The sequence below is a fragment of the Durio zibethinus genome, chromosome 2, assembly GCF_047325235.1.
Source record: "Durio zibethinus cultivar Kanyao isolate XHJ-2024 chromosome 2, ASM4732523v1, whole genome shotgun sequence".
NCBI lineage: Eukaryota > Viridiplantae > Streptophyta > Magnoliopsida > Malvales > Malvaceae > Durio > Durio zibethinus.
In genome coordinates this window covers 25,522,000-25,594,088 of record NC_143163.1, presented here as the reverse complement: position 1 = coordinate 25,594,088, position 72,089 = coordinate 25,522,000, and positions in this window count along the sequence as shown.

Here is a 72,089-nt window from a genome sequence, read left to right as displayed (position 1 = left end):
TATGCCTAAGTCAACCCATGAAATGAGCGTACGGGCGCTCAGTCGACCGGAGAGCCAGAATGCGCAAGCTGAGGATCGGCTCAGTCCCCCTCTGCGTGCTGCCAATCTGGCTACGGGTCCCTCAATCTGGTTGGGGCTTAGATCAAGAATGAACTCCGTATGCCTAAGTCAACCCACGAAACAAGCGTGCGGGCGCTCTGCCAGTCGGAGAGGCAGGATGTGCAAGCCGAGGATCGGCCCGGTCCCCCTCTGTGTGTTGCTGTCGATTCCGTTGCCAATCTGATCTTAGACTGGGAATGAACTCCATATAATTAGACTGGGAATGAACTCTGTATGCCTAAGTCAACCCATGAAACGAGCGTGGGGGCGCTGAGCCGACCAAAGAGGCATAATGCGCAAGCCAGGGATCGGGCCCATCCCCCTCTGTGTGTTGTCGATCCCGCTGCCAGAACCCTCGGTCCGGTTGGGGCTTAAACATGGAATGAACTTCGTATGCCTAAACCAACCCACAAAACGAGCATGCGGGCGTTCAGCCAGCCGGAGAGGCAGAATGCGCAAGCCGGGGATCGGCCCGGGCCCCCCTACATACTGTCAATCTTGCTGCTAGTCCTACTGTCGTAATCCTCGATCTGGTTCGATCTTAGATTGGGAATGAACTCCGTATGCTTAGACTGGGGATGAACTCCGTATGCCTAAGTCAACCCATGAAACGAGCGTGTGCAAGCTCAGTCGGCCAGAGAGGTAGGATGCGCAGGCCGGGGATCGACTCGGTCCCCTCTGCGTGCTGTCAATCTCATTGTGGGTCCTGCTGTTGCCACCCTCTGTCCGATCCGATCTTAAACTGGGAGCGCACTACGTATGCCTAAGTCAACCCACGAAACGAGCGTGTGGGCACTTAGCCGACCGGAGAGGCGGGATGCGCAAGCTGTGGATCAATCGAGTGGTAGGTGGGTTCAGGCGCATCTTCATATTTCTGCCATGCCAATGCCATTTTTCTGGCTTGTAAATTCATACAATGGTCCCCTAAGCCTTCATGTGAAGTTTCATGGCAAGACGACCCGTTTTCTATTTTTCACGATTTTTGAAACTTTTTGCGGTTCGAGATTTTTTAAAATTTTTTTAGAAGGAGTTTTGGCCCCAAATTTGGTAGACGTGATCCTTGTATTTTTGTTGGCATGCACAAAACAATTCAGCTAAAAACTCGAAGTAGAGAAGATTTTGTGACTGTTTGAAAAAAATGTCCCCATTTCAGACACTTTAATGGCTACTTGGAGCAAACCTATAAAATCTCAAATGCTTTTTAAGGGGGTGTGAGTTCTTGAGGTTTGATGAGGGATAGGGGGCCAATATAAGGGCCAAGTACCAGCACCCATCACATATCTTGTATGCACACCCCCTGGCCCCCCCAATCGTCAGAACCCTCGAAGTCGTCGGTTACGTTCTTTGGAGATGCTCTGACGGTGGTGCCCCGGGTGAAAAAAATGTGACACCAGCACATGCCCGAGCCCAGCATGTGCACCGTGGCTCAAAATTGAACTTCGGCCAAGGCCTCAGCCATCAATGGCACATGATGGCACATGGTGATGGCCATCATCGGCACAGGCTGCCTTTTGGTACAGGCACTTGCCTCGACCGCCATCGGTACAAGCTAGGCCCTAGTGCGAGCGATTGCCTCGACCACCATTGGCACAAGATGGCCCCTGGTGTGGGCAGTTGCATAGAACACCATCGGCACATGCAGGGTCGTGGTACGCACGGTTGCCATGACCACCATTGGCACATGCCGAGCCCCAGTCGGCCCCCCAAACGACTGGGGGGATCGAACTGACCGCTGGGGGTGGGATGCGTGAGTCGACCACTGATCCCGCTACTGGTCCTTCTCGATTATTACCCCAAATGCCATCGATAGCCTCTGGCCCTTGGTTGGTCGAGACCAGGAATGCACTACGTATACCTAAGTCAACCCATGAAACTAGAGCGTACGGGCGCTCAGCTGGCCGGAGAGCCAGAATACGCAAGCTGAGGATTGACCCGATCCCCCATTACGTGCTGTCGATCCCGTTGTAGGTCCCTTGGTCTGGTTGGGGCTCAGATCGGGAATGAACTCCGTATGCCTAAGTCAACCCATGAAATGAGCGTGCGGGCACTCAATCGGTCGAAGAGACAGGATGCGCAAGCCGAGGATCGGCCCGATCCCCCTCTACATGCTGGTGCCAGTCCAATCTTAGACTGGGAATGAACTCCGTATGCTTAGACTGGGAATGAACTTCGTATGCCTAAGTCAACCCATGAATCGAGCGTACGGGCGCTGAGCCGACCGGAGAGGCATAATGCACAAGCCGGGGATCGGCTCGATCCCCCTCTACGTGCTGTTGGTCCCACTGCCACAACCCTCGATCCGACTGGGGCTTAGACATGGAATGAACTCTGTGTGCCTAAGCCAACCCATAAGACGAGCGTGCGGGCGCTCAGCCCATTGGAGAGGTAGAATACGCAAGTCGAGGATCGACTCGATCCCTCCTGCATGCTGTCGATCCTGTTGCTGGTCTTGCTACCGAAACCTTCGATTCGGTCCAATCTTAGACTGGGAATGAACTCCGTATGCTTAGACTAGGGATGAACTCTGTATGCCTAAGTCAACCCACGAAACGAGCATGCGGGCGCTCAATCAGCCAGAGAGGCAGGATATGCAAGCCAGGGATCGACCCGGTCCCCTCTGCGTGCTGTCGATCCTGTAGTGGGTCTTGCTGCCGCAAACCTCGATCCGATCTGATGTTAGACTGGGAGTACACTACGTATGCCTAAGTCAACCCACGAAACGAGCATGCAGGCACTAAGCCGACCGGAGACGCGGGATGCGTAAGCAATGGATCGATTGAATGGTAGGTGGGTTCAGGAAGATCTTCATATTTCTACTGTGCCAATGCCATTTTTATGGCTTGTAAATTCATACAATGGCCCATAAGACTTCATGTGAAGTTTCGTGGCAAGACGACCCGTTTTCTATTTTCCATGATTTTCAAAACGTTTTATGGTTCGAGATTTTTTAAAATTTTTTTAGAAGGAGTTTTAGCCCCAAATTTAGTAGACATGATCCTTGTATTTTTGTTGGCACGTACAAAACAATTCAGCTAAAAACTCAAAGTGGTGAAGATTTTGTGACCGTTTGAAAAAAATGTCCCGATTTCAGACACTTTAATGGCTACTGGGAGCAAACCTATAAAATCTCAAAATGCTCTTTAAGGCGGTGTGATATTTTGTTTTTTGATGAGGGATAGGGGGCCAATATAAGGGTCAAGTACTAGCACCCATCGCACATCATGCGCGTACCCCCCCGGCGCTCCCAATCGTCAGAACCCCCAATGCCATCAGTTAGGTTCTCCGACGATGGGCCCCGGGCCCAAAAAATGTGGCACCAGCACGTGCCCGAGCCCAGCATGTGCACCGTGGCTCAAAATCAAACTTCGGCCAAGGCCTCGACCATCAATGGCACATGATGGTGCATGGTGATGGCACATGCATCGACCATCATCGGCATAGGCTGCCCTTTGGTACGGGCACTTGCCTCGACCGCCATCGACACAAGCTGGGCCCTAGTGCAGGCGGTTGCCTCGACCACCATCAGCACAAGATGGCCCCTGGTGCAGGCGGTTACATCGAACACCATCGACACATGCTGGGCCGTGGTGTGGGCAGTTGCCTCCACCACCATCGGCACATGTCGAGCCCCGGTCGACCCCCGAAAAGAGCATGCGAGCACTGAACCGACTGCTGGGGGCGAGATGCACGAGCCGACCAAAGATCCTGCTGCTGGTCCCCCTCGGTTGTTGCCCCAAACGCCGTTGATAGCCTCTGGCCCTTGGTTGGTCGAGACCGAGAATGCACAACATATGCCTAAGTCAACCCATGAAACGAGCGTTCAAGCGTTCAATCGATCGGAGAGCCAAAATGCACAATCGAGGATCGGCCCGATCCCCCTCTGCATGTTGTTGATCCCATTGCGGGTCCCTCGGTCCGGTTGGGGCTTAGATCGAGAATGAACTCCGTATGCCTAAGTCAACCCACAATATGAGCGTACGGGCGCTCAGTCGATCGAAGAGGTAGGATACGTAAGCCGAGGATCGACCCGATCCCCCTCTGCATGCTGCTGCCGATCCCACTGTCGGTCCGATCTTAGATTGGGAATAAACTCGATATGCCTAAGTCAACCCACGAAATGAGCGTGCAGGCGCTGAGCCGACCGGAGAGGTATAATGCACAAGTCTGGGATCAGCCTGGTCACCCTCTACGTGCTGTCAGTCCCGCTGCCACAACCCTCAGTCCGACTGGGGGTTAGACATGGAATGAATTCCGTATGCCTAAGCCAACCCACGAAACGAGCGTGCGGGCTCTCAGCCGATCGGAGAGGCAGAATGCGTAAGTCGACGATCGACTCGTCCCACCTGCATGCTATCGATCTCGCTGCGGGTCCTGCTATCGCAACCCTCAGTCCGGTCCGATCTTAGACTGGGAGCGCACTACGTATGCCTAAGTCAACCAACGAAACGAGCGTGCGGGCACTTAGCTGGCCGAAGAGGCAGGATGCGCAAGCCATGGATCGATCGAGTGGTAGGTGGGTTCAGGCACATCTTCATATTTTTGCTGTGTCAATGCCATTTTTATGGCTTGTAAATTCATACAATGGTCCCCTAAGCTTTCATGTGAAGTTTCGTGGCAAGACGACCCATTTTTTATTTTTCATGATTTTTGAAACTTTTTACGGTTCGGGATTTTTTAAAATTTTTTTAGGAGTTTTGGCCCTAAATTGGGTAGACGTGATCCTTGTATTTTTGTTGGCATGCACAAAAAAATTCAGCTAAAAACTTGAAGTGGAGAAGATTTGTGACCGTTTGAAAAAAATGTCCTTATTTCAGACACTTTAATGGCTACTGGAGCAAACCTATAAAATCTCAAAATGCTCTTTAAGGGGGTGTGAGTTCTTGAGGTTTAATGAGGGATAGGGGGCCAATATAAGGGCCATGTACCAGCACCCATCGCACATCATGTGCGCACACCCACCGGCCCCCCCAATCGTCGAAACCCCAATGTCGTTGGTTAGGTTCTCTGATGATGCTCCGACGATGGTGCCCCGGGCGAAAAAAATGTGGCACCAGCACGTGCCCGAGCCCAACATGTGCACCGTGGTGCAAAATCGACCATCAATGGCACATCAATTGAACTTTGACCAAGGCCTCAACCACCAATTGCACATGATGGTGCATGGTGATGGCAAATGCATCGACCATTATCGGCACAGGCTACCCTTTGGTATGGGCACTTGCCTCGACCGCCATCGGCACAAGCTTGGCCCTGGTGCAGGCGGTTGCCTCAATCACCATCGACACATGTCGGCCCTTGGTGCGGGCGATTGCCTCGACCAACATCGACACAAGATGGGCCCTAGTGCGGGCGGTTGCCTCGACCACCATCGGCACATGTCGAGCCCCGATCGGCCCCCAAAATGAGTGTGCGAGCATCAAACTGACCGTAGAGGGTGGGATGCATGAGTCGACCAAGGATCCCACTATCGGTCCCCCTCGGTTATTGCCCTAAACGCTGTCAATAGCCTCTGGCCCTTGGTTGGTCGAGACCAAGAATGCACTACATATGCCTAAGTCAACCCATGAAATGAGCGTGCGGGCGCTCAGCCAGTCGGAGAGCCAAAATGCACAAGTCGAGGATCAGCCCGATCCCCCTCCGTGTGTAATGGATCTCGCTGCGGGACCCTCAGTCCATTTGGGGCTTAGACTGGGAATGAACTTCGTATGCCGAGGATCGGCTCGGTCCCCCTCTGCATGCTACTGTCGATCTCGCTACCGGTCCAATCTTAGATTGGGAATGAACTCCGTATGCCTAAGTCAACCCATGAAACGAGCGTGCGAGCGTTGAGCTGGCCGAAGAGGCATAATACGTGAGTCGGGGATCCGTCCAGTCCCCCTCTGCGTCCTGTCGGTCCCGCTGCCACAACCCTCGGTTCGATTGGGGCTTAGACATGGAATGAACTCCGTATGCCTAAGCCAACCCACAAAACGAGCGTGCGGGAGCTCAGTCGACCGGAGAGGCAGAGTGCACAAGTTGGGGATCGCCCAGTCCCCCCTGCATGCTGTCGATCATGCTGTTGGTCTTGCTATCGTAACCCTCAGTCCGGTCCGATCTTAGACTGGGAATGAACTTCGTATGCTTAGACTGGGGATGAACTCCATATGCCTAAGTCAACCCATGAAATGAGCGTACGGGCGCTCAGTCGGCTAGAGAGGTAGGATGCGTAAGCCTAGGATCGACCCAGTCCCCTCTGCGTGCTGTTGATTCCGTTACGGGTCCTGCTACTGCAACCCTTAGTTTGGTCCAATCTTAGACTGGAAGCACACTATGTATGCCTAAGTCAACCCACCGAACGAGCATGTGGGCACTTAGCCGGCCGGAGAGGCAGAATGCGCAAGCCATGGATCAATCGAGTGGTAGGTGGGTTCAGGCACATCTTCATATTTCTGCCATGCCAATGCCATTTTTATGGCTTGTAAATTCATACAATGGTCCCCTAAGCCTTCATGTGAAGTGTCATGGCAAGACGACCCATTTTCTATTTTTCATGATTTTCAAAACTTTTTACGGTTCGGGGATTTTTTAAAAATTTTTTCGAAGGAGTTTTGGCCCCAAATTTGGTAGATGTGATCCTTGTATTTTTGTTGGTTACTAGGAGCAAACCTATAAAATCTCAAATGCTCTTTAAGGGGGTGTGAGTTCTCAAGGTTTGATAAGGGATAAGGGGCCAATATAAGGGCCAAGTACCAGTACCCATCGCACATCATGTGCGCACACTCCCCGGCCCCCCCAATCATCGGAACCCCCAATGCCACCGGTTAGGTTCTACGGCGATTCTCCGACGATGGTGCCCCGGGCAAAAAAAATGTGGCACTAGCACATGCCCGAGCCCAGCATGTGCACCGTGGCTCAAAATCAAACTTCGACCAAGGCCTCGACCATCAATGGTGAATGATGGCGTATGGTGATGGCACATGCATCGACCATCATCGGCACAGGCTGCCCTTTGGTAGGGGCACTTGCCTCGACCACCATCGGCACAAGCTGGGCCCTGGTGCAGACGGTTACCTCGACCACCATCGGTACAAGATGGCCCCTGGTGCGGGCAGTTGCATCGAACACCATCGGCACATGCTAGGTCGTGGTGGGGGCGGTTGCCTCGATTGTCATCGACACGTGCCGAGCGCCAGTCGGCCCCCAAAACCAGCGTGTGACCACCGAACTGACCACTGGGGGTGGGATACATGAGCTGACCAAGGATCCCGCTACTGGTCCCCCTCGGTTGTTGCCCCAAACACCATCGATAGCCTCTGGCCCTTGGTTGGTCGAGATCGGGAATGCACTATGCATGCCTAAGTCAGCCCATGAAACGAACGTGTAGGCGTTCAGCCAGTCGGAGAGCCAGAATGCACAAGCCAAGGATCGGCTCGGTCCCTCTCTTCATCCTACCGATCCCGTTATGGGTCCCTCGATCCGGTTAGGGCTTAGACCAGGAATGAACTCTGTATGCCTAAGTTAACCCACGAAACGAGCATGCAGGTGTCACAGGCTCCGACCTTAGACTCAGAAACCATGCGGCCTTAGGCTTGGAATCTCCTCCTTTATGCCTAAGTCAGCCTAAAACACAAGCATACGGGCACTAGAACAATAGGAAGGGCTGATTACGCAAGTTAAAGAGAAACAGGATAAAAAGGCAGAATTCTGGAAATGCTCTTGTATTCACTAAAATAGAAGTGTTTGATGGTGTACAAATGAGGGTGGAGCAGCCCTCTATTTATAGTTGAGGCTCCGGCTACACTTAATGGCAATATCCCTAGAATAAAGGCTAAAATCAAGGGATTATACAGATTACAATCAATCAAGATGCTAACTCTTGATTTTCAGGGTCAACCAAATCTGCCAGGATGCTCCTGCTGATCCTGCCTGCTTCCAAAAGCTTCTCTTGTGTGTCCAGCACCTTGGGCCCTTTTGAATGTGGTGCAGGCAGCTTGTATGCCAGGCCTTGGTCTCACGGGTTGGCCTGTAAGTTAGGCAGGCGTTCTGAACCCGTTTGCTAAGCTTTGTGCACAGATACCCGCCAGCACGTCTGCGGGCCTCAATCTCTGGCTTGCCTGCTGGTGCGCCTGATGTGCCTGGCGTGCCTACCCAGGGCATGACATTCTCCCCCACCTGATTGCAGATTGCCCTCGTTGCATCTTCTGCATGGTACTGCCTGATCTGGTCCCCAAACTGCCATAAGTCATCTGTTGGTTCCTAGCTCACCTCACTATTTGGAATTCCCTTCTAGCACACTAAGTACTCTTGTCTTGGCTGATAGTTCTTCCGTCTCACCTCTCGATCAGCTATGATGCTGTGGACCTCCTTCTTATATGAGGCCCTTGCTCTCAATGGTGCACACTTTGACTTTACCCATCCTGGATCTCCCTCATCCTCATGGACCAGCTTGAGCATGCTCACATGGAACACCGAGTGTACCCTTGACTTGGGTGGCATATCCAGCTTGTAGGAAACCTTGCCTACCCTCTTGACTACTCAGAAAGGTCCCTCACACCTCTGGACTAGGCCTTTGTGCAGCCCCCTGTGGCACACAATGGGATGCAACTTCACTAACACCAAGTCTCCAACCTAGGACTGCACGTCCTGCCTATTCTGGTCTGTCCACTTCTTCGACCTCTTGGCCACCTTGTGTAGAAAAACTCTGGCCATGTCAGTTTGCTCCTGCCATGCCTTGGCAAACTTGTATGCTGCTGGATTCAGCCCTGTATAACCTACAGCAATCGAACTGGGTGTTAGTGGTTGTTGCCCTATCACAACCTCAAATGGGCTTTGGTTGGTTACCTCGCTCCTTTGCAAGTTGTAGGAAAACTGTGCAATATCTAGCAGCTTTGGCCAGTCCCTTTGTGTGGCAGTCACATAGTGCCTGAGGTAGACCTCCAATAGTCCATTCACTCGTTCTGTCTACCTATTGGTCTGTGAAAGCATGCTAGTGGAAAAGTTCAAGTCTGACCCCAACAGCTTGAACAACTCAGTCCAAAACCTGCCCGTGAAACGCCCATCCCGATCACTAACAATGGTCCTCGGCACTCCCCAGTACTTAACCATGTTCCTTAGGAACAATCGAGCTACCTCCTCGATTGGGCACTCCTTGGTTGCTGAAATGAAGATTTCATACTTGGAAAACCTGTGCACCACTACCATGATGCTTCCAAACCCTTCTGCTTTGGGTAGACCGACTATAAAGTCTAGAGAAACACTCTCCCATGGTCGCTCTAGCACTGGCACTGGCAATGGCTACAAGAGACCGTCTGGTTTTTTGAGCTCCATCTTGTCCTGTTGGCACACAAGACAAGTCTTCACATAGGCCTCCACATTGTCCCTCATGTGCCACTAGTAGTACCGACCCTCAATCAGCGCCAAGGTACGGCTCACTTCGGGGTGTCCAACCCACCTTGAATCATGGCATTCTTGTAAAACTTCCTTGCAGAGCTTTCTGTGCTATGGTACAAACAGTCTACTGCCTCTGGTGTACAGCAACCCATCCTGCAACCAAAACCACCTAGTCTTACCTTGTTGGGCGTACTCCATCAAAGCCTTGGCTGTAGGATCATGTGCAAGTCCCTCCTTGATGCGTGACACCAGTGACCCCTCTAGTTGGCTAATGGCAACAAGGTTAGCCTTTCTGCTCAGGGTGTCTGCCACTAGGTTCGCCTGTCCTAGCTTGTACTCCATCTGGAAATCAAATTCTGCAAGAAAATCTTACCATCTCGCCTGCTTGGGGGATAGCTTCTTCTACGTCTGGAAGTAGCTGGTCACCACATTGTCCGTCCTCACCACGAACCTCGACCCCAACAGGTAATGGCACTAAGTACACTACCAGTGCACCACTGTAGTCACTCTTTCTCTTAGATCATGTACTTGCGCTCAATCTCGTTCAGCTTTCTGCTCTCGAACGTGACTGGATGTCCCTCCTGCATCAACACGCCCCTTATGGCAAAGTTTGATGCATCTATATGCACCTCATACGGCTTGGCATGGTCTGGCAAGGCCAAGACTGGCTCCTCAATCATAGCCCGTTTCAACTTGTCAAACACTTCCTGGCACCCTGGACTCCACTCCCATGCTCTCCATTTCTTGAGCAAGTCAGTAAATGGCATGGCTATTGCTGAGTGACCTTTGATGAAGCACCTGTAGTAGTTAACCAGCCCAAGGAATGATCTCAACTCAGTGACCTTGGCTGGCAGTTGCCACTCTAGGATGGCATGTATCATGCCTTCATCCATGCGTATCCTGCCACCTCCCACTATGTGGCCAAGGAACGGGATCTCCTGTTAGGCGAATGAGCACTTCTCCCTCTTGACAAATAGCTTGTGTGCCCGCAACAGCTCGAACACCTGTCTCAAGTGGTCCACATGCTCCCCCAAAGTCTGGCTGTAGATTACAATGTCATCCAAATAAACCACAACAAATCGATCAAGGAATGACTGAAGTACCTTGTTCATAAGGGTGCAAAATGTTGCTGGGGCATTCGTGAGTCCGAAAGGCATCACCAAGAACTCATACGAACCATACCGAGTGACACATGCTGTCTTTGGCTCATCTCCCTCCGCGATCTTGACTTGGTAGTAGCCCGACCTCAAATCCAGCTTGGTGAACCACCTTGCGCTCCCAAGTTGATCGAACAAGTCTGCAATGAGTGGGATGGGGTACTTGTTCTTGATGGTTAGCTTGTTCAAAGCCTGATAGTCTATGCACAGCCACAACAACCCATCATGCTTGCGCTGGAATAGAATCGGTGCACCATAGGGTGCTTTCGATGGCCTGATGAAGCCAGCATCAACTAACTCTTTGAGCTGCTTCCTCAACTCCTCCAACTCTGGTGGAGACATTTGGTAAGGGGCTCTGGCTGGTGGCTTGGCCTTGAACACCAGCTCGATCTTGTGGTCCACCTCCCTCTTAGGTGGTAGCTTGCTAGGCAGCTTTGCGGGCATCACATCACTAAAGGTCTTCAGCATCTTTGGCACCTCCAAGGGTGACTCGGTCTCCTTCTCCCTTGGCTCATCATATTTCAGGGCTGCCAAGGAGGTCTCTTCTTGTTTGCTTAGCGCCTTGGTAAATTGGATGGCTGACACCACCCACGACCCAACTCCAGCCCCTCTCCTCAATGGCACTAGGCATTGGCACCGTGCATCCAAGATGCAAACACAATTGGCAAAAGGCACAAGGAGGGCATTAATCAGAACAAGAAAATCCAACCTAATCACAAACTCATAGTCATCAAGGGGTATTACCTCAATGGTCTCCTTGCCTTTCCAGTCTCTAAGCTGTAACTCCACTCCCTGTGCTATTCTAATGGCTGGAACTTCCTTGGAGTTCACCATTTTAATGGTACCAGTGCCTTTCTGCACTTTTAGTCTGAGCTTTCGAGCTCCATCACCTGAAATAAAAAGATGTGAGGCACCTGTGTCCACCAGTGCACTCACCTTCTGAACTACAACCATCAGATCCATAAACATCAAGCCCTTTGGCTTACGGTTCCCCTTACTCTGGATAGCATTGAGCACCAATGACCTAAGCTTTGCTACCCTTGACTCTGGCTCCTCGTCAGACTCCTTGTCTACAGCAACCAGCTTGCCCTTCTGTGGGTAATTATGCGCTATGTGGCTCCCTCCACATAAGTAGCATGCTAGTGGCTCTCGGTCCCTCTTTGTTTTCCACTTACCTACTGGTGGCTTCTTATCGCCATTCTTGGTTGAACAGTGTCAGTCTCCATCCTTGGACTCCTAGTCATGGTCCTTCCCCTTGGATTACTTCTTTCGGTCCCTATTGTCCTTGCCCTTACCCTTGGGCTTGGAAGACTCGAACTTGTTCAGAGGCTTGAACTCTATCAAGGCCTCGACAGTAGTCATGGCTTTAGCCAAGTCATTAACTCCCCTCCTTTGTAGCTCATGCTTCACCCACGACTTTAGCCAATCCATGAAAGAAAATAAGGCATCCTTCTCACCTAGATCCGAGATCTGTAACATCAGTTCAGAGAAGTTTTGGACATACTCCCTTATGTCCCGTTGCTGGCTAAGTCGGCGTAACTTTGCCCGTGCCTCATTATCGGCATACTCTGAGTAAAATTGTTCTCTGAACTCGTTTTGAAACTCTGCCTAGGTTCCAATCTTGGTGCTCCCATGCCTGACATCATCACACCTGCGCCTCCACCATAATAAGGCTACATCAGTGAGATACATAGCAATGGTGCTTACCTTTATCGCCTCATCATGCATGCCCATGGCCTGGAAGTACTGCTCTATACCTCAAAGGTACTTGTCTAGTTCCTTGGCTGCCCTAGTCCCCTTGAACTTCTTAGGCTTGGGGACCTCCAATCTGGATTTGGACAATCCGACAAACATGCCATTCCCAATGCCAGTCTTGCAAGCAACGAACTCACTGGTAAGCTCTTCCATTCGCTGGCGTATGGCCTCGATGCCATCGCCCAATGTCAGCACTTCAGCCTCCAAGGCCTTATTCTTCTGGGTGATCACTTCCATACCTTTGTTGAGAGTAGCTTCCAGCTCACTTTGGATCTCCTCCCCCATGGAGTCTAGCGATGCAATGTGAGTCTTTACTTCCTCAAGCTTCTCCTCTATGTCGCCCATGGTCACCTCCACCTTGGCCAGCCTACCATCCATGGTAGACCAGATATCTCTAGAACTGGCTTTCTTACCTCTTCCATGCCTATGTTCCTGGGCCTCTGGTTGTTGGCTAGCAACGTCACTTTGGGATGCCATCTCCTCAATCACGATCTAACTTGCATAACACAAACACGCAGAATTGAACTTGCTCTGATACCAACTGTCACAGGCTCTGACCTTAGACTCAGAAACCGTGCGACCTTAGGCTTGGAATCTCTTCTTTTATGCCTAAGTCAGCCTCAAACACAAGCGTACGGGCACTATAACAATAAAAAGGGCTGATTACGCAAGTTAAAGAGAAACAAGATAAGAAGGTAGAATTCTAGAAATGCTCTTGTATTCACTGAAACCGAAGTGTTTGATGGTGTACAAATGAGGGTGGAGCAGCCCTCTATTTATAGTTGAGGCTCCAGCTACACTTAATGGCAATATCCCTAGAATAAAGGCTAAAATCAAGGGATTATACAAATTACAATCAATCAGGACGCTAACTCCTGATTTTCAGGGTGAACCAAATCTGCCAGGATGCTCCTATTGATCCTGCCTGCTTCCAGAAGCTTCCCTTGAGTGTCCATCACCTTGGGCCATTCTGGATGTGGTGCGGGCAGCTTGTATGCTAGGCCTTGGTCTCACGGGCTGGCCTGTAAGTTGGACGGGCATTCTGAACTTGTTTGCTAGGCTTTGCGCATAAATACCCACCAGCACGCTTGGTCTGTGGGCCTTAACCTCTGGCTCGCTTGCTCGTGCGCCTGATGTGCTTGGCACTCCCGCCCAAGGCGTGACACAGGCGCTCAACCGATCGAAGAGGTAGGATGCACAAGCTGAGGATCGGCCTGGTCCCCCTCTGCGTACTACTGTCGATCGCGCTACAGGTCCGATCTTAGACTGGGAATGAACTCCGTATACTTAGATTGGGAATGAACTCCGTATGCCTAAGTCAACCCATGAAACGAGCATACGGACATTGAGCCGATCGGAGAGGCATAATGTGCAAGTCGGGGATGGGCCCGAAACCCCTATGCATGCAGTCAGTCCCGCTGCCACAACCCTCGGTCCGACTGGGGCTTAGACATGGAATGATCTCCGTATGCCTAAGCCCCACCGACGAAATGAGCGTGCGAGTACTTAGTCAGCCGGAGAGGCTGAATGCGCAAGTTGAGGATCGACTCGATCCCCCCTACGTACTACCGATCCTGTTGCTGGTCCTGCTATCGGTCCTGCAGCCACAACCCTCGGTCCGATCCGATCCTAGACTGGGAATGAACTTCGTATGCTTAGATTGGGGATGAACTCCGTATGCCTAAGTCAACCCACGAAACGAGCGTACGGGCACTCAGCCAGCCAGAGAGGCAGGATGCGCAAGCCGAGGATCGACCCGGTCCCCTCTACGTGCGGCCGATCTTGCTGCGGGTCTTGTTGCTGCAACCTTCGGTCCGGTCTGATCTTAGACTGGGAGCGCACTATGTATGCCTAAATCTACCCACGAAATGAGCGTGCAGGCACTTAGCCAGCCAGAGAGACGGGATGCGCAAGCCGTGGATCGATCGAGTGGTAAGTGGGTTTAGGCACATCTTCATATTTCTACCATGCCAATGCCATTTTTATGGCTTGTAATTTCATACAATGGTCCCCTAAGCCTTCATGTGAATTTTCGTGGCAAGACGACCCGTTTTTTATTTTTCATGATTTTGGAAACTTTTTACGGTTTGAGATTTTTTTTTAATTTTTTTAAGAGTTTTGGCCCCAAATTTGGTAGACGTGATCCTTGTATTTTTGTTGGCATGCACAAAAAAATTCAGCTAAAAACTCGAAGTGGAGAAGATTTTGTGACCGTTTGAAAAAAATGTCCCCATTTTAGACAATTTAATGGCTAGTGGGAGCAAACCTATAAAATCTCAATTGCTCTTTAATGGGGTGTGAGTTCTTGAGGTTTGATGCGTGAGCCAACCAAGGATCCGACTGGGGGTGGGATGCGTGAGCCGACCAAGGATCCCGCTGGTAGTCCCCCTCGGTTGTTGCACCAAATGCCGTCGATAGCATCCGGCCCTTTGTTGGTCGAGACCGGGAATGCACTACGTATGCCTAAGTCAACCAATGAAATGAGCGTGCAGGTGCTCAGCCGACCGGAGAGCCAGAATACGTAAGCTGAGGATTGGCTCGATCCCCCTCTGCGTGTTATCGATCCCGCTGCGGGTCCCTCAGTCCGGTTGGGGCTTATACTGGGAATGAACTCCGTATGCCTAAGTCAACCCATGAAACGAACGTGCGGGGGCCCAACCGGCCAGAGAGGCAGGTTTCGAAAGTTGAGGATCGACCCGATCCCCCTATGCGTTCTGCTGTCAGTCCGATCTTAGATTGGGAATGAACTTCGTATGCCTAAGTCAACCCATGAAATGAGCGTGTGGGTGCTGAGTCGACTGGAGAGGCATAATGTGCAAGCCAGGGATTGGCCTGGTCCCTCTTTGTGTGCTGTCGGTCCCACTGCCACAACCCTCAGTCCGATTGGGGCCTAGACATAGAATGAACTCTGTATGCTTAAGCCAACCCACAAAATGATTGTGCGAACGCTCAGCCGATCGGAGAGGTAGAATGCGCAAGCAGAGGATCAGCCCGGTCCCCCTTACGTGGTGCCGATCCTGCTGCTGGTCCTGCTGCTGCAACCCTTAATTTGATCTGATCTGATCTTAGACTGGGAATGAACTTCGTATGCTTAAACTAGGGATAAACTCCGTATGCCTAAGTCAACCCACGAAATGAGCGTACGAGCGCTCAGTCGGCCAGAGAGGTAGGATGCACTAGCGGGGGATCAACTCGGTCCCCTCTACGTGCTTTCGATCCCGCTGCGGGTCCTATTGCTGCAACCTTCGATCCGGTCCGATGTTAGACTGGGAGCGCACTACGTATGCCTAAGTCAACCCATGAAACGAGCGTGCGAGCACTTAGCTGGCCGGAGAGGTGGGATGCGCAAGCCATGGATCGATCGAGTGGTAAGTGGGTTTAGGCACATCTTCATATTTCTACCATGCCAATGCCATTTTTATGGCTTGTAATTTCATACAATGGTCCCCTAAGCCTTCATGTGAATTTTCGTGGCAAGACGACCCGTTTTCTATTTTTCATGATTTTGGAAACTTTTTACGGTTTGAGATTTTTTTAAATTTTTTTAGGAGTTTTGGCCCCAAATTTGGTAGACGTGATCCTTGTATTTTTGTTGGCATGCACAAAACAATTCAGCTAAAAACTCAAAGTGGAGAAGATTTTGTGACCGTTTGAAAAAAATGTCCCCATTTTAGACAATTTAATGGCTAGTGGGAGCAAACCAATAAAATCTCAAATGCTCTTTAACGGGGTGTGAGTTCTTAAGGTTTGATGAGGGATAGGGGGCCAATATAAGGGCCAAGTACGAGCACCCATCGCACATCATTTGCGCACACCCCCCGGCCCCTAAAATCACTGAAACCCCCAATGCCGCTAGTTAGGTTCTCCGGTGATGCTCTGACGATGGTGCCCCGGGCAAAAAAAATGTGGCACCAGCACATGCCCGAGCCCAGCATGTGCACCGTGGCTCAAAATCCAACTTCAGCCAAGTCCTCGACCATCAATGGCACATGATGGTGCATGGTGATGGCACATGCATCGACCATCATCGGCACAGGCTGCCCTTTGGTACGGGCACTTGCCTCGACCGCCATTGGCATAAGTTGGGTCTTGGTGTGGGCGGTTGCCTCGATCACCATCGGCACATGCCGGCCCTTGGTGTTGGCGATTGCCTCGACCACCATCGGCACAAGATGACCCCTGGTGCGGGCGGTTGCATCGAACACCATCGGTACATGCTGGGCCGTGGTGCGGGTGGTTGCCTCGACAACCATCGGCACATGTCGAGCCCCGGTCGACCCCCGAAATGAGCGTGCAGGTGCTGAACCGACCGCTGGGGGTGGGATGCGTGAGCCGACCAAGGATCCCACTGCTAGTCCCCCTCGGTTTTTGCACCAAATGCCGTCGATAGCATCCGACCCTTTGTTGGTCGAGACTGGGAATGCACTACGTATGCCTAAGTCAACCAATGAAATGAGCGTGCAGGTGCTCAGCCGACAGGAGAGCCAGAATGCGTAAGCTGAGGATTGGCTCGATCCCCCTCTACGTGCTATCGATCCCGCTACGGGTCCCTCAGTCCGGTTTGGGCTTATACTGGGAATGAACTCCGTATGCCTAAGTCAACCCATGAAACGAGGGTACGAGGGCCCAACCGGGCAGAGAGGCAGGTTGCACAAGCTGAGGATCGGCCCGATCCCCCTGTGCGTTCTACTGCCGGTCCGATCTTAGATTGGGAATGAACTCCGTATGCCTAAGTCAACCCATGAAATGAGCGTGCGGGTGTTGAGTCGGCAGGAGAAGCATAATGTGTAAGCCAGGGATTGGCCTGGTCCCTCTTTGTGTGCTGTCGGTCCCACTGCCACAACCCTCGGTCTGACTGGGGCCTAAACATAGAATGAACTCTGTATGCCTAAGCCAACCCACAAAATGAGCGTGCGAACGCTCAGTCGACCAGTGAGGCAGAATGTGCAAGCTGAGGATCAGCTCGATCCCCCCTGCGTGGTGCCGATCCTGCTGCTGGTCCTGCTGCTGCAACCCTCGATCTGATCTGATCTGATCTTAGACTGGGAATGAACTTCGTATGCTTAAACTGGGGATAAACTCCGTATGCCTAAGTCAACCCACGAAATGAGCGTGCGGGCGCTCAGTCGGCCAGAGAGGCAGGATGCACAAGCGAGGGATCAACCCGATCCCCTTTACGTGCTATCGATCCCGCTGCGGGTCCTATTGCTGCAACCTTCGATCCGGTCTGATGTTAGACTGGGAGCGCACTACGTATGCCTAAGTTAACCCATGAAACGAGCGTACGGGCACTTCGCTGGCCGGAGAGGCGGGATGCACAAGCCGTGGATCGATCGAGTGGTAGGCGGGTTCAAGCACATCTTCATATTTTTGCCGTACCAATGCCATTTTTATGGCTTGTAAATTCATACAATGGTCCCCTAAGCCTTCATGTGACGTTTCGTGGCAAGATGACCTGTTTTTTTTTTTTTACGATTTTCTAAACTGTTTGTCATTTGAGATTTTTTTAAATTTTTTTAGAAGGAGTTTTGGCCCCAAATTTGGTAGAAGTGGTCCCTGTATTTTTGTTGGCACGGACAAACAAATTCAGCTAAAAACTCAAAGTGGAGAAGATTTTGTGACCATTTGAAAAAAATGTCCCCATTTCAGACACTTTAATGGCTATTAGGAGCAAACCTATAAAATCTCAAATGCTCTTTAAGAGGCTATGAGTTCTCGAGGTTTGATGAGGGATAGGGGGCCAATATAAGGGCCAAGTACCAGCACCCATCGCACATCATCTGTGCATACCCCACGGCCCCCCAATCGTCAAAACCCCCAATGCCGTCGATTAGGTTCTCCGATGATGCTCCGACGATGCTGCCCTGAGTTAAAAAAATGTAGCACCAGCACATGCCCAAGCCGAGCATATGCACCGTGGCTCAAAATCAAACTTTAACCAAGGCCTCAACCATCAATGGCACATAATGGCGCATGATGATCGCACATGGATCGACCATCATCGGCACAGGCTGCCTTTTGGTACGGGCACTTGCCTCGATCACCATCGGCACAAGCTGAGCCCTGGTGTGGGCGGTTGCCTCGACCACCATCAGCATAAGATGGCACATGATGCAGGCGGTTGCATCGAACACCATCGACACATGCTGGGCCGTGGTGCGGGCGGTTGCCTCGACCACCATCGGCACATGCCGAGCCCTAGTCGGCCCTCGAAACGAATGTGCAAGCACCAAATCGACCGTTGGGGGCGGGATGAACGATCCGCATAAAGATCCCGCTGTTGGTCCACCTCGGTTGTTACCCCAAACACCATCAATAGCCTCTGGCCCTTGGTTGGTTGAGACCGAAAATGCACTATGTATGGCTAAGTCAACCCATGAAATGAGCGTACGAGCGCTTAGTCAGTCGGAGAGCCAGAACACGTAAGCCGAGGATCGACCTGGTCTCTCTCTACAAGCTATCGATCTCGTTGTGGGTCCCTCGATCCAGTTGGGGCTTAGATCGGGAATAAACTTCGTAAGCCTAAGTCAACCCATGAAATGAACGTACGGGCGCTCAGCCGATCGGAGGGGCCGGATGTGTAAGCCAAGGATCGGCCTGGTCCCCCTCTGCGTGCTGCTGCCAACCCCACTACCGGTCTGATCTAAGATTGGGAATGAACACCATATGCTTAGACTGAGAATGAACTCTGTATTCCTAAGTCAACTTACGAAACGAACGAGCGGGCGCTGAACCGGCCTGAGAGGCATAATGCACAAGTCGGGGATTGACCCGGTCCCCCCTGCGTGCTGTCGATTCGACTGCTGGTCCTGCTGTCATAACCCTCGGTCCGATCTGAGCTTAGACTTGGAATGAACTCCATATGCTTAGACTGGGGATGAACTCCGTATGCCTAAGTCAACCCACGAAACGAGTGTGCGGGCGCTCAGTCCGCCAGAAAGGCAGGATGCGTAAGTCGGGGTTCGACCTGGTCTCCTTTGCATGCTACCGATCCTGCTGCTAGTCTTGCTGTTGCAACCCTTGGTCCGGTTCGATCTTAGACTGGGAATGAACTCTGTATGCTTAGACTGGGGATAAACTCTGTATGCCTAAGTCAAATCACGAAACGAGCGTGCGAGCGCTCAGCTGGCCAGAGAGGCAGGATGCATTGACCATCATTGGCATAGGCTACCCTTTGGTATGGGCACTTGCCTCGATCGCCATCGGCACAAGCTGGGCCCTGGTGCGAGCGGTTGCCTTGACCACCATCGGCACAAGATGGCCCCTGGTGCGGGCGGTTGCATCGAACACCATCGACACATGCTAGGTTGTGGCATGGGCAGTTGCCTCGACCACCATCAGCACATGTCGAAGGTTGATTGGCCCTCGAAACGAGCGTATGAACACCTCTGTGTGCTGACAATCCTGCTACGGGTCCCTCGGTCTGGTTGGGACTTAGACCGAAAATGAACTCTATATGCCTAAGTCAACCCACGAAATGAGCGTGCGGGTGCTCAGCTGGTCGAAGAGGCAGGATGCGTAAGTCGAGGATTGGCCCGGTCCCCCTCTGCATGTTGCTGTCGATCTCGCTGCCGGTCCGATCTTAGACTGGGAATGAACTCCGTATGCTTAGATAGGGAATGAATTCCGTATGCCTAAGTCAACACATGAAACGAGTGTACGGGCACTGAACCGATCGAAAAGGCATAATACGCAAACCGAGGATCAGCTCGATCCCCCCTGCGTGCTGCAGATCTTGCTACTGGTCCTGTTGCTGCAACCCTTGGTCCGGTCTGATCTTAGACTGGGAATGAACTCCATATGCTTAGACTGGGGATGAACTCCGTATGCCTCGACCACAATCGACTAATGCTGAGCCTCGGTTGGCCCCCAAAATGAGTGTCCGAGCATCGATCGACCGCTGGGGGTAGGACGTACGAGTTGAGCAAGGATCCTGCTGCTGGTCCCCATCGGTTATTACCCCAAACATCGGCAATAGCCTCTGGCCCTTGGTTGGTCGAGACCGAAAATTCACTATGTATGCCTAAGTCAACCCATGAAACGAGCATGCAGGCACTCAGTCGGTCGAAGAGCCAGAATGCCTAAGTTGAGGATCGGCTCGATCCCTCTCTGTGTGCTACCGATCCCGCTGTAGGTCCCTCGATCCGATTGGGGCTTAGACCAGGAATGAACTCCGTATTCCTAAGTCAACCCACAAAACGAACATGCAGGCACTCAACCGATCGGAAAGGCAGGATGCGTAAGCCGAGGATCGACCCAATCCCCCTCTGCGTGCTGCTGTCGGTCCGATCTTAGACTAGGAATGAACTTCGTATGCTTAGACAGGGATTGAACTCCATATGCCTAAGTCAACCCACGAAACGAGCGTGCAGGCACTGAGTTGGTCGGAGAGGCATAATGCGCAAGCTGGGGATTGACTCGTTCCCCCTCTACGTGCTGCTAATCCTGCTGCCACAACCCTCGGTCTGACTGGGGCTTAGACATGGAATGAACTCTGTATGCCTAAGCCAACCCAAGAAACAAGAGTGAGGGCGTTTAGCCGGCCAGAAAGGTAGAATGTGCAAGCCAGGGATCGACCCAGTCCCCCCTACATGCTGCCTATCCTGCTGTCGGTCCTGCTGTCGTAACCTCGATTCGGTTCGATCTTAGATTGGGAATGAACTCCGTATGCTTAGACTGGTGATGAACTCCGTATGCCTAAGTCAACCCACGAAACGAGCGTACGGGCGCATAACCGGCCAGAGAGGGAGGATGCTAAGCCGGGGATCCACCCGATCCCTTTTGCGTGCTATCGATCCCGCTGTGGGTCCTGTTGCCATAACCCTCAGTCCGGTCCGATGTTAGATTGGGAGTGCACTATGTATGCCTAAGTCAACCCATGAAACGAGCATACGGGCACTTAGCTGGCCGGAGAGGCGGGATGCGTAAGCCATGGATCGATTGAGTGCTAGGTGGGTTCAGGCACATCTTCATATTTCTGCCGTGCCAATGCCATTTTTATGGCTTGTAATTTCATACAATGGCCCCCTAAGCTTTCATGTGAAGTTTCGTGGCAAGACGACCCCGTTTTCTATTTTTCATGATTTTTGAAACTTTTTACGGTTCGAGATTTTTTAAAATTTTTTTAGAAGGAGTTTTGGCCCCAAATTTGGTAGACGTAATTCTTGTATTTTTGTTGGCACGCACAAACAAATTCAGCTAAAAACTTGAAGTGGAGAAAATTTTATGACCGTTTGAAAAAAATGTCCCAATTTCAGACACTTTAATGGCTATTGGGAGCAAACCTATAAAATCTCAAATGCTCTTTAAGGGGGTGTGACTTCTCGAGGTTTGATGAGGGATAGGGGGCCAATATAAGGGCCAAGTACCAGCACCCATCGGACATCATATGCGCACACCCCCTAACCCCCCAACCACCGGAACCCTCAATGTCGTCGATTAGGTTCTCCGGTAATGCTCCGACGATGGTTCCCCAAGCGAAAAGAATGTGGCACCAGCACATGCTCGAGCCCAGCATGTGCATCGTGGCTTAAAATCAAACTTCGACCAAGGCCTCGACCATCAATGGCACATGATGGTGCATGGTGACGGCACATGCATCGACCATCAGCGGCACAGGCTAGCCTTTGGTACGGGCACTTGCCTCGACCGCCATCAGCACAAGCTGGGCCCTAGTGCGGGTGGTTGCCTCGACCACCATCGGCACAAGATGGCCCCTGGTGTGAGCGGTTGCATCGAACACCATCAGCACATGCTGGGCCATGGTGTGGGTGGTTGCCTCGACCACTATCGGCGCATGCTGAGCTTCGAACCCCCCCGAAACGAGCGTACGGGCACTGAATCGACCATTGGGGGCGGGATGCACGAGCCTACCAAGGATCCCACTGCTGGTCCCCCTCGGTTGTTGCCCCAAATGCCGTCGATAGCCTCTGGCCCTTGGTTGGTTGACATCGGGAATGCACTACGTATACCTAAGTCAACCCATGAAACAAGCGTGCAGGCGCTCAGCTGATCGGAGAGGCAGGATGCACAAGCTGAGGATCGATCGGTCCCCCTTTGCGTGCTGTTGCCGGTTTGATCTTAGACTAGGAATGAACTCCATATGCTTAGACTGGGAATGAACTCCGTATACCTAAGTCAACCCATGAAACGAATGTGCGGGCGTTGAGTCGGTCAGAGAGGCATAATGCGTAAGCCGAGGATCGACTCGATCCCCTTCTGCGTGCTGTTGGTCCCGCTACCACAACCCTCTGTCTAGTTAGGGCTTAGACATAGAATGAACTTCGTATGCCTAAGCCAACCCACGAAACAAGCATGCAGGCGCTCAGCCAACCGGAGAGGCAGAATGTGCAAGCCGGGGATCGACCCGATCCCCCCTGTGTGCTATCGATCCTGCTGTTGGTCCTGCTGCTGCAACCCTCGGTCCAGTTTGATCTTAGACTATGAATGAACTCTGTATGCTTAGGCTGGGGATGAATTCCGTACGCCTAAGTCAACCCATGAAACGAGCGTGCAGGTGCTCAACCAGCCAGAGAGGTAGGATGCGTAAGCTAGAGATCGACCCGGTCTCCTCTACGTGCTGTCTATCCCACTATGGGTCTGGCTGCCGCAACCCTTGGTCTGGTCCGATCTTAGACTGGGAGCGAACTACGGGCACTTAGCCGGCTGAAGAGGCGGGATGCGCAAGTCATGGATCGATCGAGTGGTAGGTGGGTTCAAGCACATCTTCATATTTTTGCCATGCCAAAGCCATTTTTATGGCTTGCAAATTCATACAATGGTCCCCTAAGCCGTCATGTGAAGTTTCATGGCAAGACGACCTGTTTTCTATTTTTCACGATTTATGAAACTTTTTGCGGTTCGAGATTTTTTAAAATTTTTTTAGAAGGAGTTTTGGCCCCAAATTTGGTAGACGTGATCCTTGTATTTTTGTTGGCACGCACAAACAAATTTAGCTAAAAACACGAAGTGGAGAAGATTTTCTGACCGTTTGAAAAAAAAGTCCCCATTTTCAAACACTTTAATGGCTACTGGGAGCAAACCTATAAAATCTCAAATGCTCTTTAAGGGGGTGTGAGTTCTCGAGGTTTGATGAGGGATAGGGGGCCAATATAAGGGCCAAGTACCAGCACCCATCGCACATCATGTGCCCACACCCCTCGGCCCCCCCAATCACCGGAACCCCCAATGCCGCTGGTTAGGTTCTCCGATGATGCTCCGGTGATGGTGCCCCGGGTGAAAAAAATATGGCACCAGCACATGCCCGAGCCCAACATGTGCACTGTGGCTCAAAATTGAACTTCGGCCAAGGCCTCGACCACGCGCCACATCGGCACAGGCAGCCCTTTGGTACAGAAACTTGCCTCGATCGCCATTGGCATAAGCTGGGCCGTGGTGCAGGCGGTTGCCTCAACCACCATCAGCACAAGATGGCCCCTAGTGCGGGCGGTTGCATGGAACGCCATCGGCACATGCTGGGCCGTGGTGCGGGCGGTTGCCTCAACCACTATCGACACATTTTTAGCCCCCGTCGGCCCCTGAAATAAGTGTGCGAGCATCGAACTGACCGGTGCGGGTGGGATGCACGAGCTGACCAAGGATCTAGTTGCTGGTCCCCCTCGCTTGTTGCCCAAAACACCATCGATAGCCTCTAGCCCTCGGTTGGTCGAGATCAGGAATGCACTACGTATGCCTAAGTCAACCCACGAAACAAGCATGCAAGCGCTCAGTCGACCGGAGAGCCAGAATGCATAAGCTGAGGATCGACCCGATCACCCTCTGTGTGTTATCGATCTCATTGGGGGTCCCTCAGTCCGGTTAGGGCTTAGACTAGGAATGAACTCCGTATGCCTAAGTCAACCCACGAAACGAGCTTGTGGGCACTGAGTCGGTTGGAGAGGCGTAATACATAAGTCGAGGATCGACCCGATCCCACTCTGCAGGCTGTTGGTCTCACTGCCACAACCCTCAGTTCTACTAGGGATTACACATGGAATGAACTCCGTATGCCTAAGCCAACCCATGAAACGAGTGTGCGGGCGCTTAACCGACCAGAGAGGCAGAATGCGTAAGCCGAGGATAGGCTCGGTCCCCCCCTGCGTGCTGTCAATCCTGCTACTGGTCCTCCTGCCACAACCCTCGGTCTGGTCTGATCTTAGACTGGGAATGAACTCCGTATGCTTAGACTGGGGATGAACTCCGTATGCCTAAGTCAACCCACGAAACGAGCGTGCGGGCGCTCAGCCGGCTAGAGAGGAAGGATGTGCAAGCCGGGGATCGACCCGATCCCTTCTGTGTGCTGCAGATCCCGCTGTGGGTCATGCTATAGCAACCCTTAGTCTGGTCCGATCTTAGAATGGGAGCATACTACGTATGCCTAAGTCAACCAACGAAACGAGCATGTGGGCACTTAGCCAGTCGGAGAAGAAGGATGCGCAAGCCATGGATCGATCGAGTGGTAGGTGGATTCAGGCACATCTTCATATTTCTGCGATGCCAATGCCATTTTTATGGCTTGTAAATTCATACAATGGTCCCCTAAGCCTTCATCTGAAGGCTTCTATTTTTCACGATTTTTGAAACTTTTTGCTGTTCGAGATTTTTTTAAATTTTTTTCAAAGGAGTTTTGTCCCCAAATCTGGTAGACGTGATCCTTGTATTTTTGTTTGGCACGCACAAACAAATTCAGCTAAAAACTCAAAGTGGAGAAGATTTTGTGACCGTTTGAAAAAAATGTCCCCATTTCAGACACTTTAATGGCTACTGGGAGCAAACCTATAAAATCTCAAATACTCTTTAAGGGGGTGTGAGTTCTCAAGGTTTGATGAGGGATAGGGGGCCAATATAAGGGCCAAGTACCAGCACCCATCACACATCATGTGCGCACACCCCCCGACCCCCCAATCATCGGAACCCCTAATATCGCCGATTAGGTTCTCCGGTGATGCCCCGACGATGGTGCCCCAGGCAAAAAAAATGTGGCACCAGCACATGCCGAAGCCAAGCATGTGCATCATGGCTCAAAATCAAACTTCAGCCAAGGCCTCGACCATTAATGGCACATGATGACGCATGGTGATGGCACATGCATCGACCATCATCGGCACAGGCTGCCCTTTGGTACAGGCACTTGCCTCGATCGCCATCGGCACAAGCTGGGCCCTGGTAAGGACGGTTGCCTCGACCACCATCGGCATAAGATGCCCCCTGGTACGGGCGGTTGTATCGAACACCATCGACACATGTTGGGCCATGGTGCGGGCAGTTGCCTCCACCACCATCAGCACATGTCGAGCCTCGGTCGACCCCTGAAACGAGCGTGAGAGCACCGATCCAGCCGCTCGGGGTGGGATGCATGAGCCAAGAAAAGATCCCACTGCTGGTCCCCCTCGGTTGTTTCCCCAAATGCCATCGATAGCCTCTGGCCCTTGGTTGGTCGAGACTGGGAATGCACTACGTTTACCTAAGTCAACCCGTGAAACGAGCATAAAGGCGCTCAACCGACCTGAGAGCCAAAATGCGCAAGCCAAGGATTGGCCCAATCCCCCTCTGCGTGCTATCGATCACGCTGCGGGTCCCTTGGTCTGGTTGGGGCTTAGATCGAAAATGAACTCCGTATGCCTAAGTCAACCCACGAAACAAACGTGTGGGCGCTCAGTCGATCGGAGAGGTAGGATGCGCAAGTTGAAGATCGGCCTGGTCCCCCTCTGCGTGCTGCTGCCGATCCCATTGTCGGTCCGATCTTAGACTAGGAATGAACTCTATATGCTTAGATTGGAGTGAACTCCATATGCCTCAGTCAACACACGAAACAACCATGCGGGAGCTGAGCCGGCCAAAGAGGCATAATGCACAAGCCGGGGATTGGCCCGATCCCCCTCTGAGTGCTGTCGATCCTACTGTTGGTCCTGCTGTCGCAACCTTCGGTCCGGTCTGATTTGAGACTGGGAATGAACTCTGTATGCTTAGATTGGTGATGAGCTCTGTATGCCTAAGTCAACCCATGAAATGAGTGTGCGGGCACTCAGCCAGCCAGAGAGGCAGGATGTGCAAGCCGGGGATCGACCTGGTCCCCCTCTGCACGCTGCTACCGATCCCGCTGTTGGTCTGATCTTAGACTGGGAATGAACTCTGTATGCTTAGACTGGGAATGAACTTCGTATGCCTAAGTCAACCCACGAAACGAGCGTGCAGGCTCTGAGTCAGCCGTAGAGGCATAATGCGCAAGCCGGGTGTCACGGACTAAGCTTTCTCTCAACAAGCAATAGACCGTGCGGCACTTGAATGGGTTCTCCCAACGAAGTCAGCCTTCAATAGATCGATATCTAAACAAATAACCATAAGCCATGGTTAGTCCCAAGCATTCACAATAAGACACAATATATCGAGATCAATCTCAAGCACACACACAAGAAGGCATATTCACATCGAGAAAAAGAAAAGCACATCGAGGCAACAATCGGGACATTCAATCAGGATGAGTTTTATTATAATCGAGAATTATACATTAGGACCTCCCACCATCACCAAGGCCAAGGGAGTAGCCTATGGTGGGTGGCCTAGGCTCGCATAGCAATTGGTGAGACAGCCCAACACTACGCTGTCGGCTCACCCCCCTAAAGAGCCTTAGAGATTTTATAGCTATGCTACCAGTAACCATTACAATGTTTGAAATGGGGACACATGCTGGGTCGTGGTGCGGGTGGTTGCCTCGACCACCATCAGCACATGTCGAGCCCCGGTCGGCCCCCAAAATGAGCGTGTGGGCACCGAACCAACCGTTGGGGGCTGGATGCGTGAGCCGACCAAGGATCCCGCTACTAGTCCCCCTCGGTTGTTGCCCCAAACGTCATCGATAGCCTCTGGCCCTTGGTTGGTCGAGACCGAGAATGCACTACGTATGCCTAAGTCAACCCATGAAACAAGCGTGTGGGTGCTCAATCGATCAGACAGCCAGAATGCGCAAGCCAAGGATCGGCCCGGTTCCCCTCTGCATGCTGTCGATCCTGCTGTAGGTCCCTCGGTCTGCCTAAGCCAACCCAAGAAACGAGAGGTAGAATGCACAAGTCAAGGACCAATCGACTAGAGAGGTAGAATGCACAAGTCAAGGACCGGCCCGGTGCCCCCTGTATGCTATCGATCCTACTGCTGGTCCTGCTATCACAACCCACGATTCGGTCTGATCTTAGACTCGGAATGAACTCCGTATGCTTAGATTGGGGATGAACTTCGTATGCCTAAGTCAACCCACGAAACGAGCATACGGGCAATCAAACGGCCAGAGAGGCAGGATGCGCAAGCAGGGGATTGACCCGGTCCCCTCTGCATGCTGTCGATCCTGTTACAGGTCCTGCTGTCGCAACCCTCGGTCTGGTCCGATCTTAGATTGGGAGCACACTACGTATGCCTAAGTCAACCCACGAAACGAGCGTGCGGGCACTTAGCCGACCGGAGAGACGGGATGCGAAAGCCGTGGATCGATCGAGTGGTAGGTGGGTTCAGTTACATCTTCATATTTCTGCCATGCCAATGCCATTTTTATGGCTTGCAATTTCATTCAATGGTCCCCTAAGCCTTCATGTGAAGTTTCGTGCCAAGACGACCCATTTTCTATTTTTCATGATTTTTGAAACTTTTTTCGGTTTGAGATTTTTGAAAATTTTTTTAGAAGGTGTTTTGGCTTCAAATTTGGTAGATGAGATCCTTGTATTTTTGTGGGCACGCACAACAAAATTCAGCTAAAAACTCAAAGTGGAGAAGATTTTATGATCGTTTGAAAAAAATGTCCCCATTTCAGACACTTTAATGGCTACTGGGAGCAAACCTATAAAATCTCAAATGCTCTTTAAAGGGGTGTGAGTTCTCGAGGTTTGATGAGGATAGGGGCCAATATAAGTGCCAAGTACCAGCATCCATCGCACATAATGTGTGCACACCCCCCGGCCCCCCAATCGTCGGAACCCCTAATGTCGTCGGTTAGGTTCTCCGGCGATGCTCCAGCGATGGTGCCTTAAGCGAAAAAACTGTGGCAGCAGCACATGCCTGAGCCCAGTATTTGCACTGTGGCTCAAAATTGAACTTCGGCCAAGGCCTCGACCATCAATGGCACATGATGGCGCATGGTGATGGCACATGCATCGACCATCGTCGGCACAGGCTGCCCATTGGTACAGGCACTTGCCTCGACCGCCATCTGCACGAGCTGTGCCCTGGTGCGGGCAGTTGCCCCGATCACCATCAGCACATGCCGGCCGTTGGTACGGGTGATTGCCTCGACCACCATCGGCACAAGATGGCCCCTGGTGCGGGTAGTTGCATCGAACACCATCGGCATATGCTGGGTCATGGTGTGAGCGATTGCCTCGACCACCATTGGCACATGTCGAGCCTCGGTAGGCCCCCAAAACTAGCATGCAGGAGCAAAACCGATCACTGGGGGTGGGATGCGCGAGCCGACCAAATTTCCCGCTGTTGGTCCCCCTCGGTTGTTACCCCAAACGCCGTCGATAGCCTCTGGCCAATGCTTGGTCGAGATCGAGAATGCACTATGTAGGCCTAAGTCAACCTATGAAACGAGCGTACGAGCATTCAGTCGATCGAAAAGCCAGAATGTGCAAGCCGAGGATCAGCCCAGTCCATCTCTGCATGCTATCGGTCCCGCTACGGGTCCCTCGGTTCAGTTGGGGCTTAGATCGAGAATGAACTCCGTATGCCTAAGTCAACCCACGAAACGAGCGTACGGGCGCTCAACCGATCGGAGAGGTCGGATGCACAAGCTGAGGATCAACCCGTCCCCCTCTGCGTGCTACTGTTGGTCCGATCTTAGACTGGGAATGAACTCCGTATGCTTAGACTGGGAATGACTCCGTATGCCTAAGTCAACCCACAAAACGAGTGTGCGGGTGTTGAGCTGGCCGGAAAGGCATAATGCGCAAGCCGAGGATCGACCCGGTCCCCCTCTGGGTACTGCCAGTCTCGCTTCCACAACCCTCAGTCTGGCTGGGGCTTAGAGTTGGAATGAACTCCATATGCCTGAGCCAACCCGCAAAATGAGCGTGCGGGCGCTCAGCCGACTGGAGGGGCAGAATGCACAAGTCAAGGACCGACCCGGTTCCCTCTTGTATGTGTCGATCCTGCTACCGGTCCTGCTGTCGCAACCCTCAGTTCGATCAAATCTTAGACTGGGAATGAACTCCGTATGCTTAGACTGGGGATGAACTCCGTATGCCTAAGTCAACCCACGAAATAAGCATACGGGCGCTCAACCGGCCAGAGAGGCATGATGCACAAGCGGGGGATCGACTCGGTTCCCTCTGCGTGTTGTCGATCCCGTTGCTGGTCCTACTGCTGTAACCCTCGGTCTGATTCGATTTTAGACTGAGAGCACACTACGTATGCCTAAGTCAACCCACGACACGAGCATGTGGGCACTTAGCCGCCCGAAGAGGCAGGATGCGAAAGCTGTGGATCGATTGAGTGGTAGGTGGGTTCAGGCACATCTTCAAATTTCTGCCATGCCAATGCCATTTTTAAGGCTTGTAAATTCATACAATGGTCCCCTAAGCCTTCATGTGAAGTTTCGTGGCAAGACGAACCGTTTTGTACTTTTCATGATTTTTGAAACTTTTTACGGTTCGAGATTTTTGAAAATTTTTTTAGAAGGAGTTTTGGCCCCAAAATTGGTAGACGTGATCCTTGTATTCTTGTTGGCACGCACAAACAAATTTAGCTAAAAACTCGAAGTGGAGAAGATTTTCTGATCGTTTGAAAAAAATGTCCCCATTTCAGGCACTTTAATGGCTACTGGGAACAAACCTATAAAATCTCAAATGCTCTTTAAGGGGGTGTGAGTTCTAGAGGTTTGATGAGGGATAGGGGGCCAATATAAGGGCTAAGTACTAGCACCCATCGCACATCATGTGCACACACCCCCTGGGCCCCCCAATCGTCGGAACCCCCAATGCCACTGGTTAGGTTCTCCGGTGATGGTGCCCCAGGCAAAAAAAATGTGGCACCAGCACATGCCTGGGCCCAGCATGCGCATCATGGCTTAAAATCAAACTTCAGCCAAGGCCTCGACCATCAATGGCACATGATGGTGCATGGTGATGGCACATACATCGACCATCATCGGCACAGGCTACCCTTTGGTATGGGCACTTACCTTGACCGCCATCGACACAACCTGGGCCCTGATGCAGGCGGTTGCCTCGACCACCATCGACACATGCCAGCCCTGATCGGCCCTCGAAACGACCATACGAGAGCCAAACCGATCGCTGGGGACGGGATGCACGAGCCGACCGAGGATCTCGTTGCTGGTCCCCCTCAGTTATTGCCCCAAGCACTGTCGATAGACTTTGGCCCTTGGTTGGTTGAGATCGAGAATGTACTACATATGCCTAAGTCAACCCATGAAACGAGCGTGCGGGGGCTCAGCCGACCGGAGAGCCAGAATGAACAAGTCGAGGATCGGTCCGGTCCCCCTCTACGTGCTACCGATCCTGCTGCGGGTCCTTCGGTCTGGTTGGGGCTTAGACGGGGAATGAACTCTGTATGGCTAAGTCAACCCACGAAACGATCGTGCGAGCGCTCAGTCGGCCGGAGAGGCAAGGTACGCATGCCGGGGATCGACCCGATCCCCTTCTGCGTGCTGCTACCGATCCGATCTCAGACTGGGAATGAACTCCGTATGCTTAGACTGGGAATGAACACCGTATGCCTAAGTCAACCCACGAAAAGAGCGTGCGGGCACAGAGCCAATCGGAGAGCCATAATGCACAAGTCGGGGATCGACCAGGTCCCCCTCTGCGTGCTACCGGTCCTGCTAGCATAACCCTCGGTCCGGTTGGGGCTTAGACATGGAATGAACTCTATATGCCTAAGCCAACCCACGAAACGAGCGTGCGGGCGCTCAGCCGGCTGGAGAGGTAGAATATGCAAGCCGAGGATCGGCCTGGCCCCCCTCTGCATGCTATCGATCCAGCTACTAGTCTTGCTGCCACAACCCTCAGTCCGGTCCGATCTTAGACTGGGAATGAACTCCGTATGCCTAGATTGGGGATGAACTCTGTATGCCTAAGTCAACCCACAAAACGAGCGTACAACCGTTCAGTTGGCCAGAGAGGCAGGATATGTAAGTCGAGGATCGACCTGGTCCTCTCTGCATGCTGTTGATCCCGTTACGGGTCCTTCTTCCGTAACCCTCGGTCCGGTCCAATTTTAGACTGGCAGCATACTACGTATGCCTAAGTCAACCCACCAAACGAGCGTACGGGCATTTAGCCGGCCGGAGAGGCGGGATGCATAAGTCATGGATCGATCAAGTGGTAGGTGGGTTCAGGCACATCTTCATATTTCTACCATGCCAATGCCATTTTTATGGCTTGTAAATTCATACTATGGTCCCCTAAGCCTTCATGTCAAGTTTCGTGGCAAGACGACCCATTTTTTATTTTTTAGGATTTTTGAAACTTTTTACGGTTCGAGATTGTTTAAAATTTTTTTAGGAGTTTTGGCCCCAAATTTGGTAGATGTGATCCTTGTATTTTTGTTGGCACACACAAAAACATCCAGCTAAAAAGTCGAAGCGGAGAAGATTTTGTGACCGTTTGAAAAAAATGTCCCCATTTCAGACACTTTAATTGCTACTGGGAGCAAACCTATAAAATCTCAAATGCTCTTTAAAGGGGTGTGAGTTCTCGAGGTTTGATGAGGGATAGGGGCCAATATAAGGGCCAAGTACCAGTACCCATCGTACATCATGTGTGCACAGCCCCCGGCCCCCCCAATCGCCAGAACCCTCAATGCCGTCGGTTAGGTTCTCCGGTGATGCTCCGACGATGGTGCCCCGAGTGAAAAAAATGTGGCACCAGCACATGCCTGAGCCCAACATTTGCACCATGGCTCAAAATTGAACTTCGGCCAAGGCCTCAAACATAAATGGGACATGATGGCGCATGGTGATGGCACATGCATCGACCATCATCGACACAAGCTGCCCTTTGGTACGGGCACTTGCCTCGACCGCCATCGGTACAAGCTGTGCCCTGGTGCGGACGGTTGCCCCGATCACCATTGGCACATGCCGGTCCTTGGTGCGGGCGATTGCCTCGACCACCATCGGCACAAGATGGCCCTTGGTGCATGCGATTACATCGAACACCATCGGCACATGCTGGGCAACGGTGCGGGCGGTTGCCTCGACCACCATCGACACATGCCGATCCCCGATAGGCCCCCGAAACAAGCGTGCGGCAAGGAACTGACCGTTGGGGGTGGGATGCACGAGCCGACCAAATATCCTGTTGCTGGTCCCCCTCGGTTGTTGCCCCAAATGCTGTCAATAGCCTCTGGCCAATGCTTGGTCGAGACCGGGAATGCACTACGTACGCCTAAGTCAACCCATGGAATGAGCGTGCGGGCACTCAGCCGATAGGAGAGCTAGAATGCGTAAGCCAAGGATCGACTTGATCCCCCTCTGCATGCTACCGATCCCGCTGTGGGTCCCTCGGTCTGGTTGGGGCTTAGACCAGGAATGAACTCTGTATGCCTAAGTCAACCCACGAAACAAGCGTGCGGGCGTTCAGCCGATCGGAGAGGCAAGATGTGTAAGCTGACGATCGGCCCGGTCCCCCTCTGCGTGCTGCTGTCTATCCGATCTTAGACTGGGAATGAACTTCGTATGCTTAGACTAGGAATGAACTCTGTATGCCTAAGTCAACCCACAAAACGAGCGTGCGGGCATGAGCCGGTCGTAGAGGCATAATACGCAAGCCGAGGATTGGCTCGATCTTCCTTTGAGTGTTGCTGATCCCACTGCCATAACGGTCAGTCCGGCTGGGGCTTAGACATGGAATGAACTCCGTATGCCTAAGCCAACCCACGAAACGAGCGTGCGGGTGCTCAGCCGATTGAAGAGGCAGAATGTGCAAGTCGGGGATCGGTCCGGCCCCCCTGCGTGCTGTCGACCCTGCTGCTGGTCCTGCTATTGCAACCCTCAGTCCAGTCTGATCTTAGACTAGGAATGAACTCCGTATGCTTAGACTGGGGATGAACTCCGTATGCCTAAGTCAACCCACGGAATGAGCGTACGGGCGCTCAGCCGGCCAGAGAGGTAGGATGTGCAAGTTGATGATCGACCCGATCCCCTCTGCGTGCTGTCGATCCCACTGTGGGTCCTACTACCGCAACCCTCGGTTCAATCCAATCTTAGACTGGGAGCACACTACGTATGCCTAAGTCAACCCACGAAACGAGCGTGCGGGCACTTAGCATGCCGGAGAGGCGAGATGCGCAAGTCGTGGATCGATCGAGTGGTAGGTGGGTTTAGGCACATCTTCATATTTCTACCATGCCAATGCCATTTTTAAGGCTTGTAAATTCATACAATGGTCCCCTAAGCCTTCATGTGAAGTTTCGTGGCAAGACGATCCGTTTTCTATGTTTCACGATTTTTGAAACTTTTTACGGTTCGACATTTTTTAAAATTTTTTTAGAAGGAGTTTTGGAACCAAATTTGGTAGACTTGATCCTTGTATTTTTGTTGGCACGCAAAAACAAATTCAGCTAAAAACTCAAAGTGGAGAAGATTTTGTGACCGTTTGAAAAAAATGTCCCTATTTCAAACACTTTAATGGCTACTGGGAGCAAACTTATAAAATCTCAAATGCTCTTTAAGGGGGTGTGAGTTCTTAAGGTTTGATGAGGGATAGGGGACAAATATAAGGGTCAAGTACCAGCACCCATTGCACATCATGCGCGCACACCCCCCGGCCCCCTAATTGCCAGAACCCCCTATGCAGCCGATTAGGTTCTCCGGTGATGCTCCGACGACGGTGCCCTGGGTGCCTGAGCTCAACATGTGCATCATGGCTCAAAATCGAACTTCGACCATGGCCTCGACCATCAATGGCACATGATGGCGCATGGTGATGGCGCATGGTGATGGCACATGCATCGACCATCATTGGTACAGGCTGCCCTTTCGTACGGGCACTTACCTCGACTGCCATTGGCACAAGCTGGGCCCTGGGATAGGTGGTTGGTGTGATCCCCATCGGCACATGCTGACCCTTAGTGTGGGCGATTGCCTCGACCACCATTGGCATATGCTGCGCCGTGGTGCAGGCAGTTGCCCCGACCACCATCGGCACATGTCGAGCCCCGATCGACCCTCGAAATAAATGTACTGGCATCGAACCGACTATGGGGGGTGGGATGTGTGAGCCAACCAAGGATCCCACTGCTGGTCCCGCTCGGTTGTTGCCCCAAACGTCATTGATAGCCCCTGGCCCTTGGTTGGTTGAGATTGGGAATGCACTATGTATGCCTAAGTCAAACCATGAAACGAGCGTGTGGCTGCTCAGTCAGCCAAAGAGCCAGAATGTACAAGCCGAGGATAGGCCCGATCCCTCTTTGCGTGCTGTCGATCCCGCTATGGGTCCCTCTGTCCAGTTGGGGCTTAGACCGGGAATGAACTCCGTATGCCTAAGTCAACCCACGAAACGAGCGTGCAGGCGCTCAGTCGATCGAAAAGGTAGGATGCGTAAGCTGAGGATCGACCCGGTCCCCCTCTGCATGCTGCTGCCGATCCGATCTTAGACTGAGAATGAACCCAGTATGCCTAGACTGGGAATGAACACCGTATGCCTAAGTCAACCCACGAAACGAGCGTGCGGGCACCGAGCAGGTCGAAGAGGCATAATGTGTAAGTAAGGGATCGGCTCGGTCCCCCTCTACAAGCTGTCGATCCCACTACCACAACCCTCGGTCCGGTTGGGGCTTAGACAAAGAATGAACTTTGTATGCCAAAGCCAACCCACAAAATGAGCGTGCAGGGACTCAACCGACCGAGAGGCAGAATGCGCAAGCCAGGGATCGGCTTGGTCCCCCCTGCGTGCTGCTGATCCTACTGCTGGTCCTGCTGCCGTAACCCTTGGTCTGGTTTGATCTTAGACTGTGAATGAACTATGTATGCTTAGACTGGGGATGAACTCCATATGCCTAAGTCAACCCATGAAACCAACGTGCATGCACTCAGCCAGCCAGAGAGGCAGGATGCGCAAGTCAAGGATCGATCCGGTCCCCTTTACATGCTGTCAATCCCGATGCGGGTCCTACTATCACAACCCTCGATCCGGTCTGATCTTAGATTAGGAGTGCACTACGTATGCCTAAGTCAACCCATGAAACGAGTGTGCGGGCACTTAGCCGGCCAGAGAGGCATGATGCGCATGCCGTGGATCGAACAAGTGGTAGGTGGGTTCAGGCACATCTTCATATTTCTGCCATGCCAATGCCATTTTTATGGCTTGTAAATTCATACAATGGTCCCCTAAGCCTTCATGTGAAGTTTCGTGGCAAGATGACCCGTTTTCTACTTTTCACGATTTTTGAAACTTTTTATGGTTCGAGATTTCTTAAAATTTTTTTAGAAGGAGTTTTGGCCCCAAATTTGGTAGACGTGATCCTTGTATTTTTGTTGGCACGCACAAACAAATTCAACTAAAAACTCGAAGTGGAGAAGATTTTGTGACCATTTGAAAAAAATGTCCCCATTTTAGACACTTTAATGGCTACTGGGAGCAAACCTATAAAATCTCAAATCCTCTTTAAGGGGCTGTGAGTTCTGAGGTTTGATGAGGGATAGGGGGCCAATATAAGGGCCAAGTACCAGCACCCATCGTACATCATGTGTGCACACCCCTCGGCCCCTCCAATTGTCGAAACCCCCAATCCGTCGATTAAGTTCTCCGGCGATGGTGCCTCGGGCAAAAAAAATATGGCAACAGCAAATGCCCGAGCCCAGCATGTGCACCGTGACTCAAAATCGAACTTTGGCCAAGTCCTGACCATCAATGGCTCATGATGGCGCATGGTGATGGCACATGCATCGACAATCATAGGCACAGGCTACCTTTTGGTACGGGCACTTGCCTCGACCGCCATCAGCATAAGCTGGGCCCTGGTGCGGGCAGTTGCCTCAACCACCATCGGCACAAGATGGCCCCTGGGGTGGGTGGTTGCATCGAACACCATTGGCACATGCTGGGCTGTGGTGCGAGCGGTTACCTCGACCACCATCGGCACATGCCGAGCCTTGGTCGGCCCTCAAAACGAGCGTACGAGCACCGAACCAACTGTTGGTGGTGAGATGCGCGGGCTGACCAAGGATCCCATTACTGGTCCCCCTCGATTGTTGCCCCAAGCATCGTCGATAGCCTCTGGCCCTTGGTTGGTCAAGACCGGGAATGCACTACGTATGCCTAAGTCAACCCATGAAATGAGTGTGCAGGTGCTCAGTCGACCAGAGAGCTAAAATATGCAAGCTGAGGATTGGCCCGATCCCGCTCTGTGTGCTACCAATCCCGCTGCGGGTCCCTAGATCCGATTGGGGCTTAGACATGGAATGATCTCCATATGCCTAAGCCAACCCATGAAATGAACGTGCGGGCATTCAACCAATCGGAGAGGTAGAATATGTAAGCCGAGGATCAGCTTGGTCCCCCTCTACGTGCTGCTGCCAATCCTGCTGTCGGTCCGATCTTAGACTGGGAATGAACTCCGTATGCTTAGACTGGGAATGAACTCCATATGCCTAAGTTAACCCACGAAACGAGCGTGCGGGCACTAAGCCGACCGGAAAGGCATAACGCGCAAGTCGGGGATCGGCCCAGTCCCCCTCTGCGTGCTGTCGATCCCACTGCCACAACCCTCGGTCTGGTTTGGGCTTAGACATGGAATGAACTCTGTATGCCTAAGCCAACACACGAAATGAGTGTGCGGGTGCTTAGCCGGCCAGAGAGGTAGAATGCGTAAGCCGAGGATTAGCTCGGTCCCCCCTACGTGTTACTGATCCTCTACTGGTCCTACTGTCGTAACCCTCGGTCCGATTCGATCTTAGACTGGGAATGAACTCCGTATGCTTAGACTAGGGATGAACTCCGTATGCCTAAGTCAACCCATGAAACAAGCGTGCGGGCGCTCAACCGGCCAGAGAGGTAGGATGCGTAAGCCAGGGATCGACCCGGTCCCCTCTGCGTGCTGCCAATCCTACTGTGGGTCCTGCTACTGCAACCTTCAGTCTGGTCTGGTCTGATCTGATCTTAGACTGGGAGCGCACTATGTATGCCTAGCTCAACCCACGAAACGAGCGTGCGGGCACTTAGCCGATCGAAGAGGCGGGATCGATCGAGTGGTAGGTGGGTTCAGGCACATCTTCATATTTCTGCCATGCCAATGCCATTTTTATGGCTTGTAAATTCATACAATGGTCCTCTAAGCCTTCATGTGAAGTTTCGTGGCAAGACGACCCGTTTTCTATTTTTCATGATTTTTGAAACTTTTTACGGTTTGAGATTTTTTAAAATTTTTTTAGACGGAGTTTTGGCCCCAAATTTGGTAGACGTGATCCTTGTATTTTTGTTGGTACGCACAAACAAATTCAGCTAAAAAGTCAAAGTGGAGAAGATTTTGTGACCGTTTGAAAAAAATGTCCCCATTTTAGACACTTTAATGGCTACTGAGAGCAAACCTATAAAATCTCAAATGCTCTTTAAGGGGGTGTGAGTTCTCGAGGTTTGATGAGGGATAGGGGGCCAATATAAGGGCCAAATACCAGCACCCATCGCACATCATCTGCACACTCCCCACGGTCCCCGCAATCGTCGGAACCCCTAATGCCACCGGTTATGTTCTCCGACGATGCTCCGACAATGGTGCCCCGGGCAAAAAAAATGTGGCACTAGCACATGCCCGAGCCCAACATGTGCACCATGGCTCAAAATCAAACTTCGGCCAAGCCCTCGACCATCAATTGCACATGATGGCGCATGGTGGTTGCACATTCATCGACCATCATCGGCACAGGCTGCCCTTAGGTACGGGCACTTGCGTCGACTGCCATCGACACAAGTTGGGCCCTGGTGCGAGTGGTTCCTCAACCACCATCGGCACAAGATGGCCCCTGGTGCGAGCAGTTGCATCGAACACCATCGGAACATGCTCGGCCATGGTGCGGGCGGTTGCCTCGACCACCATCGGCAAAGGTTGAGCCCCTGTCAGCCCCCGAAACGAGCGTGCCGGCACTGAACCGACCGTTGGGGGCGGGATGCACGAGCCAACCAAGGATCCCGCTGCTGGTCCCCCTCGGTTGTTACCGTAAATGCCGTCGATAGCCTCTGGCCCTTGGTTGGTCGAGATCGGGAATGCACTCCGTATACCTAAATCAACCCATGAAACGAGCGTGCGGGCGCTCAGTCGATCGGAGAGCTAGAATACGTAAGTCGAGGATCGGCCTGGTCCCCCTCTACGTGCTGCCGATCCCACTATAGTCCCTCAGTTTGACTGGGGTTTAGACCAGGAATTAACTCCGTATGCCTAAGACAACCCAAGAAATGAGCGTGCGAGCGCTCAGTCGATCGGAGAGATAGAATGCGCTAGCCGAGGATCGACCCGATCCACCTCTGCATGCTGCTACCGATACCGCTACCGGTCCGATCGTAGACTGGGAAGAACTTCATATGCTTAGACTGGGAATGAACTCCGTATGCCTAAGTCAACCCACGAAATGAGCGTGCGGGCGTTAAGCCGATCGGAGTGACATAATGCGTAAGTCGAGGATCGGTCTGGTCCCCCTCGGTTGTTGCCCCAATGCCATCGATAGCCTCTGGCCCTTCTTTGGTCAAGACCAGGAATGCACTAAGTATGCCTAAGTCAACCCATGAAAAGAGCGTGCGGGCTTTCAGCCAACCGGAGAGCCAGAATGCGCAAGCCAAGGATCGACCCGATCCCTCTCTGTGAGCTGTCGATCTTGCTATGGGTCAGTTGGCCTGGTTGGGGCTTAGACTGGCAATGAACTCTGTATGCCTAAGTCAACTCACAAAATGAGCACGCGAGCGCTGAGCCAACCGAAGAGGCATAATTCACAAGCTGAAGATCGATCCGGTCCCCCTTAGCGTGCTGTCGGTCCCGCTGCCACAACCCTCGGTCCGACTGGGGCTTAGACATGGATTGAACTCCGTATGCCTAAGCCAACCCATGAAATGAGCATGCGGGCACTTAGCCGATCGGAGAGGCAGAATGCGCAAGCTGGGGATCGACCCAGTCGCCCTCTGCGAGCTACTGACTAGGAATGAACTCCGTATGCTTAGACTGGGAATGAACTCTGTATGCCTAAGTTAACCCACGAAACGAGCGTGCGGGAGCTGAGCCCACCGGAGAGGCATAATGCGCAAGTTGAGGATCGACCTGATCCCCCTCTGCGTGCTGTCAGTCCCGCTACCACAACCCTCGGTCCGGTTGGGGCTTAGACATGGAATGAACTCTATTTGCCTAAGCCAACCCATGAAACGAGCGTGCGGGCGCTCAGCCAACCGGAGAGACGGAATGTAAAAGCTGGGGATCAGCCTGATCCCCTCTACGTGCTGTCATTCCTGCTGCTAGTCCTGCTACCGCAACCTTCAATCCGATCTGATCTTAGACTGTGAATGAACTCCGTATGCTTAGATTGGGGATGAACTCCGTATGCCTAAGTCAACCCACGAAATAAGCGTGCAGGCGCTCAGCTGGCCAGAGAGGTAGGATGCGCAAGCCAGGGATCGACCCGATCCCCTCTACGCACTGTCGATCTTAGACTGGGAGTGCACTATGTATGCCTAGGTCAACCCACGAAACGAGCGTGCAGGCACTTAGCCGACCGGAGAGGCGGGATGCGCAAGCGATGGATCGATCGAGTGGTAGGTGGGTTCAGGCACATCTTAATATTTTTGCTGTGCCAAATCCATTTTTATGGCTTGTAAATCCATACAATGGTCCCCTAAGCCTTCATGTGAATTTTCGTGGCAAGACAACCCGTTTTCTATTTTTCACGATTTTTGAAACTTTTTACGGTTCGAGATTTTTTAAAATTTTTTTACAAGGAGTTTTGGCCCCAACTTTGGTAGACGTGAACCTTGTATTTTTCTTGGCACGCACAAACAAATTCAGCTAAAAACTCGAAGTGGAGAAGATTTTGTGATCGTTTGAAAAAAATGTCCCCATTCCAGACACTTTAATGGCTACTGGGAGCAAACCTATAAAATCTCAAATGCTCTTTAAGGGGTGTGAGTTTTAAGGTTTGATGAGGGATAGGGGGCCAATAGAAGGACAAGTACCAGCACCTATCGCACATCATGTGCGCACACCCCTCGGCCCCCCCAATCGTCGGAACCCCCAATGCCGCCGGTTAGGTTCTTCGGCGATGCTCTGGCGATGGTGCCTCGGGCAAAAAAAATGGGGCACCAGCACATGCCCGAGCCCAGCATGTGCACCGTGGCTCAAAATCAAACTTCGGCCAAGGCCTCGACCATCAATGGCACGTGATGGCGCATGGTGATGGCACATTCATCGACCATCATCGGCATAGGCTGCCCTTTGGTACGGGCACTTGCCTTGACCACAATTGGCAGAAGCTGGGCCCAGGTGGGTGCAGTTGCCTCAACCACCAACGGCACAAGATGGCCCCTGGTGCGGGCGGTTGCATCGAACACCATCGGCATATGGTGGGCCGTGGTGCGGGTGGTTGCCTCGACCACCATTGGCACATGCCGAGCCCCGGTCGACGGTCGAAACGAGCGTGCGAGCATCGAACTGACCGTTGGGGGTGAGATGCCTGAGCCATCCAAGGATCCCACTGCTGGTCCCCCTCGGTTGTTGCCCCAAACCTCATCGATAGCCTCTGGCCCTTGGTTGGTTGAGACCGGGAATGCACTACGTATGCCTAAGTCAACCCATGAAATGAGTGAGCTGGCGCTCAGCTAGCTAGAGAGGCAGAATACGTAAGCTGAGGATCGACCAGAATACGCAAGCCAGAATGCGCAAGCCAAGTACCAGCACCCATCGCACATCATGTGCGCACACCTCCCGGCCCCCCAATCGTCGGAACCCCTAATGCCGTCGATTAGGTTCTCTGACAATTCTTCGGCGATGGTGCCCCGGGCGAAAAAAATGTGGCAACAGCACATGCCTGAGCCCAGCAAGTGCACCGTGGCTCAAAATTGAACTTTGGCCAAGGCTTCGACCATCAATGGCACATGATGGCACATAGTGATGGCACATGCATCGACCATCATCGGCACATGCTGTCCTTCGATACGGGTACTTACCTCAATCGCCATCGACACAAGTTAGGCCCTACTGTAGACGGTTTCCTCGATCACCATCGGCACATGCTGACCCTTGGTGCGAGCGATTACCTCGACCACCATCGGCACAAGATGGCCCCCGGTCGGGCGGTTGCATCAAGCACCATCGACACATGCTCGGCCCTGGTACAGATGGTTGCCTTGATCACCATCGGCACATGCCAGCCCTTAGTGCAGGTGATTGCCTCAACCACCATCGACACAAGATGGCCCCTGATGCAGGCGGTTGCAACGAACACCATCGGTACTTGCTGGGCTGTGGTACGGGTGGTTACCTCGACCACTATTGGCGAGGCTCGGCCCCTGAAACGAGGGGGCAAGCTCCGAACGTACCGCTGGGGGTGGGACGCACAAGCCGACCAAAGATCCCATTGCTGGTCCCCCTCGGTTGTTGCCCTAAACGCCGTTGATAGCCTTTGGCCCTTGGTTGGTCGAGATCGAGAATGCACTACATATGCCTAAGTTAACCCTTGAAACGAGCATGCGGGCGCTTAGCCGATCGGAGAGCCAGAATGTGCAAGCTGAAGATCGACCTGATCCACCTCTGCGTGCTACCGATCCCGCTATGGGTGCCTCGGTCCGGTTGTCACTTAGACCAAGAATGCACTCCATATGCCTAAGTCAACCCATTAAACGAGTGTGCGGACGCTCAGTCGGTCAGAGAGGTAGGATGCACAAGCTGAGGATCGACCCGATCCCCCTCTGTGTGCTGCTACCGATCCTGCTGCCCATCTGATCTTAGACTATGAATGAACTCCGTATGCCTAAGTCAACCTACGAAATGAGCGTGTGGGCGCTGAGCCAGCTGTAGGGCATAATGCACAAGCCGGGGATCGGCCCGATCTTCCTCTGCGTGCTGTCGGTCCTGCTACCACAACCCTCGGTCCAGCGGGGATTAGCCATTGAATGAACTCCTTATGCCTAAGCCAACCCACAAAACGAGCGTGCGGGCGCTCAGTCGGCCAAAGAGGCAGAATGCGCAAGCTGGGATTGGCCCGATCCCCCTTTGCGTGCTGCTGTCGATCCCGCTGCCAGACTGATCTTAGACTAGGAACGATCTCCATACGCTTAGACTGGGAATGAACTTCGTATGCCTAAGTTAACCCATGAAACGAGCGTGCGGCCGTTGAGCTGCCCGGAGAGGCAAAATGTGTATGCCGAGGATTGACCTGGTCCCCTTCTGTGTGCTGTCGATCCCGCTACCACAACCCTCGGTCCAGCTGGGGCTTAGACATGGAATGAACTCCGTATGCCTAAGCCAACCCACGAAACGAGTGTGCGGGCGCTCAGCCGGCCAAAGAGGCAGAATGCGCAAGCTGGGGATTGGCCCGGTCCTCCTTACGTGCTTGTCGATCCTGCTGCTGGTCCTACTACTACAACCCTCGGTCCGGTCCAATCTTAGGTTGGGAATGAACTTCGTATGCTTAGACTGGGGATGAACTCCGTATGCCTAAGTCAACCCACGAAACGAGCTTACGGGCACTCAACCGGCTAGAGAGGTAAGATACGCAAGCCGAGGATTAACCCGATCCCCTCTACGTGCTACCGATCCTGCTGCGGGTCTTGCTACCGCAACCCTCAGTTTGGTTCGATCTTAGACTGGGAGTGCACTACGTATGCCTAGGACAACCCATGAAACGAGCGTGTGGGCACTTAACCGGTCGGAGAGGTGGGATGCGTAAGCTGTGGATCGATCGAATGGTAGGTGAGTTTAGGCACATCTTCATATTTCTGCTGTGCCAATACCATTTTTATGGCTTGTAAATTCATACAATGGTCCCTTAAGCCTTCCTGTGAAGTTTCATGGCAAGACGACCCGTTTTCTATTTTTCATGATCTTCGAAACTTTTTATGGTTCGAGATTTTTTAAAATTTTTTTAGAAGGAGTTTTGGCCCCAAATTCAGTAAACGTGATCCTTGTATTTTTCTTGGCCCGCACAAACAAATTCAGCTAAAAACTCGAAGTGGAGAAGATTTTGTGATCGTTTGAAAAAATGTCCCCATTTCAGACATACTGGGAGCAAACCTATAAAATCTCAAATGCTCTTTAAGGGGGTGTGAGTTCTCGAGGTTTGATGAGGGATAGGGGGTCAATATAAGGGCCAAGTACCAGCACCCATCGCACATCATGTGCGCACACCCCTCATGCCCCCCAATCGCGGGAACCCCCAATGCCGCCGGTTAGGTTCTCCGGTCATGCTCCAACGATGGTGCCCCAGGCAAAAAAAATGTGGCACCAACATATGCCCGAGCCTAGCATGTGCACCGTGGCTCAAAATTGAACTTCCACCAAGGCCTCGACCATCAATGGCACATGATGGCGCATGGTGATGGCACATGCATCGACCATCATCGGTACAGGCTGCCCTTTGGTGCGGGCACTTGCCTCGACCGCCATCAGTACAAGTTGGGCCCCGCTACAGACGGTTGCCTCGATCACCATCGGCACATGCTGGCCCTTGGTGCGGGCGATTGGCTCGACCACCATCGACACAAGATGGCCCCTGGTGCGGGAGGTTGCATCGAGCACCATCGGCACATGCTCGATCGTGGTGCGGACGGTTGCCTCGACCACCATCGACACATGTCGAGCCCCAGTCAGCCCCTGAAATGAGCGTGCGAGCACCGAAGCAACCACTGGGGGCGGGTTGTGTAAGCCGACCAAGGATTCTGCTGCAGGTCCCCCTAGGTTGTTGCCCTAAACGCCATCGATAGCCTCTGGCCCTTGGTTGGTCGAGATCGGGAATGCACTACGTATGCCTAAGTCAACCCATGAAATGAGTGTATGGGAGCTCAGCCGATCGGAGAGCCAGAGTGTGCAAGTCGAGGATCAGCCCAGTCCCCCTCTGCTTGCTGTTGATCTCGCTGCAGGTCCCTCAGTTCGATTAGGGCTTAGATCGAGAATGAGCTCTGTATGCCTAAGTCAACTCATGAAACGAGCGTGCAGACGCTTAGCCAGCTGGAGAGGCAAGATGCGCAAGCTGAGGATCGGGCTGGTCCCCTTCTGCGTGCTGCTGTCGATCCCGCTGTCGGTCCGATCTTAGACTTGGAATGAACTCCGTATACTTAGATTGGGGATGAACTCCGTATGCCTAAGTTAACCCACGAAACGAGCGTACAAGCACTGAGCCAGCCAGAGAGGCATAATGCACAAGTCGAGGATCAACCCGGTCCCTCTATGTGTGCTGTCAGTCTCGCTGCCACAACCCTCAGTCCGGCTGGGGCTTAGACATGGAATGAACACCGTATGCCTAAGCTAACCCATGAAACGAGTGTGTGGGCACTCAACCGATCGAAAAGGAAAAATGGGCAAGCTGGGGATCGGCCCGGGTCCCCCTACGTGTTGCCAATCTTGTTGCTGCTCTTACTATCGTAACCCTCGATTCGATCCGATCTTAGACTGGGAATGAACTCCATATGCTTAGACTAGGGATGAACTCTGTATGCCTAAGTCAACCCATGAAATGAGCGCGTGGGCGTTCAACCGGCCAGAGGCAGGATGCGTAAGCCGAGGATCGACCCGATCCCCTCTATGTGCTGTCGATCCTGCTGCGGGTCCTGCTATCACAGCCATCAGTCTGGTCCAATCTTAGACTTGGAGCACACTACATATGCCTAGGTCATCCCACGAAACGAGCGTGCAGGCACTTAGCCGACCGGAGAGGCGGGATGCTCAAGCTATGCATCGATCGAGTGGTAGGTGGGTTCAGGCACATCTTCATATTTCTGCCATGCCAATGCCATTTTTATGGCTTGTAAATTCTTACAATGGTCCCCTAAGCCTTCATGGGAAGTTTTGTGGCAAGACGACCCGTTTTTTATTTTTTATGATTTTTGAAACTTTTTACAATTTGAGATTTTTTAAAATTTTTTTAGAAGGAGTTTTGGCCCCAAATTTGGTAGACATGATCCTTGTATTTTTGTTGGCACGCACAAATAAATTCATTTAAAAACTCGAAGTGGAGAAGATTTTCTAACCGTTTAAAAAAAATATCCCCATTTCAGACACTTTAATGGCTACTGGGAGCAAACCTATAAAATCTCAAATGCTCTTTAAGGGGGTGTGAGTTCTTGAGGTTTGATGAGGGATAGGCGGCCAATATAAGGGCCAAGTACCAGCACCCATCGCACATCATGTGTGCACACCCCCCGGCCCCTCTAATCCCCGGAACCCCCAATGTGCACCATGGCTCAAAATCAAACATTGGCTAAGGCCTCGACCATCAATGGCACGTGATGGTGCATGGTGATAGCACATGCATCGACCATCATCGGCACAGGCTGCCCTTCGGTACGGGTACTTGCCTCGACCGCTATCGGCACAAGCTGGGCCCTGGTGTAAGCGGTTGCCTCGACTACCATCGGCACAAGATGGTACCTGGTAAGGGCGGTTGCATCGAACACCATCAGCACATCCTGGGCTGTGGTGCAGGTGGTTGTCTCGACCACCATCGACACATGCCGAGCCCCAGTCGGCCCCCGAAATGAGCATGCGAGCCGACCAAGAATCCCGCTACTGGTCCCCCTCAGTTGTTGCCCGAAACACTATTGATAGCCTTCGGCCCTTGGTTGGTCAAGATCGGGAATGCACAACGTATGCCTAAGTCAACTCATAAAATGAGCGTACGGGCGCTTAATCGGCCGGAGAGCCAAAATGCGTAAGTCGAGGATCGACCTGGTCCTCCTCTGTGTGCTGCCGATCCCGCTGTGGGTCCCTCGATCCAGTTGGGGCTTAGACCAAGAATGAACTCCATATGCCTAAGTCAACCCACAAAATGAGTGTGCTGGCACTCAACCGGTCGGGGAGGTAGGGTGCGCAAGCTGAGGATCGGCCCAGTCCCTCTCTGCGTGCTACTGTCGATCCCGTTGCCGGTCCGATCCTAGACTGGGAAGGAACTCCGTATGCTTAAACTAGGAATGAACTCTGTACGCCTAAGTTAACCTACGAAACGAGCGTGCGACGTTGAGCCGGCTGGAGAGGCATAATGCGTAGGCGACGATCGGTCCGGTCCCCCTCTACGTGCTGTCGGTCCCACTACCACAACCCTAAATCCGATTGGGGCTTAGACATGAATGAACTCCGTATACCTAAGTCAACCCACAAAATGAGCATACGGGCGCTAAGTCGGCCGGAGAGGCAGAATGCACAAGCCACGGATTGGCTCGGTCCCTCCTGTGTGCTACCGATCCTGCTGCTGGTCCTGTTGCTGCAACCCTCGGTCCAGCCCAATCTTAGACTGGGAATGAACTCCGTATGCTTAGACTGAGCATGAACTTCGTATGCCTAGGTCAACCCATGAAACGAGCGTACAGGCACTCCGTCGACCAGAGAAGCAAGATGCACAAGCCGGGGATCAACCCGATCCCCTTTACATGCTGTCGATCTCGTCGCGGGTCCTGCTATTGTAACCCTCGGTCTGGTCTGATGTTAGACTAGGAGCGCACTACCTATGCCTAGGTCAACCCATGAAACGAGCGTGTGGGCACTTAGCCGGTCGGAGAGGCGGGATGTGCAAGCTGTGGATCAATCAAGTGGTAGGTGGGTTCAGGTACATCTTCATATTTCTGTAGTGCCAATGCCATTTTTATGGCTTGTAAATCCATACAATGGTCCCCTAAGCCTTCATGTGAAGTTTCGTGGCAAGACGACCCATTTTCTATTTTTGACGATTTTCAAAACTTTTTTCGGTTCGAGATTTTTTAAAATTTTTTTAGAAGGAGTTTGGCCCCAAATTTGTTAGACGTGATCCTTGTATTTTTGTTGGCACGTACAAACAATTTAGCTAAAAACTCGAGGTGGAGAACATTTTGTGACCGTTTGAAAAAAATGTCCCCATTTCAGACACTTTAATGGCTACTGGGAGGAAACTTATAAAATCTCAAATGCTCTTTAAGGGGGTGCGAGTTCTCAAGGTTTGATGAGGGATAGGGGGCCAATATAAGGGCCAAGTACCAGCACCTATCACACATCATGTGTGCACACCCCCCGACCCCCCTAATCATCGAAACCCTCAATGCCGTTGGTTAGGTTCTCCGGTGATGCTCCAACGATGGTGCCCCGGGCAAAATAAATGTAGCACCAGCACACGCCTGAGCCCAGCATGTGCACCGTGGCTCAAAATTGAACTTCAGCCAAGGCCTCGACCATCAATGGCACATGATGGTGCACGATGATGGCACATGCATCGACCATCATCGACACAAGCTGCCCTTTGGTACGGGCACTTGCCTCGACTGCCATTGGCACAAACTGGGCCCTGGTGTGGACGGTTGCCTCGATCACCATTGGCACATGCCGGCCCTTGGTGCAGGCGATTGCCTCAACCACCATCAGTACAAGATGGGCCCTGGTGCGGGCGGTTGCATCGAACTCCAGCGGCATATACTGGGCCATAGTGTGAGCGGTTGCCTCAACCACCATCGACACATGCCAAGCCCCGATCGACCCCTGAAATGAACATGCGAGCATCGAACCAACCACTGAGGGTGGGATGAGCGAGCTGACCAAGGATCCCGCTGCTGGTCCCCCTCGGTTGTTGCCCCAAACACCGTCGATAACCTCTGGCCCTTAGTTGGTCGAGATCGAGAATGCACTATGTATGCCTAAGTCAAACCATGAAACGAGCATGCAAGCGCTCAGCCGATCAGAGAGCCATAATAGGCAAGCCGAGGATTGGCCCGATCCCCCTCTGTGTGCTATCGATCTCGCTGTGGGTCCCTCGGTCTGGTTGGGGCTTAGACCGAGAATGAACTCCATATGCCTAAGTCAACCCATGAAACGATTGTGTGGGCACTCAGCCGGCTGGAGAGGCAAGATGTGCAAGCCGAAGACCGGCCCGATCCCCCTCTACGTGCTACTGTCGATCCCGCTGTCAGTCTGATCTTAGATTGGGAATGAACTCCGTATGCTTAGACTGGGAATGAACTTCGTATGCCAAAGTCAACCCACGAAACGAGCGTGCGGGCACTGAGCCAGCTGGAAAGGCAAAATGCGCAAGCCAAGAATCGACCCGGTCCCCCTCTGCGTGCTATCGGTCCCGCTGCCACAATCCTCAGTCTAGCTGGGGCTTAGACATGGAATGAACTCCGTATGCCTAAGCCAACCCACGAAACAAGCGTGCGAGCACTCAGTCGATCGGAGAGGTAGAATGTGCAAGCTGAGGATCAGCCTGGTGCCCCTCTGCATGCTGCTGTCGATCTCACTGTCGATCCAATCTTAGACTGGGAATGAACTCCGTATGCTTACACTGGGAATGAACTTCGTATGCCTAAGTTAACCCATGAAACAAGTGTGCGGGTGTTGAGCCGGCCGGAGAGGCATAATGCGTAAGCCGAGGATTGGCTCAGTCCCCCTCTACGTGCTGTCAGTCCCGCTGCCACAACCCTCGGTCCGGCTGCCACAACCCTCGGTACGACTGGGGCTTAGACATGGAATGAACTTCGTATGCCTAAGCCAACCCACGAAAAAAACGTGCGGGCGCTCAACCGACCGGAAAGGTAGAATGCACAAAGTGGGGATCGGCCCGGTCCCCCCTGTATGCTGTCGATCCTGCTGCTGGTCTTCCTACCACAACCCTCGATCCAATCCGATCTTAGACTGGGAATGAACTCCATATGCTTAGACTGGGGATGAACTCCGTATGCTTAGACTGGGGATGAACTCAGTATGCCTAAGTCAACCCATGAAACGAGCGTGCGGGCGCTAAGCAAGCCAGAAAGGCAGGATGCACAAGTCGAGGATCGACCCGATCCCCTCTGCGTGCTGTCGATCCCACTGCGGGTCCTGTTGCCGCAACCCTAGGTCCAGTCTGATCTTAGACTGGCAGCACACTACGTATGCCTAGGTCAACCTATGAAACCAACGTGCGGGCACTTACCCGACCAGAGAAGCGGGATGCGCAAGCCATGGATCGATTGAGTGGTAGGTGGGTTCAGGCACATCTTCATATTTTTGCTATGCCAATGCCATTTTTATGGCTTGTAAATTCATACAATGGTCCCCTAAGCCTTCATGTGAAGTTTCGTGGCAAGACGAACCGTTTTCTATTTTTCACAAATTTTGAAACTTTTTCGGTTCAGGATTTTTTAAAATTTTTTTAGTAGGAGTTTTGGCCCAAAATTTGGTAGACGTGATCCTTGTATTTTTGTTGGCACGCACAAACAAATTCAGCTAAAAACTCGTAGTGGAGAAGATTTTGTGACCGTTTGAAAAAAATGTCCCCATTTCAGACACTTTAATGGCTACTGGCAGTAAACCTATAAAATCTCAAATGCTCTTTAAGGGGGTGTGAGTTCTCGAGGCTTGATGAGGGATAGGGGGCCAATATAAGGGCCAAGTACCAGCACCCATCACACATCATGTGCCCACACCCCCCAGCCCCCTAATCGTCGGAACCCCCAATGCCGCCGGTTAGGTTCTCCTGTGATTCTTCGATGATGGTGCCCCGGGCAAAAAAATTACGGCACCAGCACATGCCTGAGCCCAACATGTGCACTGTGGCTCAAAATCAAACTTCGGCCAAGGCCTCGACCATCAATGGTACATGATGGTGCATGGTGATGGCACATGCATCGACCATCATCGACACAGGCTGCCCTTTGGTACGGGCACTTGCCTCAACCACGATTAGCACAAGATGGCCCCTGGTGCGGCCGGTTGCATCAAACACCATCAGTACATGCTGGGCCGTAGTGCGGGTGGTTGCCTCGACCACCATCGGCACATGTCGAGCCTCGATCGACCCCCGGAACGAGTGTGCGAGCACCGAACCGACCGTTGGGGGCGGGATGCGTGAGTCGACCAAGGATCCAGCTATTGGTCCCCCTCGATTGTTACCCCAAATGCCATCGATAGCCTCTGGCCCTTGGTTGGTCGAGACTGGGAATGCACTACATAAGCCTCAATCAACCCATGAAATGAGCGTACAGGCGCTCAGCCGACAGGAGGGCCAGAATGCGCAAGCCGAGGATCAGCCCGGTCTGGTTGGGGCTTAGACCGAGAATGAACTCTGTATGCCTAAGGCAACCCACGAAACGAGCGTGCGGGCACTCAGTCGACCGAAGAGGCAGGATGCGCAAGCCGAGGATTGACTCGATCCCCCTTTACGTGCTGTTGTCAGTCCAATCTTAGATTGGGAATGAACTCTACATGCTTAGACTAGGAATGAACTCCGTATGCCTAAGTCAACCCACAAAACGAGCATGCGGGCGTTGAGCCGGCTGGAGAGTTATAATGCACAAGTCAGGGATCGGCCCGATCCCCCTTTGCGTACTGTCAATCCCGCTGCCATAACCCTCGGTCCGGCTGGGGATTAGACATGGAATGAACCTCGTATTCCTAAGCCAACCCACGAAACAAGCGTGCAGGCATTTAGCCGACCAGAGAGGCAGAATGCGCAAGTCCAGGATCGGCCCGGTCCCCCCCGCATGCTGCCAATCCTGCTACTAGTCCTGCTGCCAAAACCCTCGGTCCGGCTTGATCTTATACTAGGAATGAACTCCGTATGCTTAGACTGGGGATGAACTCCGTATGTCTAAGTCAACCCATGAAACGAGCGTGCGGGCGCTCAGCCAGCCAGAGGGGCAGGATACGTAAGTCGAGGATCGACCTGGTCCCCTCTACGTGCTACCGATCCCGCTATAGGTCCTGCATCCGCAACCCTTGATCCAGTCTGATCTTAGACTGGGAGCGCACTACGTATGCCTAAGTCAACCCATGGAACGAACGTGCGGGCACTTAGCTGACGACAGAGGTAGGATGCGCAAGTCGTGGATCGATCGAGTGGTAGGTGGGTTTAGGCGCATCTTCATATTTCTGTCATGTAAATGCCATTTTTATGGCTTGTAAATTCATACAATGGTCCCCTAAGCCTTCATGTGAAGTTTCGTGGCAAGACGACCCGTATTCTATTTTTCACGATTTTCAAAACTTTTTACGGTTTGAGATATTTTAAAATTTTTAAAATTTTTTTAGAAGGAGTTTTGGCCCCAAATTTGGTAGATGTGATCCTTGTATTTTTTTTGGCACGCGTAAAAAAATTCAGCTAAAAAATCGAAGTGGCAAAGATTTTGTGACTGTTTGAAAAAAATGTCCCCATTTCAGACACTTTAATGGCTACTGGGAGCAAACCTATAAAATCTCAAATGCTCTTTAAGGGTGTGTGAATTCTCAAGGTTTGATGAGGGATAGGGGGCCAATATAAGGGCCAAGTGCTAACACCCATCGCACATCATGTGTGCACACCCCCGGCCCTCCAATCGTCAGAACCCCCAATACCACCGGTTAAGTTCTCCGACGACGCTCCAGCGATGGTGCCCCAGGCAAAAAAAATGTGGCACCAACACATGCCTAAGCCCAGCATGTGCACCGTGGCTCAAAATTGAACTTTAGCCAAGGCCTCGACCATCAATGGCACATGATGGCGCATGGTGATGGCACATGCATCGACCATCATCAGCACAGGCTGCCCTTTGGTATGGGCACTTGCCTCGACCGCCATCGACACAAGCTTGGCCTTGGTGCGGGCGGTTGCCTCGACCACCATCGGCAAAAGATGGCCCCTGGTGTGAGCGGTTCATCGAACACCATCGGCACATGTTAGGCCGTGGTGTGGGTGGTTGCCTCAACCACCATCGACACATGCCGAGCCCCGGTCGACTCCTAAAACGAGAGTGTGAGCACCAAACCGACCGTTGGGGATGGGATAAGCGAGCTGACCAAGGATCCCGCTGCTGGTCCCCCTTAGTTATTGCCCCAAACGCCATCGATAGCCTCTGGCACTTGGTTGGTCGAGACCGGGAATGCACTATGTATGCCTAAGTCAACCCATGAAACGAGCGTGCGGGCGCTCAGCCGGCCGAAGAGTCAGAATGTGCAAGTTGAGGATCGACCCGATCCCCCTTTGTGTGCTCCCGATTCCACTATGGGTCTCTAGATCTAATTGGGGGCTTAGACTAAGAATGAACTTCGTATGCCTAAGTCAACCCACAAAACAAGCGTCCGGGCTTAGACCAGGAAAGAACTCCATATCCTTAGACTGGGAATGAACTCCGTATGCCTAAGTCAACCAATGAAATGAGCGTGCGGTCATTAAGTCGGTCAGAGAAGCATAATGCGCAAGCCGGGGATCGGCCCGATCCCCCTCTGCGTGCTGTCAGTCCCACTGCCACAACCCTCGGTTCGGCTGGGGCTTAGACATGGAATGAACTCCGTATGCCTAAGCCAACCCAAGAAACGAGCGTGCGGGTGCTCAGTCGATCGGAGAGGCAGAATACGCAAGCTAGGGATCGGCCCGATCCCACTCTACGTGCTGCTGCCGATCCCGCTGTCGGTCCGATCTTAGACTAGGAATGAACTTCGTATGCTTAGACTGAGAATGAACTCCGTATGCCTCAGCCAAACCATGAAACGAGCATGCGAGAACTCAACCAGCTGGAAAAGCAAAATGTGCGAGCCAGGGATCGGCTCGATCCCCCCTTACGTGCTGCCGATCCTGCTACTGGTCCTTTTGCCGTAACCTTCGATCTGGTTCAATCTTAGATTGAGAATGAACTTCATATGCTTAGACTGGGGATGAACTTCGTATGCCTCAGCAAACCTATGAAATGAGCGTGCGACGCTCAACCGGCCAGAGAGGCAGGATGCGCAAGTCAGGGATCGACCCGATCCCTTCTGCGTGCTGCCGATATCACTGTGGGTCCTACTACCACAACCCTTGGTTCGATCTGATCTTAGACTGGGAGCGCACTACGTATGCCTAAGTCAACACACGAAATGAGCGTGAGGGCACTTAGCCGGCCGGAGAGGCGAGATGCGCAAGCCATGGATCGATCGAGTGGTAGGTAGGTTCAGGCACATCTTCATATTTCTACCATGCCAATGCCATTTTTATGGCTTGTAAATTCATACAATGGTCCCCTAAGCCTTCATGTGAAGTTTCGTGGCAAGACGACCCGTTTTTTATTTTTCATGATTTTTGAAACTTTTTACAGTTTGGGATTTTTTAAAATTTTTTTGGAAGGATTTTTGGCCCCAAATTTGGTAGACATGATCCTTGTAGTTTTGTTTGCACGCAAAAAAAAATTCATCTAAAAACTCGAAGTGGAGAAGATTTTGTGACCGTTTGAAAAAAATGTACCCATTTCAGACACTTCAATGGCTACTGGGAGCAAACCTATAAAATCTCAAATGCGCTTTAAGAGGGTGTGAGTTCTTGAGGTTTGATGAGGGATAGGGGGCCAATATAAGGGCCACGTATCAGCACCCATCGCACATCATGTGCGCACACCACCAGGCCCCCCTAACGTCGAAACCCCCAATGCCGTCGGTTAGGTTCTCCGGCGATGCTCCGGCTATGGTGCCTTGGGCAAAAAAAAATGTGGCACCAACACATGCCCGAGCCCAGCATGTGCACCGTGGCTCAAAATCAAACTTCGGCTAAGGCTTCGTCCATCAATGGCACATGATCATGCATGGTGATGGCACATGCATGAACCATCATCGACATAGGCTGCCTTTGGTACGGGCACTTGCGTCGACCGCCATCGGCACAAGCTGGGCCCTGGTGCGGGTGGTTGCCTTGACCAACATCGGCACAAGATGGCCCCTTGTGCGGGCGATTACCTCAACCACCATTGACACAAGATGGCCCCTGGTGCAGGCGGTTGCATCAAACACCATCGACACATACTGGGCCATGGGGCGGGCGGTTGTCTCAACCACCATCGGCACATACCAAGCCCTGATCGACCATTGAAACGAGCGTGCGGGCACCGAACAGACCGTTGGGGGTGGGATGCGTGAGTCGACCAAGGATCCCGCTGTCGGTCCCCCTCTGTTGTTGCCCCAAACGCCATCGATAGCCTCTAGCCCTTGATTGGTCAAGATCGAGAATACACTACGTATGCCTAAGTTAACCCATGAAACTAGCGTACGGTTGCTCAACCAACCAGAGAGTCAAAATTTGCAAGCGAAGGATCGGCCCGGTCCCCCTCTGCATGCTGTTGTCGGTCCGATCTTATACTAGGAATGAACTCCATATGCTTAGACTGGGAATGAACTCCGTATGCCTAAGTCAACCCACGAAACGAGCGTGCAGGTGCTCAGCTAGTCGGAGGGGTAAGATGCGCAAGCCGAGGATCGACTCAGTCCCCATTTCCATGCGGCTGCTGGTCTGATTTTAGACTGGGAATGAACTCCATATGCTTAGACTGGGAATGAACTCCGTATCCCTAAGTCAACCCATGAAACTAGCGTACGGGCGTTGAGTAGGCCGAAGAGGCATAATGTGCAAGCCGGGGATCAGCCCAATTCCCCCCTGCATGCTGTCGATCCCGCTGCCATAACCCTCGGTCCAGCTGGGGCTTAGACATGGAATGAACATTGTATACCTAAGCCAACCCATGAAATGAGCGTGCGGGGGCTTAGCCGGTTGGAGAGGCAGAATCGCAAGTCGGGGATCAGCTCGGTCCCCCCTTCATACTACCGATCCTGCTACTGGCCCTACTGTCGTAACTCTCGGTCTGGTCTGATCTTAGACTGGGAATGAACTTTGTATGCTTAGACTGGGATGAACTCCGTATGCCTAAGTCAACCCACGGAACGAGCGTGCGGGCGCTCAACCGGCCAGAAAGGCAAGATGCACAAGCCGAGGATCGACTCGATCCCCTCTGCGTGCTGTCGATCCCACTGTAGGTCCTACTATCAAAACCCTCGATCCAGTGTAATCTTAGACTGGGAGCGCACTATGTATGCCTAAGTCAACCCACGAAACGAGCGTGCGGGCATTTTGCCGACTGAAGAGGCGGGATGCGCAAGTCGTGGATCGATCGAGTGGTAGGTGGGTTCTGGTACATCTTCATATTTTTGTCATGCCAATGCCATTTTTATGGCTTGTAAATTCATACAATGGTCCGCTAAGCCTTCATGTGAAGTTTCATGGCAAGACGACCCATTTTCTATTTTTCACGATTTTTAAAACTTTTTATAGTTCGAGATTTTTTAAAATTTTTTTAGAAGGAGTTTTGGCCCCAAATTTGGTAGACGTGATCCTTGTATTTCTTTTGGCACGCACAAACAAATTCAACTAAAAACTTGAAGTGGAGAAGATTTTGTGACTGTTTGAAAAAAATGTCCCCATTTGAAACACTTTAATGGCTACTAGGAGCTAACCTATAAAATCTCAAATGCTCTTTAAGGGGGTGTGAGTTCTCGAGGTTTGATGAGGGATAAGGGGCCAATATAAGGGCAAAGAACCAGCACCCATCGCACATCATTAGTGTACACCCCCCGGCACCCCAATCGCCGGAACCCCCAATACCGCCGGTTACGTTCTCTGGTGATGCTCCGGTGATGGTACCCCGAGCGAAAAAAAAGTGGCACCAGCACATGCTCGAGCCCAGCATGTGCACCATGGATCAAAATTGAACTTTGGCCAAGGCCTCGACCATCAATGGCACATGATGGCGCATGGTGATGGCACATGTATCGACCATCATCGGCAGAGGCTGCCTCTTGGTACGGGCACTTACCTCGACCGCCAATGGCACAAGCTAGGCCCTGGTGCGGGCGGTTGCCTCGATCACCATCAGCACAAGATGGCCCCTGGTGCGAGCGGTTGCATTGAACAGCATCGACACATGCTGGGCTGTGGTGCGGGCAGTTGCCTCGACCACCATCGGCACATGACGAGCCTCGATCGACCCTCGAAACGAACGTGCGAGCACCGAACTGACCGCTGGGGCCAGGATGCGCAAGCTGACCAAGGATCCAACTATTGGTCCCTCTCGATTGTTTCCCTAAACACCGTCGATAGGCTCTGGCCCTTGGTTGGTCGAGACCGGGAATGCACTATGTATGCCTAAGTCAACCCGTGAAATGAGCGTGCGGGCACTGAGCAGGCCGGAGAGGCGTAATGCACAAGTCGGAGATCGGCCCTGTCCCCCTCTCCGTGCTGCCAGTCCCACTACCATAACCCTCGATCCGGCTAGGGCTTAGACATGGAATGAACTCTGCATGCCTAAGCCAACCCACGAAACGAATGTGCGGGGGCTCAGTCGGTCGGAGGGCAGAATGCGTAAGTTAGGGATCGATCCGATCCCCCCTACAAGCTGTCGATCCTGCTGCTAGTCCTACTATTGTAACCCTCGGTCCGATCCGATCTTAGACTGGGAATGAACTCCGTACGCTTAAGTCAACCCACGAAACGAGCGTGCGAGCGCTCAGCCGGCCAAAGAGGATGCCTAAGCCGAGGATCGATCTGGTCCCTTCTGCGTGCTGTCGATCCTGCCACGAGTCCTGCTACTGCAACCCTCGATCCAATCCAATCTTAGACTGGGAGCACACTACATATGCCTATGTCAACCCACGGAGCAAGCGTGTGGGCATTTAGCCGGCCGAGAGGCGGAATGCGCAAGCCGTGGATCGATCGAGTGGTAGGAGGGTTCAGGCACATCTTCATATTTCTGCTGTGCCAATGCCATTTTTATGGCTTGTAAATTCATACATTGGTCCCCTAAGCCTTCATGTGAAGTTTCATGGCAAGACGACCTGTTTTCTATTTTTCATGATTTTTGAAACTTTTTACGGTTCGAGATTTTTTAAAATTTTTTTACAAGGAGTTTTGGCCCCAAATTTAGTAGACGTGATCCTTGTATTTTTGTTGGTACGCACAAAAACATTCAGCTAAAAACTCAAAGTGGAGAAGATTTTGTGATCGTTTGAAAAAAATGTCCCCATTTCAGACACTTTAATGGCTACTGGGAGCAAACCAATAAAATCTCAAATGCTCTTTAAGGGGGTGTGAGGTCTCGAGGTTTGATGAGGGATAGGGGGCCAATATAAGGGCCAAGTACCAGCACCCATCGCACAACATGTGCGCACACCCCCCAGCCCCCCCAATCGCCAGAACCCTCAATGCCGCCGGTTACATTCTCTGGCAATGCTCCGACGATGGTGCCCCAGGTGAAAAAAATGTGGCACCAGCACATGCTCGAGCCCAGCACATGCACCGTGGCTTAAAATTGAACTTCGGCCAAGGCCTCGACCATCCATGGCGCATGATGGCGCATGGTATACATCGACCATCATCGGCACAAGATGGCACCTGGTGTGGGCGGTTGCATCGAACACCATCGACACATGCTGGGCCATGGTGCGGGTGGTTGCCTTGACCACCATCGGCATATGTTGAGCCCCAGTCGACCCCCGAAACGAGCGTGTGGGCACTGAACAAACCACTGGGGGCGGGATGCATGAGCTGACCATGGATCTCGCTACTGGTCCCCCTCGGTTATTGCCCCAAAAGCCGTTGATAGCCTTTGGCCCTTGACTGGTCAAGATCGAGAGTACACTACGTATGCCTAAGTCAACCTATGAAACCAGCGTACGGGTGCCGTGCCCAGTTGCTCGGAGAGCCAGAATACGCAAGCCGAGGATCAGCCCGGTCCCCCTTTGCGTGCTACTGTCGATCCAATCTTAGGGTGGGAATGAACTCCGTATGCCTAAGTCAACCCAAGAAACGAGCGTGCGAGCGCTGAGCAGGTCGGAGAGGCACAATGTGCAAGCCAAGGATCGACCCGGTCCCCCTCTGCGTGCTGCCAGTCCCGCTGCCACAACCCTCATTCCAGCTAGGGCTTAGACATGGAATGAACTTCGTATGCCTAAGCCAACCCACGAAACGAGCGTGCGGGGGCTCAGTCGGTCGGAGAGGTAGAATGTGCAAGTCGAGGATCGGCTCGATCCCCCCTGCGTGGTATTGATCCTGCTGCTGCTCCTGCTGTTGTAACCCCCGGTTTGATTCGATCTTAGACTGGGAATGAACTCTGTATGCTTAGACTGGGGATGAACTTTGTATGCCTAAGTCAACCTACGAAACGAGCGTACGGGCGCTTAGCCAGCCAGAGAGGCAGGATGCGTAAGTCGAGGGTCGACCTTGTCCCCTCTGCGTGCTGCCGATCCCACTGCGGGTCCTATTGTCATAATCCTTGGTCTGGTCTGATCTTAGACTGGGAGCGCACTACATATGCCTAAGTCAACTTATGAAACGAGCGTGCGACACTTAGCCGGCTGGAGAGACAGGATGCGCAAGTCGTGGATTGATCGAGTCGTAGGTGGGTTCAGGCATGTTCTCCGGTGATGCTCCGATGATGGTGCCCTGGGCGAAAAAAATGTGGCACCAGCACATTCTCAAGCCTAGCATGTGCACCGTGGCTCAAAATCGAACTTTGGCCAAGGCCTCAACCATCAATGGCACATGTTGGCACATGGTGATGGCACATGCATCGACCATCATCGGTACAGGTTGCCTTTTGGTACGGGCACTTGCCTCGACCGTCATCAACACAAGCTGGGCCCTGGTGCGGGTGGTTGCCTCGACCACCATCGGCACAAGATGGCTCTTGGTGCAAGCGGTTACGTCGAACACCATCAGCACATTATGGGCCATAGTGCGGGCAGTTGCCTCGACCACCATTGACACATGCCGAGTCTTGATCGGCCCAAGAAACGAGCGTACGAGCACTGAACTGACCGCTGGGGGCGGGATGCGCGAGCCGACCAAGGATCCTGCCACTGGTCCCCCTCTACTATTGCCCCAAACGCCGTCGATAGCCACTGGCCCTTGGTTGGTCGAGATCGAGAATCAAATATGTATGCCTAAGCCAACCCTTGAAGCGAGCGTATGGACCCTCAACTGGTCAGAGAGCCAGAATGCACAAGCCGAGGATTAGCTCGATCCCCCTCTACGTGTTATCGATCTCACTGTGGGTCCCTCGGTCCGATTGGGGCTTAGACCGATTGGAGCCAATGCCATTTTTATGGCTTGTAAATTCATACAATGGTCCCCTAAGCCTTCATGTGAAGTTTTCTGGCAAGACGACCCGTTTTCTATTTTTCATGATTTTTGAAACTTTTTACTGATTGAGATTTTTTAAAATTTTTTTAGAAGGAGTTTTGGCCCCAAATTTGGTAGACGTGATCCTTGTATTTTGGTTGGCATGCACAAAAACATTCAACTAAAAACTCAAAGTGGAGAAGATTTTGTGACGGTTTGAAAAAAATGTCCCCATTTCAGACACTTTAATGGCTACTGGGAGTAAACCTATAAAATGTCAAATGCTCTTTAAGGGGGTGTGAGTTATCAAGGTTTGATGAGGGATAGGGGGCCAATATAAGGGCCAAGTACCAGCACCCATCGCACATCATGTGCGTACACCCCACGGCCCCCCCAATCGTCGGAACCCCCAATGTCGTTGGTTAGGATCTCCAGCAATGCTCTGACGATGGTGCCTCGGGCAAAAAAAATGTGGCACCAACACATGCCCGAGCCCAGCATGTGCACTGTGGCTCAAAATCGAACTTCGGCCAAGGCCTCAACCACCAAAGGCACATGATGATGCATGGTGATGGCACATGCATCGTCCATCATCGACGCAGGCTGCCCTTTGGTACGGACACTTGCCCCGACCGCCATCGGCACAAGCTAGGCCCTGGTGCGGGTAATTACCTCGATCACCATCAGCACAAGCCGGCCCTTGGTGCAGGTGATTGCCTCGACCACCATCGGCACAAGATGGCCTCTGGTATGGGCGATAGCATCGAACACCATCGGCACATGCTGGGCTATGGTGCGGGCGGTTGCCTCGACCACCATCGGCACATGTCGAGCCCCGATCAGCCCCTAAAATGAGCGTGAGGGCACTGAACCGACCATTGGGGGTGGGATGCGTGTGTCGACCAAGGATCCCGCTGCTGGTCCCCGTCGGTTGTTGCCCCAAACGACGTCGATATCCTCTGGCCCTTGCTTGGTCGAGATCGGGAATACACTACGTATGACTAAGTCAACCCATGAAACGAGCGTGGAGGCGTTCAGCCAGTCGGAGAGCCAGAATGCGCAAGCTGAGGATCGACCTAGTCCCCCTCTGCGTGCTATCGATCTCGCTACGGGTCCCTCGATTTGGTTGGGGCTTAGATCGGGAATTAACTCCATATGCCTAAGTCAACCCACGAAACAAGCGTACGAGCGCACAGCTGATCGGAGAGGCAGGATGTACAAACTGAGGTTCAGACCGGTCCCTCTCTATGTGCTACTGTCGATCTCGCTGCTGGTTCGATCTTAGACTGGGAATAAACTCCGTATGCTTAGACTGGGAATGAACACCGTATGCTTAGACTGGGTATGAACTCTATATGCCTAAGTCAACCCACGAAATGAGCATGCGGGTGTTGAGCCGGTCGGAGAGGCATAATGCGTAAGTTGAGGTTCAGCCTGGTCCCCCTTTACGTGCTACCAGTCCCGCTACCACAACCCTCGGTCCGGCTGGGGCTTAGACATGGAATGAACTCCGTATGCCTAAGCCAACCCATGAAACAAGCGTGCGGGTGCTCAACCGATCAGAGAGGTGTGATGCGTAAGCCAAGGATCGAATCGGTCCCCCTCTGTATGCTGCTGCCGGTCTGATCTTAGACTGGGAATGAACTCCGTATGCTTAGACTAGGAATGAAATCCGTATGCTTAGACTAGGAATGAACTCCGTATGCCTAAGTCGACCCATAAAATGAGCGTACAGGCGCTGAGCCGACCGGAGAGGCATAATGCGCAAGCCGGGGATCGGCTCGATCCCCCTCTGTGTGCTATCTGTCCCGCTACAGGTACCCCTCGGTAGTTGCCCCAAATGCCGTCGATAGCCTCTGGCCTTTGGTTGGTCGAGACTAGGAATGCACTACCTATGCCTAAGTCAACCCATGAAACGAGTGTGCGGGTGCTCAGCCGGTCGGAGAGCCAGAATGCACAGGCCAAGGATCGACTTGGTTCCCCTCTACGTGCTATCGATCCCGCTGCGGTCCCTCAGACCGGTTGGGGCTTAGATCGGGAATGAACTTCGTATGCCTAAGTCAACCCATGAAATGAGCATGCGGGCGCTCAACCGATCGGAGAGGTAGGATGCGCAAGCCGAGGATCGACCCGATCCCCCTCTGTGTGCTACTGCTGGTCTGATTTTAGACTAGGAATGAACTCCATATGCTTAGACTGGGAATGAACTTCGTATGCCTAAGTCAACCCATGAAACGAGCGTGCGAGCACTGAGCTGATCGGAGAGGCATAATGCGCAAGCCGGGTATCAGTTCGGTCCCTCTTTACGTGCTGCCGGTCCTGCTGCCACAACCCTCGGTCCGGCTGGGGCTTAGACTTGGAATGAACTCCGTATGCCTAAGCCAACCCATGAAACGAGCGTGTGGGTGCTCAGCCGGTCGGAGAGGCAGATGCGCAAGCTGGGTATCTACCTGGTCCCCCCTTGCGTGCTGCTGGTCCAGCTGCGGTCCTACTGCCGCAACCCTCGATCCGGTCTGATCTTAGACTAGAATGAGCTTCGTATGCTTAGACTAGGGATGAACTCTGTATGCCTAAGTCAACCCACGAAACAAGCGTGCGGGCGCTCAGTCGACCGGAGAGGTAGGATACGTAAGCCGAGGATCAACCCGGTCCCCCTCTGCGTGCTGCTGTCAGTCTGATCTTAGACTGGGAATGAACTACGTATGCTTAGACTGGGAATAAACTCCGTATGCCTAAGTCAACCCACAAAACGAACGTACGGGTGCTGAGTCGGCCGGAAAGGCATAATATGCAAGCCGGGGATCAGCTCGGTCCCTCTCTGCGTGCTGTCGATCCCGCTACCACAACCCTCGGTCTGGCTAGGCCTTAGACATGGAATGAACTCCTTATGCCTAAGCCAACCCATGAAACGAGCGTCCAGGCGCTCAGTCGCCTGGAGGGGTAGAATGTGCAAGTCGGGGATCGGCCCGATCCCCCTCTATGTGCTGTCGATCCTGCTGCCGCAACCCTCGGTCTGGTCTGATCTTAGACTGGGAATGAACTCCATATGCTTAGATTAGGGATGAACTCCGTATGCCTAAGTCAACCCACGAAATGAGCGTACGGGCGCTCAGCCAGCCAGAGAGGTAGGATGCACAAGCCAAGGATCGACCAGATCCCCTCTACGTGCTGTCAATTCTGCTACGGGTTCTGCTACCGCAACCCTTGATCCGGTCTAATCTTAGACTGGGAGCGCACTACGTTTGCCTAAATCAACCCATGAAACGAGCGTGCGAGCACTTAGCTGGCCGGAGAGGCGGGATACGCAAGCCGTGGATCGATGGAGTGGTAGGTGGGTTCAGGCACATCTTCATATTTCTGCAATGCCAATGCCATTTTTATGGCTTGTAAATTCATACAATGGTCCCCTACACCTTCATGTGAAGTTTTGTGGCAAGACGACCCATTTTCTATTTTTCATGATTTTTAAAACTATTTTCGGTTCGAGATTTTTTAAAATTTTTTTAGAAGGTGTTTTGGCCCCAAATTTGGTAGACGTGATCCTTGTATTTTTTTTGGGAAGCACAAAACATTTCAGCTAAAAAATAGAAGCGGAGAAGATTTTATGATCGTTTGAAAAAAATGTCCCCATTTTGAACACTTTAATGGCTACTGGAGCAAACCTATAAAATCTTAAATGCTTTTTAAGGGGGTATGAGTTCTTAAGGTTTGATGAGGGATAGGGGGCCAATATAAGGGCCAAGTGCCAGCACCCATCGCACATCATGTGCACACACCCCCCGACCCCCACAATCATCGGAACCCCCAATGCCGCCGATTAGGTTCTTCGACAATGCTCCGGTGATGGTCCCTCGGGCGAAAAAAATGTGGCACCAGCACATGCCTGAACCCAGCATGTGCACCGTGGCTCAAAATCAAACTTCGACTAAGGCCTCGACCATCAATGGCACATAATGGCACATGATGGCACGTGGTGATGGCACATGCATCGACCAGCATCGGCACAGGCTGCCCTTTGGTATGGGCACTTGCGTCGACCGCCATCGGCACAAGCTGGGTCTTGGTGCGGGCGGTTTCCTTGATCACCATCGACACATGCCGACCCTTGGTAAGGGCGATTGCTTCGACCACCATCGGCACAAGATGACCCCTGGTACGAGCGGTTGTATTGAACACCATTGGTGTATGCTGGGTCGTGGTGCGGGCGGTTGCCTCAACCACCATCGATTCATATCGAGTCCCGATCGACCCCTGAAATGAGCTTGCGAGCACTGAACCAACCACTGGGGGTGGGATACGCGAGTCGACCAATGATCCTGCTGTTGGTCCCCCTCGGTTGTTGCCCCAAACGTCATCGATAGCCTCTGGCCCTTGGTTGGTCAAGACGGAGAATGCACTACGTATGCCTAAGTCAACCTATGAAATGAGTGTGGAGGCATTCAGTCGATCGGAGAGCCAGAATGGACAAGCCAAGGATCGGCCTGATCCCCTTCCGTGTGCTACCGATCCCGTTACGGGTCCCTCAGTCCAGTTGGGGGTTAGATCGAGAATGAACTCCGTATGCCTAAATCAACCCACGAAATGAGCGTGCGGGCACTCAATCGGCTGGAGAGGTAGGATACGCAAATCGAGGATCAGCTCAATCCCCCTCTGCATGCTGCATTTGATCCCGCTGCCGATTCAATCTTAGACTGGGAATGAACTTCGTATGCCGAAGTCAACCCATGAAACAAGTGTGCGGGCGCTGAGCCGATCGGAGATGCATCACATGCAAACCGAGGATCAGCCCATCCCCTCTGCGTGCTATCGGTCCCATTGTCGCAACCCTCGATCCGGCTGGGGCTTAGACATGAAATGAACTCCTTATGTCTAGGCCAACCCATAAAACGAGCTTGCGAGTGCTCAGCCGATTGGAGAGGCAGAATACGCAAGCCGGGGATCACCTCGGTCCCCCTTGCATGCTGTCGATCTTGCTGCGAGTCCCTTTATCCGGTTGGGGGTTAGATCGAGAATGAATTCCGTATGCCTAAGTCAACGCATGAAACGAGCGTGCGAGCACTCAGTCAGTTGAAGAGGCAGGATGTGGAAGCCGAAGATCGGCTCGGTCCCCCTAAACGTGCTACTGTCGATCCCGCTGTCGGCCCGATCTTAGACTAGGAATGAACTCCATATGCTTAGACTGGGAATGAACTCCGTATGCCTAAGTCAACCTAGGAAATGAGCGTGTGGGCGCTAAGCCAGTCGGAGAGGCATAATGCGTAAGTCAGGGATCGACCCGGTCCCCCTCTGCGTGCTACCGGTCCCGCTGCCACAACCCTCAGTCCAGTTGGGGCTTAGACATGGAATGAACTCTGTATGCCTAAGCCAACCCACGAAATGAGCTTGCGGGTGCTCAGCCGACCGGAGAGGCAGAATGTGCAAGTCGGGGATCAGCCCGGTCCCCCCTACGTGCTGTCGATGCTACTGCTGGTCCTGCTGCTGCAACCCTCGGTCTGGTCTGATCTTAGGCTAGAAATCAGCTCCATATGCTTAGACTGGGCATGAACTCTGTATGCCTAAGTCAACCCACGAAACGAGTGTACGGGCGCTCAGTCGGCCAGAGAGGCAGGATCACAAGTCGGGGATCGACCTGGTCCCCTCTACGTGCTGTCAATCCCATTGTGGGTCCTACTACCGCAACCCTCGGTTTGGTTCGATCTTAGACTAGGAGCCTACTACGTATGCCTAAGTCAACCCAGGTAACGAGCGTGCGGGCACGTAGTCGATCGGAGAGGTGGGATGAGTGAGCTGTGGATTGAGTGGTAGGTGGGTTCTGGCACATCTTCATATTTCTATCATGCCAATGCCATTTTTATAGCTTGTAAATTCATACAATGGTCCCCTAAGGCTTCATGTGATGTTTCATGGCAAGACGACCCATTTTCTATTTTTCACAATTTTTGAAACTTTTTCTGATTTGGGATTTTTTAAAATTTTTTAAAAGGTGTTTTGGCCCCAAATTTGGTAGAAGTGATCCTTGTATTTTTGTTGGCATGCATGAAAACATTCAGCTAAAAACTCAAAGTGGAGAAGATTTTGTGACCGTTTGAAAAAAATGTCCCCATTTCAGACACTTTAATGGCTACTGGGAGCAAACCTATAAAATCTCAAATGCTCTTTAAGGGGGTGTGAGTTCTCGAGGTTTGATGAGAGATAGGGGGCTAATATAAGGGCCAAGTGCCAGCACCCATCGTACATCATGTGCGCACACCTGTCGGCCCCCCAATCGTCGGAACCCCCAATACCACCGGTTAGGTTCTCCGACGATAGTCTGACGATGGTGCCTCGGGTGAAAAAAATGTGGCACCAACACATGCCTGAGCCCAGCATGTGCACCGTGGCTCAAAATCAAACTTTGACCAAGGCCTCGACCATCAATGGCACATGATGACGCATGGTGATGGCACACGCATCGACCATCATCGGCACAGGCTACCCTTTGGTACGGGCACTTGGCTCGACCGCCATCGGCACAAGCTAGGCCCTGGTGTGGGCGGTTGCCTCAACCACCATTGGCACAAGACGGCCCCTGGTATGGGCGGTTGCATTAAACACCATCGACACATGCTGGGCTATGGTGCGGGCGGTTGCCTCGACCACCATCGGCAGATGCCGAGCCCTGATCGGCCCCCGAAACGAGCGTGCGGACACTGAACCAACCGCTGGGGGCGGGATGCGTGTGCCGACCAAGGATCCCACTGCTGGTCCTCATCGATTGTTGCCCCAAATGACGTCGATATCCTATGGCCCTTGGTTGGTCGAGATCGGGAATGCACTACGTATGACTAAGTCAACCCATGAAACGAGCGTGGGGGCGCTCAACCAGCCGGAGAGCCAGAATGCGTAAGCTGAGGATCGACCTGGTCCCCCTCTGCATGCTGTCGATCTCACTATGGGTCCCTCGATTCGGTTGGGGCTTAGACCGGGAATTAACTCCATATGCCTAAGTCAACCCACAAAACGAGTGTACGAGTGCAAAACTGATCGGAGAGGCAGGATGTGCAAGGTGAGGTTCAGTTCGGTCCCCCTCTGCGTGCTACTGTCGATCTCACTGTTGGTCCGATCTTAGACTGGGAATAAACTCTGTATGCTTAGACTGGGAATGAACACCGTATGCTTAGACTGGGTATGAACTCCGCATCCCTAAGTCAACCCACGAAACGAGCGTACGGGTGTTGAGCCGGTCGGAGAGGCGTAATGCGCAAGTCAGGGTTCGGCCTGGTCCCCCTCTACGTGCTGCTGGTCCCGCTACCACAACCCTCGGTCCGACTGGGGCTTAGACATGGAATGAACTCCGTATGCCTAAGCCAACCCATGAAACAAGCGTGCGGGCGCTCAGCCGATTGGAGAGGAGTGATGCGTAAGCCAAGGATCGAACCGATCCCCCTCTGCATGCTACTGCCGGTCTGATCTTAGACTGGGAATGAACTCCATATGATTAGACTAGGAATGAACTCCGTATGCTTAGACTGGGAATGAACTCCGTATGCCTAAGTCAACCCATAAAATGAGCGTGCGGGCACTGAGCAAGCCGGAGAGGTATAATGCACAAGCCAGGGATCAGCCGATCCCCCTCTGCGTGCTATCGGTCCTGCTGCCACAACCCTCGGTCCAACTGGGACTTAGACATGGAATGAACACCGTATGCCTAAGCCAACCCACGAAATGAGCATGCTGGCGCTCAGTAGACCGGAGAGGCAGAATGCACAAGTCGTGGATCGACCCTGTCCCCTCCTACGTGCTGCCAATCCGGCTACTGGTCCTGCTGCCACAACCCTCGGTCTGGTCCAATCTTAGACTGGCAATGAATTTCGTATGCTTAGACTGGGGATGAACTTCGTATGCCTAAGTCAACCCATGAAACGAACGTGTGGGCACTCAGTCGGCCAAAGAGGCTGGATGCGTAAGCCAGAGATTGACCCAACCCCCTTTACGTGTTGTCGATCCCACTGCGGGTCCTACTACCGCAACCCTCGATTCAATCTGATCTTAGACTGGGAGCGCACTATGTATGCCTAAGTCAACCTATAAAACGAGCGTACGGGCACTTAGTCGACCAGAGAGGCGGGATACGCAAGCCGTGGATCAATCGAGTGGTAGGTGCGTTCAGGCACATCTTCATATTTCTGCCATGCCAATGCCATTTTTATGTCTTGTAAATTCATACAATGGTCCCCTAAGCCTTCATGTTAAGTTTCATGGCAAGATGACTCGTTTTCTATTTTTCACGATTATTGAAACTTTTTACGATTCGAGATTTTTTAAAATTTTTTTAGAAGGAGTTTTGGCCCCAAATTTGGACGATGTGATCCTTGTCTTTTTGTTGGCACGCACAAACAAATTTAGCTAAAAACTTGTAATGGAGAAGATTTTGTGACCGTTTGAAAAAAATGTCCCCATTTCAGACACTTTAAGGGATGTGAGTTCTTGAGGTTTGATGAGGGCTAGGGGGCCAATATAGGGGCCAATATAAGGGCCAAGTACCAGCACCCATCGCACATCATATGCCAACACTCCTCGGCCCCTCAATCACTGGAACCCCTAATACTGCCGGTTAGGTTCTCCGACGATGGTGCCCCGGGTGAAAAAAATGTGGCACCAGCACATGCCAAACCCAGCATGTGCACCGTGGCTCAAAATCAAACTTCAACCAAGGCCTCAGTCGATCGGAGAGGTAGGATGTGCAGGTCGAGGATCGGCACGGTCCCCCTCTACGTGCTGCTGTCGATCCGATCTGAGACTGGGAATGAACTCCGTATGCTTAGACTAGGAATGAACTTCGTATGCCTAAGTCGACCCATAAAACGAGCGTGCGGGCACTGAGTAGGTCAGAGAGGTATAATGCGCAAGCCAGGGATCAGCCTAGTCCCCCTCTGCATGCTGCCGGTCCCGCTGCCACAACCCTCGGTCCGGCTGGGGCTTAGACATGGAATGAACTCCGTAGGCCTAAGCTAACCCCCGAAACGAGCACACGGGCGCTCAGCCAATCGAAGAGGCAGAATACGCAAGTCGGGGATCGACCAGGTCCCCCTACATGTTGTCGATCCTGTTACTGGTCCTACTGTCGTAACCCTCGGTCTGATCCAATCTTAGATTGGGAATGAACTCCGTATGCTTAGACTAGGGATGAACTCCGTATGCCTAAGCCAACCCACGAAACGAGCATGTAGGCGCTCAGCCGGCAAGAGAGGTAGGATGCGCAAGCCGGGGATTGACCCGATCCCCTCTACATGCTGTCAATCTCGCTGCGGGTCCTGCGGCCGTAACCCTCGATCCGGTCTGATCTTAGACTGGGAGTGCACTATGTTTGCCTAAGTCAACCCACGAAACAAATGTGCGGGCACTTAGTCGGCCGGAGAGGTGGGATGCGCAAGCCGTGGATCAATCGAGTGGTAGGTGGGTTCAGGCACATCTTCATATTTCTGCCATTCCAATGCCATTTTCATGGCTTGTAAATTCATACAATGGTCCCCTAAGCCTTCATGTGAAGTTTCGTGGCAAGACAACCCGTTTTCTATTTTTCACGATTTTCAAAACTTTTTGCCGTTTGAGATTTTTTAAAATTTTTTTAGAAGGAGTTTTGGCCCCAAATTTGGTAGACGTGATCCTTGCATTTTTTTTGGTATGTACAAAAAAATTCAGCTAAAAACTCAAAGTGGAGAAGATTTTGTGACCGTTTGAAAAAAATGTCCCCATTTCAGACACTTTAATGGCTACTAGGAGCAAACCTATAAAATCTCAAATGCTCTTTAAGGGGGTGTGAGTTCTTGAGGTTTGATGAGGGATAGGGGGCCAATATAAGGGCCAAGTACCAGTGCCCATCACACATCATATGCCAACACTCCCCGGGCCCCCCAATCGCGGGAACCCCCAATACCGTCGGTTAGGTTCTCCGACGATGCCTTGACGATGGTGCCTCGAGCGAAAAAAATGTGGCACCAGCACATCCCGAACCCAGCATGTGCACCGTCGCTCAAAATTGAACTTCAGCCAAGGCCTCGACCATCAATGGCACATGATGGCACATGCATCAACCATCATCGGCACAGGCTGCCCTTTGGTACATGCACTTGCCTCGACCACCATCGGCACAAGCTGGGCCCTGGTGCGGGCGGTTGCCTCGATGACCATCGACACATACCGGCCCTTGGTGCGGGTGATTGCCTCGACCACCATTGGCACAAGATGGCCCTTGGTGTGGGCGGTTGTATCGAACACCATCGGTACATGCTGGGCCGTGGTGCGGGTGATTGCCTCGACCACCATCGGTACATGCCGAGCCTCGATCGACCCTCGAAACGAGCGTGCAAACACTAAACTGACCACTGGGGATGGGAAGCACGAGCCGACCAAGGATCCCGCTGCTAGTCCCCCTCGGTTGTTACCCCAAATGCCGTTGATAGCCTCTGGCCATTGGTTGGTCGAGACTGGGAATGCACTACGTATGCCTAAGTCAACCCATCGAATGAGCGTGCAGGCGCTCAGTAGGTCGGAGTGCTAGAATGCACAAGCCAAGGATCGACCCGATCCCCCTTTATGTGCTGCCGATCCCACTACGGGTCCCTCGGTCCGGTTAAGGCTTAGACCGGGAATGAACTCCGTATGCCTAAGTCAACCAATGAAACGAGCGTACGGGCACTCAACCGACCACAGAGGCAGGATGCGTAAGCCGAGGATCGATCTAGTCCCCCTCTGCGTGCTACTGTTGGTCCGTTCTTGGACTAGGAATGAACTCCGTATGCTTAGATTGGGAATAAACTCCGTATGCCTAAGTCAACCCATGAAACCAGCGTGTGGGCGTTGAGCAGGTCGGAGAGGCATAATGTGCAAGCCAGGGATCGGTCTGGTCCCCCTCTGCATGCTGTCGGCATCGCTGCCACAACCCTTGGTTTGGCTAGGGGGTAGACGTGGAATGAATTCCGTATGCCTAAGCCAACCCATGAACGGGGGCTCAGTCGGCCGGAGAGGAAAAATATGCAAGCCGGGGATCGGCCCGGTCCACCCCAGCGTGCTGTTGATCATGCTACTCGTCCTACTGCCACAACCCTCGATCCAGTCTGATCTTAGACTGGGAAAGAACTTCGTATGCTTAGACTGGGGAAGAACTCCGGATGCCTAAGTCAACCCACGAAACAAGCGTACGGGCGCTCAGCCGGCCAAAGAGGCAGAATGCGCAAGTCGGGGATCGACCCGGTCCCCTCTGCGTGCTATCGATCCCACTGTGGGTCCTGCTACCGTAACCTTTGATCCGATCTGATCTTAGACTGGTAGTGCACTACATATGCCTAAGCCAACCCACGAAATGAGCGTGCGAGCACTTAGTCGACTGAGGAGGCAGATGCGCAAGCTGTGCATCGATAGAGTGGTAGGTGGGTTCAAGCACATCTTCATATTTCTGCCGTTCCAATGCCATTTTTATGGCTTGTAAATTCATACAATGGTCCCCTAAGCCTTCATGTGAAGTTTTGTGGCAAGACGACCCATTTTCTATTTTTCATGATTTTCGAAACTTTTTACAGTTCGAGATTTTTTAAAATTTTTTTAGAAGGAGTTTTGGCCGCAAATTTGGTAGACATGATTCTTGTATTTTTTTTGGCGCGCACAAACAAATTCAGCTAAAAACTTGAAGTGGAGCAGATTTTGTGACCGTTTGAAAAAAATGTCCCCATTTCAGACACTTTGATGGCTACTGGGAGCAAACCTTTAAAATCTCAAATGCTCTTTAAGGGGGTGTGAGTTCTTGAGGTTTGATGAGGGATAGGGGGCCAATATAAGGGCCAAGTACCAGCACCCATCACACATCTTGTGCGAACACCCCCCAGCCCCCCCAATCGCTGGAACCCCCAATGCCGTCGGTTAGGTTCTCCGGTGATGCTCCGACGATGGTGTCCCAGGCGAAAAAAATGTGGCACCAGCACATGCCCGAGCCTAGCATGTGCACCGGCTCAAAATTGAACTTCGACCAAGGCCTCGACTATCAGTGGCACATGATGGCGCACGGTGATGGCACATGCATCGACCATCATCGGTACAAGCTACCCTTTGGTATGGGCACTTGCCTCGACCGCCATTGGCACAAGTTGGGCCCTGGTGCGGATGGTTGCCTCGATCACCATCGGCACATACCGGCCCTTGGTGCGGGCGATTGCCTCAACCACCATCGATAAAAGATGGCCCCTAGAGCGGGCGGTTGCGTCAAACACCATCGGCACATGTTGGGTCGTGGTGTGGGCGGTTGCCTCGACCCCCATCGGCACATGCTGAGCCCCGGTCAACCCCCAAAATGAGCATACGGGCACCGAATTGACTGCTGGGGGCAGGATGCGTAAGTTGACCAAGGATCCCGCTGCTAGTCCCCATCAGTTGTTGCCCCAAACGGCATCGATAGCCTTTAGCCCTTGATTGGTCGAGATCGGGAATGCACTACGTATGGCTAAGTCAACCCATGAAATGAGCGTACAGGCGCTTGACCGACCGGAGAGCCAGAATACGCAAGTCAAGGATTGACTCAGTCCCCTTCTACGTGCTGCCGATCTAGCTACGGGTCCCTCAGTTCGATTGGGGCTTAGACCGAGAATGCACTCTGTATGCCTAAGTCAACCCACGAAACGAGCGTGCGGGTGCTCAACCGATCGGAGAGGCAGGATGTGCAAGCT